Source organism: Scophthalmus maximus, chromosome 11 (assembly GCF_022379125.1).
Source record: "Scophthalmus maximus strain ysfricsl-2021 chromosome 11, ASM2237912v1, whole genome shotgun sequence".
NCBI classification, from domain to species: domain Eukaryota; kingdom Metazoa; phylum Chordata; class Actinopteri; order Pleuronectiformes; family Scophthalmidae; genus Scophthalmus; species Scophthalmus maximus.
In genome coordinates, this window is record NC_061525.1 from 13,641,688 (window position 1) to 13,710,166 (window position 68,479).

Sequence of the window (68,479 nt, forward strand, 5' to 3'; positions counted from 1 at the left end):
GATGCCAATAAAGCAAAGTTCTTCAGACCTTTAGAATCAGAGCAGGAACCTGTTTCCTGATAGTTTCATGGCCTCAGGAGCAGCTCATAACCTTGATTGACATTGAAAGGACATAACTCGACTCATTTCAAGTGCTGTTGGAGGGTGGCTTGTGAAATCTTTCTTGGCTAAACCTGAAGAGAATTCTGAAAAAAACGAAAACTTAAAATCACAAAAAAAATAATACTTTTCTTTTGTATGTTCAGACATACTTTCATTTATTTATGCCAAAAGAACAACGATTTGCTACACAACAATTCGGCACGTGTGTGAATGAACATAGCATGTACTTGTACAGCAGTCGTCTTCAAAACAAGTATGCTCACAACTAAGATTGGTGAAAGCCCGACTTGACAGGAGACCATTCATTTGTTCTCTCACTGTGATTTGTCTTACATTAGGCAACTACTAATGAAGTCACATAAACAGTAAAATGTTTTTTTCACCTCTCTCTGTACTGTACATGTGATGGTTCAAAGCATCATGACATTAGAGAGACTCACTTAGCAACTTGATACACACATAAAACAAACAGACCCTGGCTTCACAGATTTGTGGCACTAGTGACTGTGTATTGGGAAACTAATCATAGTTTGCTGGAGACTAAAGTTAATCCTAGCGGAGCCAGTGGCGCAGTGGAGGTGTGGAGAAGACGGCAGTGAGACAGCTGATGCAGGAGCTTCCTCTACGAGAGCCGACAAAACACTGCAGTGGAAGAGCTCATGCAGATTTTGAAAAACCATTCCTGTGCCCAGTCCGAGAGCGGTGGGAGTTGAGATTGTCTCATATAAGGCTCATCACATTTACATGTAGAGAAACACATGCACAACATTTATCTGTATACCTTATTCATAAATGATCTGTACTTATATATACTGTATACTTATATATGTGTACTGTATATATGGATATAAGTTGTTATATAAATGTGACACACATCAGCCGGGACAACTGACAAAATTGACAAAGTATTAATGAAAAGCAAATTGCCAAATGCCAAAACCTAAAAGGCAATGGATTTACAGAACAAAGTACAGCGACCATACAACATTCAAAATTCTTGAAGGGTTTAAAGGACAATCTTAAGTCGAAGGTGCTACGGGCTAAGACAAAGAACTGGACTGTCACATAAAGGCACAGGGACGGACAAGAGAACTGAGGGACTGGCACGGTCACGACAGAGCACAACAGGCTTAATCTTTGTCTTTAGGGCACAAGATGAACGTATGTATATATATTACACCTCTAAACATATGCCTCCCCTCTTACCCTGTCATATAACCAGTTGTAATAATCACCACTGTTTTTAGTAGCTTAATATCAAATAAAACTGATCGTCATTTTCAGAAGGCAGTCTGGTCCCGTGGCGGTGCTTCAGTTCTCTGCCGGAGTCTCTTTGGCAGCCGCTGCAGCTGAAAGACGACGAGAACGAGGGATTTAGATGAACTTTAAAAGTCATTTCTTCTTAAATGTGTCAGTCCTTTCTCCTTTACTCACCCATCCACACCATTGTTTAAATTGCGTTCACCAACTCTTTAACTCAAAATCGAACCCAGGAATTAAATAACAACACAAATATAGACGCTATTAAAAAAATAATCACGTACTTGGTTGTTTCTGATGCCAACAGTGCAATCTCAGATGTGGAGAGATTTTAAAACAGTCAATGCTTGAAACTTCATTAATGTTACGGAAGCCTAATTATGACAACAATGTGATGAAAAAATGAACTTCCTATTACAGTTCCACAAGCCTTTACCGGGTGATTTAAAAAAAAAATAATTCTGTTTTGAAGTAATTGCAACACGAAATGGGGTTACGTTTGAAGTCAAATCTATTTGTTATCAAAGTGTATGCTCTCTCTTTCTGTCTCACATACACAGTTCAACTTGTGTGAGAATAGCCCCCTCCGCCCCTGTGCTGAGAGTGAAACTACATTATGGATGGATGTCAGGAGGTAAGTCAGAGGTTAAATTGTATATCTTACCCTTGGAGACAATCAGGTTCTGCTCCTGTGCCTCCTCATCTCCAGGGGCCCTGAAGAGAATATCCACATGTCGTCATAGTAGCCAAATTATATAGGATGACCAAATGGCTCATACAAAACCAAATCATTGTTTTTTTGGTTCGTTTTTCATCAATCAGAGACACTGACATACCTGGGCTTCTGGTTGATGCTGCAGCGGCACCGCCGGCCTGGAAAAATAAGAAATCGTTAGCTGTGCTGACCAGAGGTCTAAGTAGAGAAGTGTGTTTTCTCTGTCATCACTGCTTAAAGTGACTCATTGATACATGATAGCTAAAATATAATTAATAAGTCAAACTAAACTGTATGAAAACAATCAGGTGTAGTAACACACTGCGGAAAATCCAATAAGGATTCATTAATTTATTATCAATTATTTTCAATTTGATTGTAACACTTGATTACACTGAGTTCATGTACACATTATATAATGACACAGACATACACACACACAAACACACACACACACACACACACATACACACATGTGCAGAGGTCAACTTACTGAGGATGAGGAGAATGCCCAGTGTGAACAGCACCACGGCAAATGCCAATCCCCCGATCCTGAGACTCTCATAGTCTACCAAAGTTTATGACAAAATGCACAAAGGAGCATAAGAAATTTAAATATATGTCATCAAAAATGTTTATGTGTAGAGGGATGTCTTGACAATGCCAGAAACGACAATTTTTTTTAACTTACCATAAATGAATGGGTTTTCATCTTTCTCCTTGACATCTGTAAAATATAACAGCAAACGAACATTTAGAACCAAGGTGTTCACATTTTAAAAGTGCTGTTCAAAGTTATCATACAAGCCCACCACCATGTGGGGGAGCAGCATGCTATCCGTCTTTTTCAGAATTGCCACTTGGAGGCGCCAAATTTGCAAATCCTTAACCTCAGCACCTTCATTAACTATAACAACTTTTTCCATATCATAGTTTGAATGTGCATATATTGCAGAAAGCACACAAATGTATTAAAGAACACAATCTTTGCACATAAAACCATGAAATATTTCTCTACAGAGTAAGAAAAGTTCCAAATCGATTCTCCCCCCATTCTTCAATTCAAAGGAGTAGATGCGGATTGGAGGAAAGGCCGGTTCTCTAGATTAATGGGCGCATAGACCTAGTGGTTGCTGGCACTTTAACCTTCTTCCTTTTGGAACTTGTATTTTTACTCTTCTCTTCTTTTCACTTTACCTTTGGCTTTTATTGAGGTTATCCTTTTTTTCTTTTGGTCCTTCAATGTTTTTCGTAACTCTTCTCCTTTCTGAGTTTACCTGTTCCAGACTGGTGTTCCTACGTAAGTACTTGAGTGCGCCTCACTTGAATAATATTTAGAAATTTTGTCATACGGCCAGTGATTACTTTCTAGATTATTCAGTAAGTCTAGAAGAGGACAGTGAGTCCAAGTCAATACGGACCTAGAAACCAGCTGAGGCTTGTGAGGAATATCCTCAGCCTTATTTCCGCTCCATCGACCATGGTAGGAGAAAACCAGATAACCTTAGAAGCCCTGATATCTGGAGCCTCATTTCTTGGCAACTGCTGCGTCCCGGTTCTCATCACCAAGTTGGGACAGCCACACGTTGAATCAGCACCAGCTGAAAGGGATTCAGCGCTGAGACAGGCTGGGAAACTTCAATTCTGCTGTCTCTTATAAGGGTTGATGTTGGAAAGTGATTTTCTGCCCTCCTTTTTGAAATTCTGAACCCCATGCTTCATTTCACTGGCGCCAAACTGAGTGATCGGTTAATTTTGTCATTCAAATATAAGTCATTCATCTGTTGGACTCTTGTGTTACTTATTAGTAACCCTTTTATTCAGTTGCTTCTGGACTTTTTGTTATGGATAAACATCCTACTGTTGAGGTTGTTCACAGCGGAGAGAGAGAGAGAGATCCCTGTATCGAGAGCTCACTTCTTCTAAATATAAGACCGATGAAACTGGTTTGTCTGTTTTGTGTTACACATACAAATGTTAACCAGTCTCGTCTCTTTAGCATTGATTTCCCTCTATAAAAGTCCCTCTCTAATCAACACACTGTTGGGGCCTGGTAATTCTTGGACTGAATCCATACATCTGCCGCTGTTCACTGTGGCGGGGCAATCCATGAGGGTGTGATCTGATCTGGAAACCCAACAGAGAACCTCTCTCCGTGTGGCTGCCGGGACCGACGTGTTACAGCGATTACACGGAGGCTACTCACCCTGTGCACCGGGGTCTGCCACAGCTGAGAGGCAGCGACGAGGGGAGGTGGGTTGAGTCAGACGGTGAAGGGGAAAAGAGGAGAAAGGAAAAAAGGAAATCAAGAAGTAGACCGTGAGAGTATGAATGTATGTACTGTAATACTCTGGGGGGGTTGTGTGTGAATCTCTCTGTTCATCATCTATGTTTTACCCGACACGGGATTCAGGTGTCATGAAAACATTTGCAGCACTGCGCCACATCATGTGTTTGCAGTGTGCGACCGTGTGAGCATGTCTACATGTCTTGCTTTTAATCATACACTGTAAACAGACCTCACGCACGCAGTCAGTGACACATCCAGTCTGTGAAACCCACGCGCAAAGCCCCACAGAAGTAATTGATGTTTTTCCCACTAGCCCACACGCACACAGAGTGCCTCTTGACAGTGACATCCACTGCCTGTTCCACACTGCCTCCCTATGGACAATAAGTGTGTGTGCGTGTGCATTCCGTGTGAGGGGTTAGGGTACAGGTTGGGGTTACACACTTAGTTGTGTAACTATGGTTTTGGTTAGGGTAAAGGGCTTGGGTCCGGACATGTTCCAGAGTTTGACGTTCACGTATGACGAACGCAGACGGAAACTGTCCGGGTCACGTTCACACCGACAGGACAATCCGCAGAACATTCTGTGTTATCTGGGTGGAGCAGCCGGAGGCAGGACCAGATGATAATTCCTCTGCGCAAAGCAGTTTTTTTTTGTTTTGTTTACAGTCATCAACACGCCCACTCACTCGCTGTGAATTTTTCTAAAAATGGTTGCTGCCGTAATCTCACATTGGCTCACTCGAACATTCGCCGGAGATTTGACTGGAGGGGCAGGCAGGAAAACGTTTGTGCGGGAAAACGTTTGCGGACATTTGCGTTCTCACATACAGCCCCTCCGGACAATTTCAGGAAGATGTCTGGACTTCAGTGCACGTCTGAAAGCCGCTTATGTCTGTGTGTGTTTTTCTGGAGTGGGCGGGGGGGCACTTACCAGCTACGCAAACCAGGAGTGAAGAGAGGAAGAGCAAAATAGTTTCCATGGCAACTGTTGATATAGAGTAATAAAAAGAGGGAGGGTGAGAGAGAATGAAGAAAAAACAGAAGAGACAACAGTGAGCGAGCTGCACTAGTCCACCACACACACACGGCCCTTCGGTTTGGGACAATAACAATGAAAACACATGCACATACCGTTTTTATACGTTACACAGAGCACACGGCGTAAGTGGACATACTTAGTACATTCATAGTGATGGATGTCTGAAAGTGGAATCACATCGCAGAACGCTGACTCCGTCCAGACCCTTGGAGTTTGACTGATATGTAAAAGGCCTGTGGATGTGGTTTGTATCTGATATAATGATCCATGTTCAGAGCCTGCACACATCGTCTCTTTTCCTGGCAGAGATTACTCCTGCCTCCCTGTGGACATCACACGACCTTGACCTATTTTCATGTAGGGTTTGATGACTTTTCCTTCCCAGCCTGTATTTTACTGAAGAAAGCGAGACAGTTCATTGTAGAAATATCAGACCTTTCCCACGGAACAACACAGGTAACGACACACCAGCTGACGCTACCCCACCTACACTGCGATACAGACTTCCGAGACGTGTGACTCACACAACCACCAGGAGGACATTTGTGGCTTGCCATGAAGCATTTGGTATGCCTGTAGCACCTTTGTCTTGTTTAAATCAATATGGTACTCTTTTAAATATAGATTTACCAACATAATGTTCACAGTCGACAGAAAATGTTCAAGAGGAACATGGTTTGGGCAGGATGAGCAAATGTCTAGGTCATCACATTTATAAAACTCCCACAAAGACAGATATGGAAATTTCAATTAAATGACGGTCAGCGCACTTTCACTGCAGACCTTGTGGCAACAACAAATAATGAATCAATATTTCCAAGTTGTCTAATTCCACATCAAATTCTTCAAGTGGTAATGGGCTATGCATAGGTATTCAGAGACCATCGAACAAATGAACGGAGTGTGTTGAGAGTAATGTATCAGTACAGAAGAACACAAAGGGACTAACAAGATTTGACAGCAATGCATTTGAAGAAGCTCCAAAGCTCCACAGTGAAGTTACAGAGTGACAAGTCCAGAGCACAATATGTGTGATCTACATGGAAGCATCTGTCTCGGGCCTTTTACGAGTCCTGACATCTGTCTGTCTGTCTTAAGTTGTATCATTGGAACAGGGTGTAGTGCACTTTGATGAACGGACTCCATTATGGCCATTAGCAGAGGTACCGACTGCAGCCTTCCCGCCCAGTTGCTATTTGTACATTGGCGAGGCCTATATTCGATTTGTGAGCCCTCATACAGATCGGAGCAGCACACTGCAACTACCAGGACATGTCTGCAATAATGTGACACAAGATGACAACTGCAGAAACAGAAGGCCTACGGCATCCATTAAACTAATGGCATCCGCCCTTAAAACGAAAATCAACCCTGTGACCTTGGGTAGAAAAAATAGGATTTTGTTTAATGGGCTATGTCCTGCAAGAATATTCTGACTTGAATACAACATTGTCATTTCTGTGAAATTTCTACCTTTAATTAACACATTCTTAATTATTTAGAATCTCTCTTTTGGTGCTCTTCTCCATATGCGTGTGTACACATTAATTTAACATTTGTGAATACTAGAGAAAAGTTCATTTCAGTTCCTGCAACAAAGCCAAGACAGGGACCAATGATGGTCCATTCAGAGTTGCAATTTTTCAGTCCATTTAAAACCAAACCCAGATGTGAATGATGAGATACGACAACACAGTCTTCGGAGGCATGTCTGTCACATCTGCACATGTTGAAAGAGACATTGCATCGGAGGTGATGATCCACATCTGTCGACAGACTGTACATCACATAAAAGCTGTTCCAGCTCGAGGACAGCAGGCAGGAAGAGTATTCATTCTAAGTCTCCTTTTTAAAATATGAATTACGAAACAACTTGATGTCACTGGCTTCAACCTGTTTGGAGTCTAAAACATTGTAATTTGTCTCCGACAGGGCATTCAGTCAGTGCGAACAGTCGATAAATGGGTCATCCCTGTTCGGTCTATCAAACACTACGCTTAATTGAATTAATTCAGAATTTAGAGTTTCAGGTTTCACTGACGGACTCATGCCCTCCCACGCAAATTTGACCGTTGCATTTTGTTTGAATTTTGCACACAGCGACAGTGAAGCCATGAATACACATCTTTTGGTCTACACCTTTGGCAGTCCCTAAGCTTCGTGGAAGTGCTCGTCATCCATGTGTGACACCTTGTCGGACACGGTCTACCTTGACCTCTTCCTTTCTCTTCTAAAACGACCTCCTCATTTTTCAATCGTCACATCCCACCTGACCGGTGCTAAAAAACCTCTGCATGTCAGAGAGGGTGAAAATGACATTTAAGTCAACAGATGTGGACAGCTGCTAGGTCTTTCTATTACTGTTCTAAACAAGAAACAACAAGTGTTCAACCACAAGTAAGACGTTGAATTGAAATGTACTCGTGCATGAGGCATCTACTTTGCCGATTTGCCAAATGTTCCTAAATGACGTCTTCTGATCATCCTCTGGCACTATATTTGGCAAGAGTGATATGGAATCATGCACTGGCAGTGTAAAGATATGGTCTATCAGTGAGGGACCATTAGACAGGCAGAAAGTTGGAGGGAAAGATGAAGCTGCTGGTGGATAAGACACTTGTTAATAGCACAGACGTGACAGTAAGTGGTTGAGGTTAACTAACCCTTTGGACAACCTCCACTGATTCTGAAGGATATCTGATAGTCTGGGGTTTAAGGCCTATCTATCAGTGAGACTCAAAACACTATGGATGCCATTTAAACAACAACACCTATCCCTTTTTTTAATGGGCAAGATGTCTGTAGAATACTCACCTGTGCTTCCCTCCCCTCTCTCCGAGACATTTACTACACCCACCTATAGCTCTCACAGAGCAACCGCCCAACCTATATCCTCACACTTCATTCTCCTGGTGTCGGAGAAAAAGATACTGGAGCCCCCGAGCCAATTGCTCCAGACAGGCTTACAGTTTTGTCCGTCAGGCTGTAAGGATGCTGGACTCTCTCCCCTCTGCCACGAAAATGTCTGGACTAACTCATCCATTCCTCCTCCTACATATCCAACAGGAGAAGGCAAAACTGCTATTTATACAAAAGGCACGCACATACACACACACGCACACGCACACGCACACACACACACACACGCACAAGCACACGCACACGCACACACACACACACACGCACAAGCACACGCACACGCACACACACACACACACGCACACGCACACGCACACACACACACACAAGCCACTAACCTGTTTTTGCACTAGACTATATGTATTATTATATTTATTATATATAGTTTTGTTGTTGTTGTATCTGTTCCTTATTTGCTAGTTGATCAGTGTTCCTTGTTTGTTTTCTTTTTTTGAGAAATTGACCCTGTTGTAACCAAGCAGGGGAAAATGATGAGAGCTCAGTAAAGAATGTGGCTTTTGTTTGGGTTGCAATATGAATCTACTTTGAGGGGCGAGTATTTTTAACCGTTAGTGGGTCAGTGTCACATACTGTGAGAAACCTTTAGGGTATTTGGCAGCATGGTAGTGCCCTGTGTAACGGAGCAAGCAGTTATTCAACACCAGCCTTTCAATTTCTTGGCACCTGAGCATTTTCCTCTTCATATTTCTTCAACGTACACTGTACTATTGTTTAGCAATATCAAGTTCCAGAGCCAGGCCCCTAATTAGAGAGGACCTACAGGAAAAGGGAAGGCAGGGTGACTGTGTCTCTTTGGGGAGGACAAGGAAATAGCAGGGAAGGAGGCAAGTGGAAGTCAGGAAGACGGTGAGGATGGTGGGAAGGCAGATTACGACAGACGTTGTTCGGCAGGAGGATACAGGCGAATAGCATGTGGACGAGACACTGTCTGAGTAAAGAGCACAGGGGAAGGACAGTCTGTTTTATGATTCCAGTATAAAATACACAGAGCATTAGAAAGGTCGGAAGATGTGCTGAGGCAAATGTGATGAGGGCGACGAAGAAGCAGACAATCAAAGACAAAGCGAGTCGAAGCAACAGCGGCCATGAGATGATGAGGTAGGGCAGCCGAGTGCATAACCATCAGCAAGACGCGAAAAATAACAATCTCACCTTTAACATCAGCTATCTGGCAAATATATGTGACTCAAAAGAACGTTTGTTTGGTGTGACATGAATCTTTGCAACACGATCAGCTACAATGATTCATTTCCAAAAATGTTACCAGTGAATTATGGAAGGGGTAGAAAAGGTTATTTAAGAAAGACTAATCTAAATCAGAATAATTGAGTGTGCACACATTGTATGTGTTTTCTATGAGACTGCACACACCAACCTGTCTGTGTCCTGAGTGTGCTCAGGATCCTTTCCAGGATGAAGTGGCAAAATGAAATGTATATATATATAGACGTTTTGCTGTTTTATTTTCTGATCGCCGTTAAACCCTGAAATATTGCTTCACCTATCTGTGTGTCTGAGAGATTGTTGCATATTTGTCTTCATGTGCAAGGTATTGAGCATTAGGTGAAAAGATTGTGCGATAGTTTTGGTTTGGTGATCAATGACCCTGACGCTTCTTTATACAATAATTCATTTAAATTTGAATGGAATACTTACATCCCTTCGTCAATTAACACAGGGCAGAAATAATAGGTCAGGCCACATGTCTCCATAACCTTTTGTGGGGGGGGGGGGGGAAACAAGTTATATCTAGCTATCATAATGATGTTAAATCACCATGGCTACGATGTGCGTCGTTCCATAGTGTCCAGTTATCTCTATGGTAACTGCCTCCATCTGAAAAGGAATGGGGGGGGGGGGGGAGATATGATGGGCTCACACGAGAACACAAGGACGCACATCAACAGGGGGAAAGGGGTGTGGCACGAAGCTCTACGGTCAGAATTAGTCCGTTAGAATTCAGTCCGACTCTGAGATAAATCGCCACGCATCCATTCACTGAAACATCGTCTCGAGGGGACAGCGATGGCAGACCCAGCTGCACAACAAAGACCGACCGGTCACCTCTCCATCCATCGCACAGACACGGTCGCCGCGACGCGCCGCAGCCGCCGAGGCATCGGCGACGTCCGCGCATTGATCCACCTGTGCGTCCCGCGGCCGAGCCGCCGTGCGCCTGGTGATTCTTCCATTTCAGTGGAAAGGCAACAGGCCGTTCGCAATACAGGCAGCGACACCGCTCACGACATCTGACGTGAGCGGCCCACGGGCAGAGAAAGGGAACGGGCCACGTTGGTTTGCAGGCGTTTGGGCCACATTTGCAAAATGTTAGTGGAGGACATTGAGCGGCGCCAGTGGACACACCCTGATCCTTTATTAGAGCAGATGATTGAATGAACAGTAATCCGAGCAAGTTCATGAAAGCAAATGTAGCGGTGCGTAAACATGTCAACCAGCACACACGTTGGCGGAAAATCACTTCGCGCGATTCAGTTACAATTTGTAATCACTCGATTTATTTCAATTGCACTTAAAAGAATCCTCTGAAAAGAACATGTTGCTCAATTTTGCGTTCGCTTTCAATCCATCTAATGAACCCCCGAGAGTAACCCCCCCCCCCAAAAAAATAACAATACAAATATGAACATCCAACACATTAGATGTGCTCCTAACAACTTACCTCTCGTTTTCCCAGCGGACCGTTTGGCCAACAAACTGTTATCCACCCACAAAACAAAACAAAAAAATCAATCAGCTTGTCTCACAAGGCTTTTGTTCCGAATATTCTCATTTGTCAATATGTGCACACGACTCGCATCTACTTGTCCCGGAAAAATAGATGTGATGTGTAACCGAGCGACTCCTGGAGACAGTTTAGTGTGTGCGTTAAACCCTTTCTCTCTCTCTCTCACTCTCTCTCTCTCTCTCTCTCTCTCTCTCTCTCTCTCACTCACACTCTCACACACACACACACACACACACACACACACACACACAGTTTTATTCTGAGATTATTCAACACCATGATAAACATTTCCCTTGATCTTCATTTGTTTTTATGAATGCCCACTGTTTACAACTCCCTGCACATTAAACATATACATATAACATTCTGACATAACTATGACAGAGAACACGCACATTTACATACAGCATTAGAATAACAATCAATCAAAAATCTCAGTGTGAGTGATGAGAGGAGGTGTAGGTGCATAGGCAGTGCCAGCTCAATTTTTAAAAAAGGTGTGTGGGGGGGGGGGTCAAGACTGACACTTCCTTCTTCACAAAGTTTATACATAAAGTGTCCTTCTTTATTTTAATATGGTAAACATAAAAATAAGCCTGAGACGTGTCCCTGAGGGCAGCAACACATCTCTACAATCATAAATCATTTTTAAAGAGTATCATGATCAAACCAGTTGCTGTTCATTGGCACAGAACACATGAGAGAAGGGCCAGCCATCCTTGAGGATTGGGTAAACATAAGTAAACTGTATGGCTGGGACCAGACACCGAGAAACAGAAGGAAAAACAATTAAATATCGCGAGTGATTGCACCTATTATTGTGTGATTGATAATCAGGGTCTGGTAAACAGCTGCCTGTCAGAGGATGAACATGGAAGATGGAGAACACCAAGATAGAAATCCAGTGTTTACCTCCTGTGTTGCATTCCCCCAACCCTTCAACTGTCTGCCCTTCCGTCGACCGCATGTCTTCATCAATGCAGTTATCCACATGTAAGTGGACTTCATAGTGCAGGCTTCATTGCCGGGGGGGGGGGGGGGGGGGTTGACAGACCACCCACAGGAGACAAAGGCACATCACGGCCTCTCTTGCTGTATAGGAGGCAAAGCAAGGGTTGAGATGTTGACAACCTGCGGCCGACAGTAACTCTAAATGCATCGCAATCATTTGGGATCATCATCACTATCTATTCACTGTAACCTAACCCCTTTCCACCAAATTAGCTCTGGCTCTTGTACTGGTTCTGTTCAGGATTATTGGAACCTTGGTGCTTGCCTGCGAGTGTTTGAACTGTGCAAATGCTGTATTCCTTGGCAGAAAAGAACCAGCTCTTTCTTTTTCCGGAGAATTTCTCTCATGCCTTCGTCACTGTTGCTCTCTTCATTCTCTCTTTCCAATGTGACACGCCCGCTGATGTCATGACAGTTCAGACTGGAAAACCTGCTATTTTTGGGGGTTCCAGCTGGGAACTGTCTTTTCAGGCAAATTAAATTCATCTTCAGTCACAACGCTCCAATCGGTTCAAAATTAGGCGCGCGAACCAGAGAGGAACCTGCTCAGTGTTGGTGGAAAAGGGGGAGCGTTTGCTCCGTCCATTCTTACCTGCATCTCTCTGTGGATCCAGGGCATAACACTGCTGACTTTGGTGTAAACGCCAGGCTTGTTTTTATCTCCACAGCCAGATCCCCAACTCGTGATGCCCACGAGGTACCAGAGGTCATCTGCCTGACATACCAGAGGTCCGCCACTGTCACCCTGGAAAATGTAGTTCGATAGAGTAAGTCCTCCTTTAAAAGTTCCTTTTCTGGGTGTTAAAATAATAATACATATCCAGGATATTACTGTAAACCTGCCCCTTGTCATTGGTTGCTCACCTGACAGGAATCTTTGCCTCCATTCAGGTCCCCTGCACAGAGCATGTTTCTGGTCACTGAGCCTCCATACACATGGCGGCTGTTACACACTGGTGTATCGATGATGTCCACAGTCACTTCCATCAGATCGTTGGAGACGATGCCTGTATTGGAAGAAAAATATTCTAGTTGATTTTTAACTGATAAGGCTCAATATGTGAAATCTTAAAAATAAGATTCGCTGATTGATAAAGGTAAATAGGCAATTGGTCCCCACTGTATGAACTATAGTCCTTGGTCACGTCTTTCCTCCTTTTTGCAACTTGTTTATATGATAAATTGTGGCAGTTGACTCCCCCTGTCACTCTGCAGCTTCCCATCGGCCTTTGCTTTTGTTTTATGTCTCGTATTCTCATTTTCCATAGAGGAGAGCCAGTAGTCCAGCATCCATGTTCCTTAATGTAGCCCAGAATTTATTCTCTTATGTTCTGCCTGCCTGTAGTTCTTCTGACGAGTATCTGCTCAAATGTCAAATAGATGTCTGGATTTGTTGTTTTCTCTGACAGGATTCTTGTTTGTTTGTTTGTTAAATTGACGTAAAGATCCGCATTCTACGTGCAAATCATTTATTCGGTATTGTATCATGTAAGTTCAATGGCACTTCATAAGCTTTATAGCCCCAGAGTTTCATTATCCACACAGAAAGAACAGAAACAAGGAAAATGCACATGTGCTCTTATCTGGTCATTTCTCTATGCTGTATGTATGCATAAAATAAACAAACGTGGTGGCTGCATGTCTCGGCTCACCCGATCCTGCCTCAGTGGTGCCAAAACCAGAGGTCCAGCATTTGGTTCCTTGGGGAAATTGCTGGCCAGTCGTTGGCAGACAAACTGGCTGAACTTTATCTGGATGATGAAAAAAAAAAACGTTTTTATGCACAATGGCAAACATAGTACTGTAGACACATGCACACACAGAGAGCAAAGAGATTGCTGGAGGTTGTTAATATTTAGTGACTTGTTTCAGCTGCACCGTGACCGTGTACTGACACAGACTCTTGAACTTGGGTCAGCCAGCAGGAGGCCCGTCTTTCAAGCTATTGAGTCACCCCCGTGGTCACACCACGCACTGCTATGAACACATACTCCTTCCGAATATGAAAAGCTTTTGTTGCGTCATACACGGCTCTCTGTTCTGTACGCTCTCAAGGAAGGAGCAATAATACGGAGCCTATTTCCTGACTCTTCTCATGCTGCGGGAGGGTCCGATTCCCGGCATGGCAGCTACGGTAACTAGCAGCTGATTTGAGGACAACATTCTGACAACAGCCTCAGGTATGCACACAGGATGAAACATCATTCCAATTAAGTGAATTTGTGACTGACTGTTGAAAGCGACTGGAGATGCGAGTTTGAGCAGAGCAACATCTTGGTCATTAGTCTTGTTGTCGTAGTTCTCGCTCAGCAGGATCTTCTTAACCAGATAAGGGTGAGGTAGACTTTTCAGGGACACCACTCCCGCATACACTTTCCAGTTCTTTGCTGAGAGAGTCATGGAGTTGCCTCTGCAATACAGAAAGAGACTGTTCAGTGGAAAGCAATGGCTTCATACCGATTTGGCATTTGTCACTTACATTTACAGCATTTGAATCTTTGCAATTTAACTTTAACACAAAATTACTATGTGAGAATTCGGTTGCGAGAACAAACAAAATTGTTCCCGTGTAGAAGAAGAACAAGAATCCCACAAGGTGGAAAAGATTGCTAGGGCACATTTTTCTGGTTCAGTCACCTAGGGAAACAGTGGGCTGCGGTCAGCACAAAATCAGGACTGATCAGGACTCCGCCGCAGACGTGGGACCCTCTGAAGTGGAGCGACAACTGCCACGGCCACTGACCTGTCTTGGCCACACTTCCCCCAATGATCCGCGATGTGGACTGCTGCTTCCCACAGTCTGCGGAGGTTGAGTAATAACTCAAAATTAGTTTGTGAGTTTCAGAGAAATGGTAGTAGTGATAGAAAATACAGATCATATAGTGTTATTAACTCTGCCAAGGAGGTTATGTTTTCATCCAAGTCAGTTTTTTTGCAGGTTAATTTGTCAGCAGGATTATACAAAAACTACTACACCAATTTCCACCAAACTTATTGGAGGAATGGTGGATGGGCCTGGGCCGGAGATCAACCTATTCAAATTTGGTATGGATGCGGGAAAAATGTTCTTGCTACTTTCAGAAGTAGACAATCATCTTTGGATTGTTTGGCCGTGCCCTACTGAGATTCTAGAAGCATTACAAAATTCTACTTTCCAGATCTATGATTCTAAACCATTTTGAATTTTGAAAAGCATTGCAACATTAACGTGTTATTGACAAAATACTCGTGTTTGTTTGTTGCTGTGCCAGTCGACGGGATGTGCATGTTATTGTTACTGTGTGTGTGTGTTTGTGTGTGTGTGTGTGTGTGTGTGCGCGCGAGATAGAGACATGGAGACACAGAGAGCTAGTGTGTGTTTGTGTGTGTGTGTGTGTGCGTCACATGAGTGTAGGGACAGATGGAGGCTCCTTACCCACACACTGCAGGGAGACGATCTCCTGGTCTGGACAGGAAGGACTGTGTAGTGCCACCATGAGAAAAGCATGTTTATACACATGAGCACATGAAGTAAACCATAACAAGCAGATTGTCATAGGTCTTTTACAAATATTTCACATTTGATTTCACATTATGAGGAGGAATTCATAATAATTAAATCTCATAATGTTTGGAAGGATCATGATTGAGGTGTGAGCTGTGTATGAAACAGGGGAGGAAAAATGATTAAATTTCATACCTGACTTTTACCCGACCCTGGATAGGCAAAGATGATTTGCTGGTCAATGTTAAACCAACAGATGCATGGGGTTTCTTTGCTTTGGTGACAAAGGGCCTGGAGAGAGAGAGAGAGAGAGAGAGAGAGAGAGAGAGAGAAAAGCATTAGAGATACAATAGCACATGCAGAGATCATTTTGTTGAACCAGTGCCTGATTGGGTCTGGATAATAATTCTGTCTCTGTCGCTCGGAGACACCCCAGAGGGACCTGTGGGGAATCAATTCAGCCCTAAAGTCACTGCAGCAGGTGAGGAGAGATTAAATGGATCTCATGGGGGAAAACGCAGGTTTGAGATGGGCCCCTTCGAGCTGCTGAAACGGGGTCTGACAGAATGACGAGCGAAATTGCTCCTTCATCTGAGGCTGAGGTGGCTCTGATTACAGGGAATGGTAATAAACGTTTCCGATGAGGGAGTGCTGATCCAAAATGGTCTTCGGCGTTTAGAGCTACTTCTCCAAGACATTTTTACGGCGGTCGTTCAGCACACTTTAGGCCGAACTTGTATTTAGGCTTGAACTTATAGAGTGGTGATTCTTTACTTTCTGAAACCTAGCTGAGCGCAGGTCTGTTCGGCATAGCTCTGGTCCCAGCCTTTGTAGCACACTGGTAGGAAGCGGCCATCTTGCGCTGTCTTAACCTGCAGACCATTGTCTTCACCAAACCTCACTGGGGAAGACAAGAAGATTGACAAAACACAGAAGATGCTTAGATGGAAGCTCATCAGAGACTCACGTATAACACAGTGGGATTGTAATGTGGAGTTTTTGGCCTATTTGCTGCTGCCACTGCTCTGGCAACTACAATAAATAAAAACAAAATGTTGAGATAAATTAAAGCTTCACTTTGCACGACTCGACAGATGCAGGAATGCTGCTGAATGCACTAGATCACTATTATTATTCGTGTGGTTGTGCATGCTCACCACAGTTGGTTTCATCAGTGCCCAGCTGACAGTCTGTGATCCCATCACAATGGACAGTATCGTTGGGACAGGTGTCATACTTTGGTAACAGCATTTCACCACTGTAATAATCGTCGTCACCGTAGAGCATCGCTACCGTTGCCAGTCTGGTGCCGTAACGAACTGTTGTCGGGGTAAAGTGATTCGATAGTAATAAGTTTGGGCATGTAGATGCACAGTGATAAGAACAGTAAAATGCAATTCAATTGAACAACTCATCTTTTTTTATCCCTCACTTAATTCATATTAGCAACTATTTAACAAAAATCCTATTTCAACACCATCAAAGAAAACAACTAACGTAAAGTGTTCCCTATGTTGCACAGCCTTATCATTTTCATCATATTATCCTTAAGACAAATTTACTTTAATACTGTATATTTGTTTATATTCATGTTTAAAATGTAAAGAAACCACAAACATTTCTTTGCCTACAATAGTCCTGAATAAATAAGAGCATCAAATGAATATTATTGACAATGTCCAGTGATCCCTATGAATAAAAACAATTTACCTCCAAGCCAGATGGCCAGTGCCAGCATAGCGAGCACCAGGAAAACTCCTCCTGACCCTCCATAACACTGGGCATTACTCTCACAGCACCTCTTCTTCTTGTGGCTGGGGGCTGGACACAGAGAGCACACAAATATATTCATAAACACACATTTTCGGTTTGTTTCGCTCACACACTCAAAAATAATGGAGCTTTGGTTATCACTCACGTGTGCCTGACCGTGTGACTATGGGGACAGCCACAGGTGGTGCATACTGGGGGATGTAACGTGGCTGGGAGGGGGGTGTCAGGCCGAGGCCCACCCCGTACACTACCTCCTCGTAGGGCTTGAGGGGGGGCAGGGTGTGCACGGCAACAGAGTAGTAAGGAGGAGGGGCTTCATTCTGTTGGGTCAAAACAGAAGGGATGAAAGGAATGTAAATCAACGCAGACATAAAATCCTTTATTGAAATATCACACTTTGTGATTTGAATTGTATGTCCTGTCACTTATTGCCATCAGAAATAAGACTATATATAATAAACTATATTCAATAGTTATGATGAAATCAGTAGCTAGACACACAGTAGATAGGGGGGCAAATAAGTGTGTGTTTTTGGTTGCCAAGACCGAGCACGGAGCCCATTGTCCTCCAGGCAACCCTGACCCCAGTATCAAGTCTGTGTTAAGTCCACACCTGGGTAACAGCCTTACACACAAAGACACAAGCGATGTATCCCGGCAACAGTGTTTAAACTATCATATTTTAACAGTTTGTTTCTTCACGCTATCTCCTCTGGCTTATTTTAATCGCAGCTCCCAGTAGCCATATCAAGTATACAGTATCAACTTTACCCAATTGGATGAAGCTCTATCACTGGTTCACTGTGAATGACTCATGATTTACAGACATGCAGGTTAGTCCCACTCAGTTCCTGGTAGAACAATAGCCTCGAATTCCAGTGATTCCTTTTGTCTCTGTTTATCTGTCCCTCTTTACCGTAAGGAATTGCAAAACTTGCTTTTGATAATTTAATTCCGCATTGTGTCATTGTTCAAACAATCTTCTCATCCCGCTTCCCTGAATATGGCAGCGGTTTCCTGCTGTTAACTAGGTTGTGGTGACAGAAAATACATTGAGGTCAATGTGCTTTAATGTGTTGGTACTCCAGAAGATAATGTAATAAATACATTTTTTTTTCTTGTCCAGTTAAATGAAAAGATTGAGGCTACTGTACTGTCTGTACACTGAATATGTAAATGTCCAAAATCCACCTACCACCACCGCTAAAACTCACTTGTTTACATCTTATGTACACACTGGCTATGCTTTCCATAGCCAGTGTTATTTTTGTTATATGGGATAATTTTCTTCACTAATAAGTCCAAAATTGTAAGTGTCCTGAAGTCTCCAGAACAACTGTAGATGTAATGATAATGATGAATGAGTGAGTTTATAGGCACATTTTGCCTCATTGGAGAGAGTCGGGCTAACTGTTGCCCTGTCTCAAGTTATTCTGCTAAAATAAGCTAACACGCTGCAGGCAATAACTTTATACTGGACGCCAGTAGTGGCGTCCACAGACTGTATATAAAAGCCTGAAGCCCGTATTATCTGGTACGACCAGCAGAGGGCGACTCCACTGGTTGCAAGAGAAGTCATTTTCTATAGAAGTCTATGAGAAAATGACTCTACTTCTCCCTTCATTTATAAGGTCGGCAGACATTTTCCTGAGGAGTTTATGGTTCATTCTCCTGTTTCAAGTCATCTTCAATACAGCATGATGTTCATTTAATGACTGATTTTACCATTTAGAGTAAAATAGACATCACGGCACGCGTTGGTGCGTAGATACTGTCATTGACAGCTACCATCCTATGCATGGTTGCATGTGTAGGTGGGCGTGAAGTGGACAAGCTCTTAGTAAGTCAGATTATAACACATTCAGTGAATTCATAAAACATGCATTTAGGGTTATAACGAGTACTTAAAACAGTGCTGTGCTGTTTAGTGGCATGTTGAATGCAAACATTTTGTTATGTGGCTGAACTTGTTTGGGCACAATGTTTCATGTCACCTGTTTGCAATGTCACCCTGGCTATTAAAAAAAGAATGTGGGGCTTAAAATGAGTACGCACATTTATAGGGTCAGTTTCTGTCTTTTCAATAGTCAAATTAGTCTTGGTGTGTGCAGCGTTTAGCAGAAACCTCACCAAATCGGCCCCAAATACATGAGAAAGCCAAGATTTAGTTACATAAAGTACAATGATCATAGCTTCTCCTTAGATGTTGGGACCCTTCTTGATTCAGTCCCAACCTTCATAAACTCAAAAGAGAAATCTTATGTCTACAAAATAATAATAGGGGTGAATCTGTCGAGGTCCAACTGAGAGGGCTATGGGTGGACCTATTACAAAAGGTGTTTCATAAGACCGTTTTTATAATGCATGCTGATCAGGTTACAAAATACACCAGTGGGAAGCATACAAATCGCTCATTTAAAGCAAAATGGCTGAGTTGAAATAGGTGGAGGAGCAGGTTTATCATATTTCCCACCAGAGTATACATGGATCATCTTGCATAGTTTGCCTGCTGGCCATTATAGTGGAAAAATACTGACAATTTTAACGATTAGGGGCTCACGTGACTTTTAAAAGTTATTGTTTCTCTCAAACAATAACTGTGATGATAAAAAGTTAAGAAGAAAGTCGGCATGAAATTGTACACTAAAGTGTTTAGTTGTATGCTTTGTAGGGATGAAAAGAAAACAAGGCAGGCCACTGTATTGCTTAAGAACATATTGTGATCTGAGCCTCACTGAAACCAAAACAAATCTGTAATATTCCTGTTTTGATAGTCAGAACACAGTCCTCTGAAAACTTCAATGGCATCATGTTCTTAACGTCAGTCAAGGCAAGTTAATGTATATATCCCATTATCTTGAATTTGTCTCAGAAGGCTTTACAATCTGTACAACATCCACAGACACAAAGCTGTGCTGCTATGGCAAAACTGAATTACGACGTCAGGTACATAAACTGTTACAATCTAAAGAGCTTCAAGCAAAGCATTAAAGGGTTTGGAAACTGAAGACAACCTGTTGCCTTATAATTTAACTGACCCGCAGACTGGCAGGTAAATTGAAATAACAAACAAACAAAAAAATCTTTTGTCATCCTAACAAATGAACAACTTACCGGGTCATGCTTTGCCATCGGACTCAGGGCAGAGTGGATAGTGGCGGTGAGAGGCGGTAGGTGGATACTTTTTCACATCCAGGCGTTTACTCAGTCACAGAGCGACGGTCAGACCATGGTGGCGCCACATTAAACACCCTGACTCTTCTCTCTCTTTTCTTCTTTCTACCTGTGTTTGTCACTGACCTTCATCCGAGCAACACCAGGTAGTCCTCCCTACCCCCCGCCTCCTTAACACCTCCCACCTCTAGCCACCATCATTCTCTCAACCCTCCATTCTTTTCATCACAGAGACGGGCGTGCCCTGTGCACCAGTTCTCCACCTGCCAGACCGGTTTTCGCGGCAGCCAGAGACTATCGGCCCTCCTTTTCACAGAGAAGCTCCTTTAGGGCTCAAATGACATCAGCTGAGCTGTCAGGCAGATGAGCCAAAGGCGCTTCTTTTATTTTGTTTTATTCGGAGACTGAATTGTTTTCACGAAACAATGACATTCTATATTATTTCGTTTTAATGCAGGATGTCATCCTGTGAACTTCACCCCTCAATATGCTTGTTGTTTTGAAACGCCGTGGAAACAAGCTGTCATTGAATCCTAGAAATGAAGGTATGCCGGTATAGATTTTAGTGCCCTTTACCTGCTGTCCGGCAAACAACTAAAACCTCTGATGTCACGCTCTAATCTCTGCACGGAACAGCACTCAACGACCCTCTGGAGGCCAAAAAGCTCACACAGCACAAAACACTGAAACTCAAACAGAGCAAGCAGGGAAAGGGGTAGGGAAGATAAAGTTAGGTGGCAGTGTTAAAGTGTGCTATGAAACTCCATCTGTGGATTTCAGCCACTCTCTTTCTACAATGGCCTTTTACTGCACATGCTGCTGCGTTGTAATGTCTCCCTGTGTCAACTTCCCCACTAGTTACAGTTGGGTATGCTTTCCCTCCATCTTTCCCCTGTCACAATACTGTATGTAGGATCTATCAGATATACTGTAACTTGTGGCTACTGTGTGATAAGGTAGCCCTTTGTCTGATTTGGCTCGGTGCTAAGCGCCTGCTCTTAATATTCTAAGAAACACATCATTATGAATGTAGGGCATTGTGGTGGCCTTGTGGTCTGAGACGCAATATACAGTACCACATAACCACACTGTCCCAGATTTGAACCTGACTGAGAACCTTTTTATCACGTCACTCCCTCACTCTCTCTCTCCCCACGTTTGTTTTTTGTCTTCGTCACAACTCTTACATAAATAATAGTACAATTTCTGTCTGCTGAACTACAGGTGTGTATTGCAAAAGAAAATGATTGTTTAGATAGATTCTTTAAATCTTTGTAAGGATCTAAATGTTGCTATTGTTGACATACTTCATTATGTACATTTGTTATATTCCTTATAGTTTTTTGCAGTTCTTATATTTATTTATTTAATTTTCTGTATTAGTATGGTGTGTTGCGATATCTTGCTGCTGTAACACTGGATGATGAGCTCTGCCACCAGATGATCAATGAGTGTACCCTGAAGCACCACCAGGGGGAGACATTATATAGAGTCTCATCCCCGAGGTAGCCTCCTACCTGCATGCTGTCACTGGGGACTCCCCACGAACCAAAGGACTTTTGAAAAAAAGTGAAAAAAAATAGTAATACGAAATTTGACATATAAGCACAGCTGCCACATTTCACAGCCACGCCTCGGTTCCCTGTTCATTTGAAAGACAGAAACCAAACGACAGAAACCAAATGACGATGCTGATAAACACGTTTGCATTTATCAGAAACAAAAACTCAAAACTCAAAAGTGAGAGGTGTAAAATAGATGGGGGGAATTGAGGTGATATAGCAAGCTATACTATACAAGTGATTCCTCGAATTGAAATTCAAATCTTTGACATTGCAGTCGTCACAAATAAGTAGGAGTTGAAAATTTGAACAAATTAAAACCTAAAAAAATACATAGTGACATTCCTTCACAAGCTAAACAGATACGTTTCTCTACAACTATGTATCCTGGATGAATAAGATCTCATAATGCATGGAGTCATGATGGAATTATAAGTCTGTGACGCACATGAACTCATTACTTATGTCTAAATGCAAATCAAGTGATTTTTGTTTGTCAGAATGAGACACTATGAGAAACAAGCAATATATTCAGATAATCGCTGTAGTCAGTGTGTATTTTTAGGCGTCCCAAATCTTCTCACAGCTACTTCTACCACTGCTCTTTGCAAAAACCACCCGCCATGCAGTCAACCACAACTGAGATGTTATTGACAGAGACTCACAGGAAAATATGTGATGCATCAGAAAGGCATTAAAAAAAAAAGAAAGAAACACATACAAACAAAGACAATATTTTCATTTTGAAAACTACTAAATTAAAATCCTAGTTTGGGATCAATACAGTACATCTATCTATCTATTTAAAAGGCCAGAATGTCTCACTTATCCAACTACTGCTTGCAAATGAAAAAAAAATGGGAAAGTGAAATGGTGGTTCATGAATGCTTCACTTCTCTTTTCTCTGAACCTTGTACTGTCTAACGGTGGTTTTTTTCTGACAGCCCTCGATCACAGCTCACTTAGCAGCATGAATGTGGAAAGAGGAAAAGGTCTGCTGAGAGGCTAGAGCGAGAGATGAAACTAGCAGCAACGTCACAGCAGGTAACGGGTCATATGATGTCATCGGAGAGGGCGGGTGTTAAGCAAGATAGGAAGGTGTTTGGGGAGAACTATGTATATAAAATCTTTCAGGGAAAACAAGCTGCCTCCGCAGACACACAGGCATCACAGAATGAGCGAGGGTGACCGCTGCTTCCACTCCGTCTACATTGATCGACACTATCAGTGTTACTGTAATCTGAATCGCTACACAGTGTCGTTGAGGAGAAGAGATGTTTCTACAGTCTCAGTGATGACAAGGGATCGTATCGGTGGAACCTGTGGGGATTATGACTGAATGATAACATTTCTCTGGATACAAGAAATGGATCTGTGCCACACGACATCAATTCTTCTCGTCCTTGTTATCTGCATAAGCTCTCTGTCAGGTAATTTACCGCCTTTGTTACTTAGCAATGTTACTTTTCCTTTGTTTTGTGCTTACATTTGTCACACTTTACAATATTTATCCTCCCAATCATTTTTATTTATCATTGTGGAATTGTTACAAGTCTGTAAAACACAGTGGTTTAAGGAAGCGCGTCAAGGAAGAAGAACAAACTAAGAACTCATTGTCAGGGTTCCTGTTCCACTTTGGTAAATGAATCCTATAGTTAGTGGAAATGCGAAAAAACTATTTTCCCATTACAAAACACACATGGCGTCACAGTGATCAGAAACCCCATGAACGATTGGCAAATTGCTTCCTCCGTACTTCCCTTTCTCCTCCTGACATCATTCACAAAGTATGTTTAAAAAAAAACCCTTTTTTTTAGCATTTGCTTATAGTGTGTGTGTGTGTGTGTGTTGATGATTTTCAGGAAGACTCTAACATTAAAGCGGCACTAAACCTACTCAATTTAGAGATTGTTAATTATTTCGTGATAACAAATTGATTATTTTTTCTGTGGCAGGACTGAACGTCGTCCCTCAGCCTGATAACCTGCAGGTGAACATTTTGGATGGGGAGGTATTAGTGTACTGGAAACATCCTGTGGACGCCCCCTCAAACTCCAAGTACAACGTACAAATGGCAAAGTAAGTTTAAAATCAGAATATCTAAAATTAAAGTTTCCTTTCAGAGTTACCATTTCCTGTTCACCGACTTCCTGTTATTTTGCAATTCAATTATTTTTCTCTTTCTCCGTTTTCTTCATACATCTCCGCCTCAAATTTGTTTTCCTCTCAACTCTAAATATTTTTGGAGAACTTAAATTATTTTCTCAGGAGAATATATCAAACGTTGATTCAGACTTTTATTAAATGCTATACTTTATTTCCCCGTGTGTCATCCAATGATTCCACTCCTTCCAGTTGGTGACTGGTGTGTTTTGTATCCTCAGATACAATGGTGAGTGGGCCGATGTAAAAAGCTGTATAGGGATTACAACCTCCTACTGTGACCTGACCAGGCTTATACTCGAGTATAGCTGCCAATACAAGGTCAGAGTTCAGCTGGTTGCAGGAAACAACACATCTCTGTGGACAGCCAAGAAAGTTCGGCCAAATGAAAGTAAGCATGCTTTTACTTTGGTATGATTGAGCTGTGTGGCTTAGTAAAAACGTTGTATTTCGGCTGGATAAGTAATTATAAATGCACACTGCAGGGTTATTTACTTACCTTTCAATTCTCTGTTCCTACAGGTGAATTGCAGCCTCCCGCCTTCACATTGATTGCTACTTCCAGCAGCCTGTCAATTAATGTTTACCAAAAACCCATCCTGAGAAAGCTCTTTCCTTATGGGCACACCTACACCATCTACCTGGAGGAGACAGAACAAGATAAGGTGAGCATTAGAAATGAGTTTCAAGGCACAATGCGCCAAAAAAAGACAGCAGCCACTCTCTCCAACAACCCTGTCACTAAAATACAAAACACACTGGAATTTAGTGAGAAACAGAAAAAATACTTGTTTTTTTTATTTATAACTCTCGAGATTGGTCTAATGCTATGCTTTAAAAAATCTTGAATGTAACATCTTGGTGACTATAAAACAGCTTCACGATATTTTGACATTTAATGTCATTCTCACCTGCCTGAGTCAACATCTGGGCCGTGTTCCTCCCAGCCTTTACTGCACAGTGCATGACCTGCATGGCATTTTGATTTTTACCCTGCAGACTACCACAGCATACCTGAAAGACGACGTGGGGGAGGAACAGAGGACTAAGACTTTCAGCTCTCTGCAATGGGGCAGAGAGTACTGTGTCAGCATAAAGGTACAGGGCAACGGAGCTCTCTTTGCCAGCGGTGTGTCTCCTAAACAGTGTCTGCAGCTGCCGGAGAGAGGTAAGAAAAACACTGTAGTGATGACACAACTAAGAGACCGCAGTGCTGAACAGCAGAGTTACAATTTAGGTTTGTTTAGTGGATTTATTTGGCCAAGTAAAGAAATATATATATATATATATATATATATATATATATATATATATATATATATATATATATATATTAAAGAACTGAAAAAGACAGTAGCTGGCTTATTCTATCAATGACAAATAATTATGTGCCAACAACAAATTAAGACACACCCATCACATAAACAGCTAGTGGATGAATTGTGTATACAGTTATAGCGTGTGTGTGTGTGTGTGTGTGTGTGTGTGTGTATACACACACAATTCTGCAACATTAAAAGAGAAAGAGACTGGTATTAATGCTGTGTATGTTCATTGCTGTTAACAGACAGTTTTAGGAAATTCAAGCCTATTCACTTTCTTGTTAAGACCAATCCCACTCTTGTGTCACTCGTGTCTGATATAGTTCCCAAAATGTTGAGCTATTTTTTCAAGCCTATATTTGAAGTTTGGTACAGGGTCAGATCTATAACTTACCTGTTAAAAATCATTTTTCGTTTTCTGCTCCTACCAGAGTTCTTCTTAATCGCTGTATCATCCCTATTTGTTCTGGGCGTGCTGGCAATCATCGCTATCAATGCAACCATCGTCCTGTGTTACCTGAGACGACCAGCGAAAACACCTGCTGCATTGGTAAGGAGAATGAATAACAGGAAATTCAGTTGTGTAAAATTGTTCTGTATTTGGAAAGCAGAAGCCAAATCACAATGATCATGGAGATTTAAAGCAAAAAAGGACCACATAGTTGGTTGTAGATTGATACCACCTTGCATCACATGCCTCGTTATAACTTTGTGAGATGGCTCATAGGTGACAATAAAACAAAGTACTAATGCCTTCGTCTCCTCCTGTCTCACTCCAGAAATCCCCTGCAAGTTACTGGCTTCCACTCTCTGCTGAAGAGGGCCCGATAGAGGTGGTCACAGACAAAGGATGGTTCCTATCCAGTATACCAGTTACAGAGGTAGAAAACTGTGCTGAACACCCAGCGACCTATTCAACGGAGAACAACGGAGAGGAGAGGAGGACAAGCATGGACAGTGGGGTCAGCATGGAGTCCAAATCTGCTACCAAGGACAGAGGAGGTCCTTCAATGACACAAGATGACAGTGGCTGCGGCAGCCTGGGAGGACCAGAGGGCTCCACCGACACTCAGACAGATTACCCCCTGCAGGAAGAGAGGACTGATTCGGAGAAAGTTCGTAAGCGGGAGGACAGCGGATTGGGGCTGGGCTGCCGGCTTGACTCTTCTACCATGGATCTGGACGGACGGGACAGCAGTCCTCTGAAGGAGTTGATTCCTGGGGGTAACTATCGCACCCAGAGCCCCTCTGCTGTGCCGATCCGTGACGATGAGGAGGCGTTTCAACAGACACCTCCAGATACACTTTTGGCCAAAGTGGTCACAGGTTACAGGGCTGGTCCTCAGATGTGTATCTGTTCAGGGGCGGGTCAGTGCACTTGGTGCCATGGACGTGGTCATTATGGATCTGACGTTATCAAACAATACAGATCCATGTGTATAGAAAAGGGACCACTGGGCTTTAAATGTGATTTTGTGGACTCTTACAAAGCCGGGCATTCGTTTTCAAGTTATTCTAAGAAATCACAAATGGACACCGTCAAAATGGACGATTTAAAAAACACTTTTATACAACTGGAGGACACCTTCTCTCTGCTAACAACTCTGCCACCACTGCCCCTAGTGGACGGAGGACACGACTTCAATATGAACAATGTATCCCTCTCCCTAAGTGACGTACAGCTGAAAAGTGACTGATACACTGTGGAATGAGACAAGGCTATTAATAAAGTACCACTGACATACCATGTATGAGTGGTATAGTGGACCAATACACTCCCTTTACTCCACATGACACACGTTTCAATCATGAAATGGAGGCACTAGTAAGTATTTTGGGAGTATGGTGTAGTATTTTGATGACTTCCAATTCTGTGGAGGAAACAGAGCACTCAACACCTTGTTAGTCGTAAAGGAAGGCAACAAAATGGTTTAACCCCACAGCTGCTCGCTGGTAGCTGTTGGTTTGAGTCCCATGACAGATGGAGACTGCAATGACAAAGACTTTATGAAATCCTGTCCCAGTGGGTATATACAGCCGACCAAAATACACCATGACGGAAGTGAAACTGGTGTGGGAAGCAGTGCGGAAGAACGGTTCAACAGATATCTACTTTATGGACATTTTGCTCTTCCACCTCTGCCAAAAAAGAGCCCACTCTTAAAGATTCTGGTAATTTCTCAATATGTCATTGTTTAATGTTTTCAGACTGAATATGTGACTTTCATAGTGTCGACCTGTCCTCCAGCTACTTCCCTGACCCCTGAACTATTTATTTAATGTTTTTTTTATTTTCTAAATATTGCTGTGATTAAAAGAAAGTATCTTCACTAAATGTTTGGTAAATTTCATATATTTATACGAAAAACAACAACAATCAGTAAACAAATGACACGAGGGTGAGTTTCTTGAAACCATGACTCAAGCATGCATGTGAGGAAACTCCTAGAAAAAAAACAACGGGGGGAAAAAAAAAACCTGTTACAAATCTATTAGCAGTACCTGGGATTCCCACATGCAAATTTACAAAAACCAGAGCAGTCGTTTTGCTTGTAAACTTACTAACACTTCCTCTCTCAGCTTTCCACTTTACAGAAAAAATGCCCTGCATTACATGGATAGAAAAAGTCAACAAATATTGTCAGCAGAGCTACATTTCCATAGATGCGGAACATTTCAGTCAGTTAAACAGTATCTTCACATCAGTCGTTGAATAAAGGGCAATTTTTAATTTTACATAGGCCATATGACTGCCTCACCTACCTGGCAGCAGTGAGGCAGAGATTAACCTGTTAATAGATTAACCTGACTGCAGCTCTACAGATTGTAATTTCAAGAGCTTTCCCTCTACAAGAGTCCCAAATTAGCTAATTAGTAATTATATAAATTCCAAGTACCAAAACCCTCTGATACGGAGTGAGCCTGGTGCTTTTGAAGCCTTCAATCAAAGACGGCCTGTGATCTGTAATATAATCACGAAGAAAGATATTCAGAGAAAGGAGTTTTAATGTTGTGGTATCACCACTGAGAGCCTGAAGTTTTTAAAAATAATTCAAGTTATAGTCATTAAAATAATTTCTAAGATTTCCCTTTTGATCTTGTGCATGTCTTCGTTATTTTGACTAAACTCAGAAGTTGACCTTTATTCACCTGATCGTAGGCAGCTCATATCAGAAAAACATCAGACAGAAAGGATTTTAAAAAGTAGAAGAGACGAGTGGCGGGAAGTCACATGCATCTTACACAGAAACTCATCTGCCTAGTTGCTGTGGTTGAGTGGTGGATATTCTGCCTGTACTCTGTCGTGTGTGTGTGTGTGTGTGTGTGTGTGTGTGTGTGTGTGTGTGCGCACGTGCGTGTGTTGAGGCACAACATGATAAACATCTGTCAGCTTCTCGTGACGAATTGCTAAAACTTTTTTTTCCGTTTTTAATTCATTTTTCCATTAAATAACATGACATAAAAATGCAATTTCGCACTCACATTCACATGATATACCTCTCTAGAAAGAGGCAGTGACTTCGGTCAAAAGTATCACATCACTCAAATTGAATTTATTTCAAAGGTAATATGATAAATTCCCTCTTCAGCTTAAACTTTTTTTTACATTAATTACAGCAGCAAAAATACAAACACAATCAATTAACATACAGGCTGAAAAGAAGATGTGTGGCAGGTAGGAGAGTGAAAGACAGAGGATGTGGTTTACATTGTGGAAATGGTTGTCAGAATCAACTGCCATCAACATGTTTTTTATCCACAATGCTGCTGATTGTGAAAGGAGATCCCATCTTCAGACCGACCTTGCTGCAGATAGAGAAATCAAAAACCAAGTTTACCCATACAATCATAAAACAATTACTGTATGCATGAGGAAAGAAAGGCCTTTGAGCAACAGTCCACTTACGTGAGCACTTTGTCTTTCAATGACGGCTCTAAAGAGTAAGAGGAGACAATGAATTTGCATTACGACGATTGTGTGACAGATTCATCTCATAGTAGTCTTAATGTTTGGTGCTGTTGCACAGCAGCACCCATGCAAGCATACACGCCAGTTTCAACAGGTTAAAGTATTTTCCTGCTGTATTCTGACATGGGCTCACTTGGACATTTTCCAGAAATGTTACCAGGGGGCTGGCAGGAAAGGTTCTGGAGAAAGTCCGGAGCAACATTTGTGGACATTTGCATTCTCACATACAGTCCCTCTGGAAAGGTTCAGGGAAATGTCAGTACTTTTGTGCATGTCTAAAAGTCTTCCTATTATAGGCGTCCACATAGGTGGATGGATTATTAACAAAATAACCAATTCAAATAAACGATGCTGTTAAATTTCTTGAATGAAAGTTTTCAACACTGTGTGCACCACAAATTCAATTCACCTCCATTGTATCTCAAAACATGGACAGATAAAAACATTCATATCTGCATGAGTCAAAACAACTAGAGATAAGAGGTGGATGTATGTTTTTGCAATGGCTATTGCTCTGCTCACCTTTTTTCTTGCAGCATTTTTTGCACCTTTTGCATCTGTACTTGCTGCAGAATTGTACAATGGCAATGGCGAACAAGATGGCCAGAATGCCAAAGCCCACAGCGACCCCGACTCCCGTTGGGTTTACGCTGCTCCCTGCAAATACAAATACAGAGAGGTACTGTGAGTCAATCACAGCCACAGATTAACACATTTTCAAAGATGACCTCACGACCATTTAGGAACAATAAACAAGACTACTGAATGACGAGAGGTTCTTTTTTTATTCTTGTTTAATTTACAGGGTGTACAACCCTGTAAATTAGGAATGAAGGAATACCAACTGAAATAGTGTCTCTGGCTGCCTTATTCCATCAATACATATATATCTGTTCATAATGAATGAACATCCACTCGGATAATATGAGATTGGAAAATCAATCTTTGGGAAAGATTCATTCATACACTGCCTGAAGAGCCGTCAGAGGTAATTTAGGGGTAAGTGTCTTGCACAAGAACACATCGGCATGTGGATCGAACCGGCAACCTTCGTGTTGGTGGACAAACGACTCTACCTCCTGAGCCACAGCCGCTCAGATGCAGAGGTTTTATTCAAAGTTTTACCGGTGAAGCTTTCAAGCAACAGCTCTATTGTACAACATGCAGTCATGGCAGTAGTAACTGGCCATGCAGGTTTAAAAGACTCAATATTTCAGAAGTTCTAAGTTGTCAGCTAACACGCTGAGAAGAGTTTGTAATGGAAACAAGCCAAGCTCGTTCCTGTGTGAAATGTACAACAAGCAAACTAAGAAAACATTGAAAAGGACTGAATACGAAAAAGAAAGGTACATTTTCTTGGAATTGAAAAAAACGGCAATGTTATAAAAGCATAATACGTCACAGTTCATACAAACAGAAGTGAAATTAAACATCTCAGCTAAAAGACTCTTACCGGTATTCCCCATTACTGAATATCCAGGATGACCAATGATATCTCTTGTGGGTCTTCTTCTCTCCTCCCTGTCCCTTTGCTGTTAAGCTCTGAGTCACTTATTTACTTGACTTCACAGTTTTCATTAAATAATTTGACTTGTACATGAAGGGCAAAACACAAAAGTGCCTCTTCTTCCTTCTTTGCCTACGTCTGTCAGTCCGTGTCCCCATACCAGTCATTCTTTTAAACCGGTCTAACTTCTCGCATTATCCTGCCGGTCTTTTACCCTCCCTTCATTAGCAAATGTTAGTGGATGTGATGATGTTGTTCTCACAGGGACAATCATGTGAATATGCTCTTTTAAAATTGTCTCTCGAGTACTGTGATACTGTGTCAAACTTTTCCCAAGACCTTTTACATGACTGTTTCATCGAGGACTAAGAGGAAACTCAAACACAATCAGAAACTCTTTTGACATCCTGGCTTGAAAGAATCCAAACATTACAAGCCATTCACTTTGGTTTCCATCCCACCTACAGTACCAGCCTCTCCTTTTTCCAAATCCTTAATAGACTGGCAGGTAATAACACCTGAATCAGATGGTGTCATGGAATTTTGTCTATCCTCCCTGAGAAACTCTTAAGATGAGTCTTCTCAGGCACCAAGCAAGGTCATCTTATCTGTGGCAAGTCAAAACAATCATTGAGCAGCTGAAGTCTCTCTCGAGGTGTCATTGTCGTGGGGAGATGATGACATTACCCTAAACTAAATACACTACAGAGACCGGGAACAGGCAGATTGTCTTGGGGCGCCATACACTGACCACCTTGTTGATCTGTGTAAACGAACCACAAATCTCCTTGATATATATTGAGCTCTTATAATAAATACTTCTGCTTAAGACATCCACGGTTTCCGTTTTCCTGATTCATCATCCGCTCCAATCAATTATTCCATTACAGATGGTACATGGAGACTCCTGCTGGATGACCAAGGTATTACACCTCTTCATTAACACCGGATATACCAACATTTTATTCGGGCTACAAAGAGTAGCAAAGCATTTTAAAAATGTCTGGGTTTTCTTGAATGTCTCCTACTGATACAATTCTGCACCAATGAATGGATGGAATTACTCACAACAGATCAATATATAAAAAAAAACAATATATCTAGGGAAAGTATTATAGTTACTTATTCCAGGACTGAATTAAGGTAAGAAATCAAAGTAGTTACAATCTAAATACAGAACTGCATCCACAAGATGTTATCAACTTTGAGTGTTGACTCTGACCTAACCACAGAACATAACCACCATTTACTAATGTATACCCCATGATCTAGACAGTTGACTGCATATTTTACACTGATAAACATGACTAAGTTCTTTTTCTGTTAAATACCGCTGGTATGAAACGCCCCCACATTCATCTGAAAATTTAAGTTGAACTCAAGTTTCCCCTTCCATCTACCACATGTACAGATTCAGCATTTCCCCCCCTTCCTTCCTTAGTTGATTTATCAACTATGTATCTAACTTTGACTTGTTTTCCAGTCTCCAGATGTGACGTATCTCCACCAATTTGCTAAATGAAATTCTTAATGAACAGGAATTTCCCATTCCTTGAATACCCCTTTTTCTATGCTCTCTTTCATCGTGAAAATGATTCAAGTCAATCATTTTTAACCACACCAATACTGCAACAACTATTAACAAAACGACTAATTTGAAGTACATGACATTTTCAAAGCCTAACTTCCTCCAGTGCCACTTGGTTAAAGACTAAATTCCCAAAGTACTCTTGACATTCCCACGAGCCTCAACTCCACGTTGTCTTTAGCAATAATTAGCAAATGTTAGCATGCTAACATGTGGAACTATGATGGCGAGCATGGTAAACTGCTAAACAACACCATTTTAGCATTGTCCGTTAATAATAAGCATGTTGACATGTTGGCAGCTCAAAGCACCGCTGTACAGTCTCACGGAGCTGCTATTACAGCTGCAGCCGCTTTTATAGAGTTCCCCTGGCAGTGCTACTTTGCTACAGAGGCTGCAAAAAAGTGTGGATATGATCAGAGGACATTCCCTTGGGTAACATGCAATCAAATAATCTAAGCTCAAAGTCCGGCATGCTAGGTGGAGGAATGACGACATTGTGAATGGAAATTCAAAGTCAGGGTCAGATATGAAATTCGATTTCCTGATGAATTTGTTTTCTTGAGATAATATGACTGTGAGGTATTAGTGGGTGAAATACCCTTTGATTTCATGAATAATTTGATCTACAGTGAACATAGTCATATAACTGTAAGGTACCTATAAAGAAACTACCCAATAGGGATGTTGAGATCTGCCTCGTGTGCAATAGAAATGCACCCGTCTGGTCCAATAAATCCACTAATACGTAATCCAAACTTGATGTGACGGGTTTATTCAGACGCTTTAAATCTACACAGGATTTACACAGGAGTGAATGTTCCCAAATAATCTTTCAAGCTATTTCAAGGAGGAGAGAGAGTGAAACCCAGAGATATGGTAAACTTAAATCTTCAAGAAAATTCATGTCTAAATGGTTGATTGTCTTTTGTGTACTGGTGGCAAAGAATTGAATAATTACCTTCATTTCAAATTTGTGTTACTTAATGGAAAGTATTTGACTATATACATTGTTTTATGTTTCAATTTCAAGTGAGTGATATTTGCATTTTACTTGACTAAGTCATAATGTGACTTTTTGGGTAATAATATATATTTTTTTACCTGTTTGTTTGTTTATGAGGGGCACCATAGGAGAAAAATAACATTTTCAGGAAATCTTTTCAGGATTTCTTGGCAATGTGACCTCAGCTTTCCCAGAAATAATTTAATTTTACCATCACATCACACAGAAAGGTGAAATTGATACTCCTTTACAGTGTTCAGGGCTACAATAGATTATCATTTTGCACAGCCCTCAATGACGATAACACCTATCACCATGTCATGACAAATAGATGCGGATCCATGCAGCCTGGGTTGCAAAGCAAGTGGTATATTTCACAATCCTCAGCAGATAGTTCAAGTACCTTATATTGTAAATCCATTCATTTAATGTCGGCCAGTTGTGGTGTGTGATGGCTGACACAATAGCACGTCTAGGTAAATTTTGTTGTTTTGTTTTCCCAGAGACGCAAGACTTGGATCATAAGACTTTTGTTTATTGTTTCTGGAATGTCCAAATAAACCTCATGATTGACAATTTGAACATCTTGGACAAAATATGTTGAAATTAATTGAAATTATGGAAAAAATACTTGATGGATCTTGAATATCATTTTTTGTTTATTCCATTTTGTTTCACCTTCCTATTTTTTTGTCTTTAATCAAGGAAATGTCATTCATATTTTCCAAATTCAATTTAACTTAATCTAATTTAACTTGAAATAGATCACAAAACAGATCTGACATTAACTTGGATACAACGTGGCCTTTTGAGACACTTCATCTTCTTCTTATTTTTAAATAAATCAGTTTCGTTAAAAACCTGCAACGAAAATGTGTGTTTCCCAAATGGCAAATGGCCAACATACATCCAGGGAACAGGAAATATGGGGGTGTTAATGATTAACAAGTTATTTTTTCAAGTCTCTCTTCCCCCAACTTCTCTTAAGCTTCATATCAAGTTTCACAAAATGCATACCTGTGGGGCGTGTGGGTGGTGTTGTAATGGCTTTGATGGTAAATTGAGGATGAGAGGGAGAGAGAGAGAGACAGAGAGAGAGAGAGAGAGAGAGAGAGAGAGAGAGGTTGTTTGCCATAGAAGTGCAGGACAGAGGGTGGTCCCTGTTTAAACAATAAAAGTTGGCTGAGAAGGGAGAACAAAGTTGAATTTCAGAGAGTAGGAATACAAGGAGATACAACTGCTTTACAGGTGAGGGGTGTGTGTGTGTGTGTGTGTGTGTGTGTGTGTGTGTAGGTAAAATGCCATGCTGTATATGATTGGTAGATGTTTTTCATGTGCGATCCTTTTTCAAACGTAGCCAACACAGAAAAGAACTTTGATCCATTGCAAATCAAGTCAACATGAGCGTGTCTGATAAAGAAGTATGAGGCTTTGAAGGACAGTTCCAATTTTAAAATCTGTGCTGTCCCACACACTTTTTAAAGTTTGGTGCCAGTGTTTTTCTTGGTCTATTGTGGGTCTTGAAATGTATTCAAAAACTTCATAGACCTCTGAAAGCTTGTAGTTTTACTGAAAACTAGTCCTGTCATCAAATCATAAAGCCGACAAAATGCTCCAGTGTGAGGAGCTGTTTGCAAGTCAGTGGGGAGCAAATAAATACTATAGAGATTTTCTTAAATGTATTGAAGTAAATAAGAAATATAAATGTTTGAAAATACCTCTCTTATACACTGTGATTATGAACATTTTAGCAATAGCTCTGAAATCAATCGGTTAATATGTAAACACTCTGGACTGTTCAGGAAGGCAGGAGTCTATTTAGTCGTCCTTGAGTTTGACAAGTACCACATTTCAAAAGAACACAGCAGTGTGTACAGCTACCATTGTGCTCATTGACAGGGAAATTAAGAATAATGTAGGAATTAATTTCATCCATCTGATATAGATTGTTTTTTTGCTCCTGACAGAGCTGATGGGATAATGAACAAAATGAACCAGTTTGACTCAGCAGAACAATAAAAGCCTAGAGTCAAACAATGATGCACAAAAGATTTATACGATCTCTTCATTGCTCTCCTCGTTTAAAAGTGTGTGCAAACATCTTTTCAGCCATTGTTCAACCATGTCTGACTGTCAGCCAGGATAAACCTTGCGACTGCACAATATTCGTGTGATATACAGAGTGGGACATGCGCTATAGTAGGATGCCAAATGGGTGATGTACTGTACATACGGTATAGTAAATCACTTTGAAATGAAACTCACCTTAACTAAGCTCAGTCAGGCGCACACACGCAAAAGTAGGTCATGCGCTATATTTCATTGCAGGGCGGAGGCTCTACATGTCTTGGCAGCTTTACGGCAACCTGGAATTCAACAACATTAACAGAGATTATTGCAGGGCATTCAGGGACCATCAGTCTCAAACTCATTCACTCAGAAAGCTATACCTATGTATCTACAGAGTATACTGTATGGACATGCCTATACACATTTATATATCTATATAGCCATCTTCGTATTTTCACATCTATCATATACTCTGTGACAATTACTAAGTCCATGTAAGGAGAGCTTGAAGGTTCATTGCATTTAATAGTCCAGGTCAAGCGACACAATCAGCTGCTGTTTCTAACAATGGCTCTTTCTCTTCAGCCAACTTTTCTGCTGTCTTGTCTTCCATCAGGTGGTCACCGGTGGTCACTGAGTGTTTTCTTGAAAGGTAATTTAAAACTTCAGAAACGTAGGACAGAAATGTGCTACTGTATTATTATCTGTAGTTCGGAGCAGTTTCCTTTCTAGCCAAAAACCAATTAAATGTCAGAGTAGGTGATATCATTGTGTCTACAACTTCTGCGTTCTTGCACGGTTTGCTGCATTTTTTTTAATTTTTAATCGCACGCACAATTTGATGTCTGACAGGAACGTCTGACTAACACCATCCGACTTCATTATACTGTCAAAACAGACACACCTCAGCCTCAGGGCAGGTGACTGGACACACGCAGCTGTTAACTTCGTTGCGTTGGTGGTTTTCCGTGTATTTGTGTCTTTCCGTGTGTCCGGCTGTGTGGGTGTATGTTTGGGTCAAATTTGTGACGCAAGGTTGAACTGGAGGGGAGCCAAGGAGACATGGACACAAAAGGGGGCGCGAAAAATGAGACTGTCTGCTTTTTTTGTCCAGAAGATTCAGAGAGTTTGGAGTGGGAGGATGTGTGGGAGGAGGGACAAAACTGGTGAAGGCAGTTGGAGAGAGAGGAGGGCTCAGGTGTCAAGTTACCTGGAATACTTCAATTTTGTTTTGTTTTGTCAGCAGGGTTGGTCATCCAAAAACAGCTCACTCTCTCTCTCTCTCTGAATCTGCGTGGCGTCAAACGCAGCGTTAGACACGAGCAGTCTTTATTACAGCCTTGGGGTTTTAGAGAGGGGCAAGTAAGGCACCCTTTAAGCCAGATTCAGTTACAGGGTCATAGAAACAAAAGGGGAGAGGTAGAGAGAGAGAAAGAGAGGGAGACTGAAGGGGGGCAGAGTCCCACCAGGTTTTGTAGTTAGAGTCAGTGGAGCAGGAGGGTGAGAGGAGAAGGACGAAGGACATACACAGGACACAGAGTTTCTGGGGAGTCCCACCTCCAGGAAGCGAGGACAGTGTTTACTCTGTGCTGCTTGTCAGAGGAGGTGCATCTGGGCCTAACCAAGACAGACGACTACATCATGTGGGTGAGTGCAACCTGTAGAAGAATCAACCATATTCATCAGGAAGAGGGGAAGGCACTGGTTTGCATTGGAGCGGCCAAATTTAATAATATAATCACTGTATACTAGTAACAAGTTGGTTTTCATACTATTGTACAAAGACACGTTGTTATACTTAACATTCAGCCCGTTTCCTGCTGGCTCATAGCAGTTGCTATTATTTGCATGTTGGAAAGGCTTGACTTATCATTGGTGTGTGATCAGTTTAAACTTCAGGTGAGGGCAGGAACATTTTAGGTTCATAATGATCCTGATGAATTAATTTGATATGGTTTGTGCGGAAATAACACACCTCCTACACTGACTTAGGCGTTCACCTTTGCTTTTTATATAAATGTACATATGCCTCAAACGTGTGAACAGCACTGGTCTAGATCTCTGCATTTGATTAAAGCTCATCTGACATGTCACAGGTAAATTCTCTAAAGTCTTTTTGTGAATGTTTCAGTTCAGAGGAACAAATTCCAACAATGCTGCGCAGCAGCAAGGGTAGCAGCACGACTGAACAAAAGGTGTACCGTGTCATGGCTTTTATCTGTTAAGGCTGACCTAGTTATACTTTTCTGCTGGTGCTGCTAGATGGAGTCCAGAAATGGGTCATTCTGACTCGAAAAGAAGTCCAGAAAGAGTTTAAGAGATTAAGAGTTTAACTGTTACGACCGTAGGATATAGTCACCCAAGGCTACCTGGGAGTTTTGAAATGCAGCTCTGGCTCATAAACTGGTTTCTGTTAGTAATGTTTCCAACGGTGACATTTATGTTTCCCAGAAGGCCTCATCCTGTGTCATGATGTGACAGAACAGAACTTGTATTTTAAGGATGTACGTGTTTGCCATCTTTGCGGGATGCCAGGTTAGATGGTCCTCCCACTTTTTTCTTTTTGTGCCGTCTCATTCGTCTTGTTTATCATCTCATACATACATCAGGTGACGATGACTTGGAGATTTCTGCCAGCTGGTATCAGTATTGAGTGTGTGATTCTAATGGTGGTGTATTAATCATTATTCATTTACATAATCGTGATATTATAGGCTTTGAAACTCTGAAAAAATATCTAATCTTGAGTCTTGAGATCAATTAAGAGGGGGAGTATTTCAGAATCACCTTACATCCTATTACCTAAAAAGGGACAGTATATGGCTAGAAAATAATTTCTTTTTTAAACTTTGCAACAAGTGAATACAAGTCTCATGTTACATACCAAAGTGCTGCAAGGCCTAATGCACACAAGTGGAAAAATTCGATATTTCTATGTAAAGACAAATCAGAGAATGATTTGACGACACTACATGTGGAACAATGAACAAAATGGATCTCTGACGCATGCAGCGTTTCATGGTTTGTGACGGTTTGAAATTCTCTTATGTAAGAATTTCTCAGAAAAACAGAACCAGCACTGGAGATTCATATCAGAATAGATATAATTCAATTCCAAAAATAGAGAAAAAACCAGCCCAACAACATGACTTGTTACTTTGCATCAACCATTATTTTCACATCTCTTGGTTCAAAGAAATATGCATATGAGGGAGTCTACCTAAAACTCTAAAGCAGAAGTGAAATTAAAAGAACTGTATATAAAAGGTGTTCCCAGTGAGCTGTTTTGTTTGTTTGGTTTCTGGCCATTCCTATTTGAGTCATCAAAGACTCTGCTCAAGATATTTATTTTTATAAATCAAAAACAGTATCAGCTAACATGTAGGATATTCTGGAAATGTTTATCATTGAAAAGGTGAATAAATTGCTGTGGGGACAAGACAAAGGCAGAACGAAATGGGCAATGGGCTCAACTCCTCAAAATAGGCCGGTCGGAAGCCATACTGATGTGACGCGAGAGCTAGAACACTACAAGATGAATAAAAGCACACATGCCACACTATCTTTGTGCCTATGTTTGAGGATGCACCGAGGGTAACATATCTAAAAGTGAGAGTGCCACAATTCAGATACTCTGTTTGTCCGGGAAATGAGTTTGGATTGAATGAGTTCGGCACCATTTCACAATGTGGTGACATGAAGATAATTGTAGAGATGCTAGTGACTCATAATTAGCATTCAGCTCCTGACAAAAACTAATGATGTTTCCTATAAATGCGAGGCGTGACGTTCCTATGAAAACATACTTAGTAGTTTGATGAGGACACTAAAACAAGTTATTGATACAATGGTGAAACCAATTGGGTCAAACAGTGTTTTTAAAGACCTCAGTAGCTCTTGCATCACAGTGAATAATTAATTAAATATTTAGTTTGTTTATTGTACCGAAGGAGAATTTCAGTTTCATAACACTGGACATTCTCCTCCAGGTTAGAGCCGGAGCTGGATGGGGTTTTTTCCACTACGTTACTCGTTTCACGATTTTAAAGGCTCATATGTATTTTCAAATATACCGTGTGATATGAAATGTGAATCGTGGTCGCTCACAGTGGGAACCTAACTCCTGAATTGGCAGGCAGCTGTTTACACTTCCTGATGACACACAAACACAGTCGTCTATCAGCTGCGCACACAGTGAAGCATGTAGCAGCTGAATGCTTGGACTTTGCTTTCCATTCTGCACGCAGGGGAGAGAAGTAAAGGGAAAGGGAAAAATCACATTTTGGGAGAGACCAACTTCATTTTGTTTTCCATTCGGTGCAAAGATGATGCCAGACGTCCAAATTAAAGCTGTTCCCTTGGACTCAATAAGTCCACCGCCCCCCTGCGGACTCGCCCGTCAAGGGGGCGCTGTGAATTGAAAAGCAGTCGCCGCACCTGTAAGGAAGTGTTCAATCAGCCCCTCTGTCGCCGACTGGCCCCTCTGTCGCCGACTGGCCCCTCTGTCGGGCCTGGACGGGGACACAGCTCATCAGTGGCTAGCCCATGCGACCCAGCTAAGAGGGGAAACAAACGTGAATCAGGGAGCTTTTGAATTGCTTTTTTATTTGTTCTTACCGGAAGTAGCGTGTCCACTGGTTGTCCGTCAGCGCGGCGCCGCACCGTCGACCCGTCGCTCCGCCGAGGAGGCGAGAGGAAAGAAAGAACGAGCCGCAGGTCGGAGTATTGTCCAAGTGCCGACATGAAGGTGGCTCTCCCAACGGGTAGTGGACGAAATTGTTTGTTTTTAAACAGCTCAGAGATTCGAACTATGAACCAACAATGGATACATTGGACTTAGAATGAATGAATGAATGAATGTACCGGGTGTGCTCAATCAACTTTAACTCGTTAGCCAACAGTCCTAACAACAACAACAACAACAAGTCACAGCTAATATTGTAAATGTCACATTAAGGGATGCAACTGTGTTTACTTACTGATCTTTAAAAAATCTAATTTGATTTGGTCACACGTATGGTGACGTTTGTTTGATTTTTGACAGTCTCTTGCTTTGTCGAATCAATGGTGACATTTTCATTGCAAATTACTCAGTCACAAAAGTCATGTGACCACACTTATTCATTTAAAAGGTTAAAAAAAAAAAAAAAAAAAAGTAAGGTCGGGCACCCCAATCTTACAAGATCCTGCCCACTGCACTGGGAAATAACTGACATTTGTCATATAACTTATTATCCACCCTACACACACACACACACAATACAGACTGAAATGTACTCTATGCAATTATGCAACCAGGATACCGCTGACATTGTGCTCAACACTACTTGAGTAGCATTGGTCTTTAACCGTCTGGCTCCTGTGGTTGAAAGGTGGTCATGCCTCACTGCACCGCCCTGCAATATTACAGTGTGTTCTTTCCCCACAATGTCTGAATGGAAGACTCAGTGGGTCCCAGTGGACCCCACCACAATATGTCCCACTGTACTGAACATTCAGTCTGTCACCTTCATGGTGGTGTCAAGTAGTCTGTGTGATAACAGATTACTGTATGGGAACTGCCTGCAGCATATGGAGTGGCTGACATATACAGTACGGGGGGACATGGGTGTAACATGACGAACCATATTGGGACGCTGTGTTCCGTCTTCCATATTACACACCTGTTGTACACGTGGCCACGTTTCCTTTGTTTCTTAGCCTTTTGGGATGGATGGATGCAATCTATCCTCTTCCACATTAACTGAACAATAACCTGGGAATAAACAAATGAGTTCATGCAAAGATATTAATAATAATTACATGGAAACTAGAAAACCTAGAAACACACACATACACATTGGGTATGCACACTGTTGTTTTGACACCTATGCTTGTCTTATGTATCATTGTTATACTTTTTCCCCAGACAACAGTCCAGCTGCCAGAGGAAAGCACTAGACCGTTGAATCCCCGGCAGACAGGTAAGCTGTGGGCTGGGGATGGATTTTTGTTAATGTAAAGTATGATGCTGCACTGATGGAGGACTTTTATGAATATCACATTAAACACTTGGAAACTGTGGTGTGAGACAGAACTGCAGCACATTCAGTACCTATCTGTTTCCACATGAATAATTTTCTCTTCCTGTTCTCTCTCTTCATTTGCTTTGTGGTTTCTATTCTGTAATCTCACTTTTCTTTTGTTGCCTCACTTGTGCTTTTCTCCCCATTTGCTCCCAGTGGTTCCACGGCCAGGCCGCCACAGAAAGCCCATGACGGCTCCAAAGACTCAGAGAGAAAAGGCGTCTAGGAGGAAGAAAGTGTTGCTGACTATCTTGACGGTTGTGGTGTTACTGGGAATTCTGACCACCGCTGCATATTTCAGTGAGTCACAAGTCCTGGCATTAGCACCTTCCTCCCAAGATGCACCCGTACAATACAGGATGACCTGCCAAACGGGCCTCACATTCATATTTCCATCAGACTTCATCCACTTGATAGTCGAGAAACATGCTTTGCAAAGGTGTAAATTTCCCTTCATTTCAAAATAACCCGAGTTCTTCCCTTCTAATCCACTGTGTCTCTCCTTTTTCCTCCAGTTAAGCAGCTGATTGACAGCAAATACTTCTTCTGTGCTCGTTCAGTGAAGTTCATCCCAATCGACAAAACATGTGACGGGACAGATGACTGTGCTGGAGGAGAGGATGAAATTACGTGTTTGTCAAGCTTCAAAGTCAACACTACGTTTCCAGGTAAAACAAAAACCCGACTCCGTTTTTGCGTTGTCATCACAGACACAACAACAGAGCTTGAAGAGTAACTCCTCTTTTCTTTTGTCTGTGCCGTCGCCTCCCGCCAGTTCGACTCAGGTCAGCTTCGCAAGTCCTGCAGGTGTACAGTCCGGGCTCAGGTTGGAGGAGTGTGTGTAGTGACGAATGGACCAAGCAGTACACACAGAAAGCATGCATGCAACTGGGATACACAAAGTGAGTTTACACCCAGCAGGGATGCAGTGATAAGATTACATCCATGACCTACTCAATTCATATCAAATCGTACATTGCCCATCTTCTGTTTTAACAGTAAACCTCAGAGCACCAGTGTCCCAGTGGACACTTTGATATCTTCCTTGAAAACTGGACCATTCGCAGCCATCAGGCCTGAGGCTCGAACCCAACCCATACATAAGGCTACCATTGACCGGTGAGGAAGGCAACTACATTTATCATCAAATACTTGTAAAAGTCAAAAGCTTTTAACCTCAGGATCATGACTGAATTGTTTGTCATTTCTACGCGGATCTGAAGTGATTAAGGGGGAAAAGGCGAGGTTTAGGAAACGGTGACGTCTGAGAGTGACAGTGGCTCTGTCCGTCACAGACAAGACAAGACCTAACTTTTGACAGAGAGCTGATTCCCCTTTTAAAAAGTATCTGTTGCCCTATCAGTTCCTATTTCTCAAAACCGTATTTTACAGATACATCTTCACTGCTATTTTCTCTTCAGTATTCAACTTCTGCTCTCTTCCCCTCATGTCTCTTGTAAGGTGAGACAAATTCAGTTCTCACAGTTTCACTTCCTAAAAGACAAAAGTCCCATAGTTTTTGTTCTCTGTCTTATCCCACGTGAGGGTGAACAACACAGACATGTAGTTCACTCAAACAAAATGAAACCGAAACGGGGGGGAAACATTTTGGGGGGGGTTAGGTGAATGAAGGTCAGCATTCAAATGTTTTGTTCTTTTACCATGTTTCTTCCAACAGACGTGACTGCAGAACCGGATCTGTCATATCTTTGTCTTGTTCAGGTGAGTTTTATTTTTGGAAAAGCAACCAACGTCACTTAAATTGTTTTTAACATGGTGGTGGGTGGAAGATGACATGACTACATGACTAGTTTCACACTAACAGGCCCACACATGTCTACAGCAAAACTCTTTCTTGACAACACATGTAGTAGGTAATGAATCAAAAGAGGAAGGCACAAAGACATAAAATAAACACTGGTAGTTAAATGGCGCACAGTGAATACAATGATCTTTGAAAATAACAAGACAACTTTTGTTTGTCAGACTGTGGAGACGTGGGCTTTCAGGACCGCATTGTCGGGGGCACAGATGCCGTAATCGACGACTGGCCCTGGCAGGTCAGCCTGCAGCAGGGTGGGCAACATACGTGTGGGGGCTCACTGGTGTCACCACGCTGGGTAGTCACCGCTGCCCACTGCTTCGCAGGGTCAGTACACATTCCACATCCACCATTTACCAAATGAATTTTCCTTTCCGTGAACTCTTGCTCACACTTTCTCCTTCTCCACTTCGATTGGGCCTTGCAGCAGTAAAAAGGAGCTGAGTCGCTGGAGAGTGGTGTCAGGCCGGACATTCATGGGCACACTGGGAGGTTCCTATGTGGACAGAATCATATTGAATGGAGACTACGATCCAGCACGCAACGACTATGACATCGCGCTGATGAGACTCAGCAGCCCGATCACAGTGGGAGGTTAGAGTTACATTTAATGTTCACCTACAGAAATCACTGCATGTTACAAATTGGCATATTTATTAGTCTAGTGGCTAAACTGACTATGTTAACCTGGACAGTTGTCATAAGGCCAACATGTAGTAGTATGCTACTCTATTGCCATCTAGTGGAGTATATGTCAAACAGCAAGCTCTTCACTGTAGCTCAGTCAGCCACTGTTCTCTCTTGGTAACTCATCTTGTGCCTTTAAACAACACTTAAAGTATGACAAATGTAAAGAATCACATTATCATCGTGAATGCACATTACCTGTCTTCCAGTTGCCCGCAAGCCAGTTTGTCTCCCCCCTAAAGCTTTTGGCCTTGCTGCCAAAGCTTCCATGACTGTGACGGGCTGGGGATACCTGGAGGAAAATGGTGAGAAACTCACACATTGCCTACTCTTGATCAAATGCCACCTCATGAATAATATATCCTATTTTAAACATAACTCCTTTGCAGTTACAACTATCACTCAAATGTTGAATCCCTGTTCGGCTGTCAGGTAAGGTTTCTCCCTCACTTCAGAAGGCAAACATCCCTCTGATAGACCATGCTGTGTGTTCCAGTCCCACCGTGTATGGTAGCACCGTGACCCAAAGGATGATCTGTGCAGGTTTCATGGAGGGGAAGGTCGATGCTTGCCAGGTAACCAACCACAAAATGGAGAACATTTGATATGAATTTTACATTTTCTTCAGGCAAATGGTTTGGATGTTAAAATTGTATATAAACGTTACTGTGCTGTTACGAATCCCAGGGGGACAGTGGGGGCCCTCTGGTGCACTTCACCTCCTCTAGATGGTATCTGGTTGGAGTGGTGAGCTGGGGTGTTGGCTGTGCCCGAGAGAGAAGGCCGGGTGTCTACAGCAACGTGGAAGAAATGCTCAACTGGATTCATACAGTCATTGAGGTACAGAAACAGAATAATTTCTGTTAGTTAGGTCTACTTAATAGCTTAACATAAGACAGTTTGCATTCACTTTGTTGAACTGGGTTCAAAATTATGCAAATTATTTGTACTTGAAAATGATAAAATAGTGAACAGAAATAATGGTAATTTTTTTTCTCCATCCTTACAGAAAAACCCCTGAGGTCCTCCACCATGACAAGCAGACTCCAGTCCAGACTAGTTTGGGCAGGCTCTGAAAAGAAAGTAAATATCACTGTGGTTATTTGAAGATGTGAGACATGAGAGGAAGGGGAAATTGAAGATGCACCTCAAGAATACCACAGATGAACTGTTAAACACTGTGCTTACACACACACACACACGCACACACATGCACACACATGCACATTTCATACCAACTTATTACAGGTGTTGTTTCAGGTTCTTATCTCAGGGGACAAGTATATTTATGTCTGTTGCTGGCCAGTCTGGGGTCTTCATATAGCCGAAAGGGCATACAAACATGTTTTAGCGTTGACAGATCCAGTTCATCGGTTCAATCATCAGTTACTGTCAAATAAAAATAGACTATTCGATCACAGTCTGGCACGAATTTGAGGACATAGCAATAACTGTTCAAGAACTCTTTTCAAACTGTTTTAACTGTGAAGATTTTGTAACTTACTAGACTGGCAGCCCTCAGGCATCATGGACTTGATGATTATGTGCTGTTATGTTTTTAGGTGTGAAATGTGATGTGGGGGTTCATAGGGTGAACTGCTATGAAAGAAAGGTGAATATTGCAATCATGGTGCTGATTCACTTGATCTGATTCGGGCAAACGCACCTTTTACAGCACAGATGGTGTGCTTGCTCTCTACCACAGAATCATAGACATGAGCACTTTAACTAGAAAGTGAGAATTACTTGACCTTAGTTTGTACAGATTATACCACTAACTAATCTACTTATGCACTGAAGACTAAAAACCACACAGTTGTGTTCACCGCGCCTTCACACAGAGTCTTAAAGTGCAATCAGGTATCTAGAGTGCCTTCAGAAAACTCACACCATAGAATATTCAGGGTGGTGGTCATATTGTTTTTGCCTTCACAGCTTAAAGTTATTAAGGAGAAAGCGAAACAGATTTTGTGGTATGTTCATTTTCAAATCTGTGCACATCAGGCAAAACCTTAAACTGTTTCTTAATTTTAAGCAATAATTCCATAGGTAGGGAGGTTAAACAATACACCAACCTGAATTTTCTGTTTATCATTCTCTGGTTTATAGGGACATAGGGACAAAAAGATGTATAAATTGGCACTTCTGAATTTCAAAATAACTTAACATTGTATATACTGTATATTATAACTTTGCTGGACATGAATAGGATTTTTTTTCAAGGTTTGCAAACGGTATGGCACATTTGACTGTATATAGGGTAAATGTTGATTTTTTTTATATACCTGTTAATAGGTTGTATATATAATAAAGACATTTTTCTTTTACTTGCCCATTGCACAACTGACTTGATATTATTTGCAAGTGTATGCACTGGAAACTGGATCTCGTCTTGTTCCATTCATTGTCATCCTCCTCCCATCACACTGACACACGCACCCTTTGTCCCAGAGTTATCAAAAGAAATTACAGGGCATAGAATTGATGTAAATCATTGTATAAAGTGTGAACAAAGATTATGCAAATATAAGCTTTCTTCTCAAAGTTCACTGCACTGTAAAGCCAAATAATATCTGCTTTGCATCTTGACTAGGTTGGATAAATGCAACGCACCTTCAACTTTTTTCCACACCAATATAAATTGTTTCTTACACTGACGCCCTAACCCCCTTGGACTTTAGTATACCCCCCCCCCATTGGTGGATAGATGTCATTTACGTTTCCCATGTTTTACACTTTCAAAACAAACTCTAGACTTGACTTTTCAGCCACATCATTTGAAAGAGAGATAAAGACCTAAAACAAATGAAAATTTGAAAATATGTGGGCGGAAAACAAAAGCATTTATTATTCCTGAATATCAGAGTACTACAAAGGCCGATGACAAAAAAACAGCACTTATCAGATCTGATGCACAGAAACAGATGCACTTCATTTGGTAGGTTCAGCTGGTGCAGCTGCCAAATGAGGGGAAAACTGCATACAAGTCTTGTTTGAAAGCCACCTCCATTTTATCTACCTATTGTCGACACTAGGAAGATGTAAGTGCAGAGGAAATTGAAACATGAAATCCTAAAACTGCAGCAACTCACTTCTTAATTACCAATTACGGTATTTCAACTATAACGAGCTTTACAGAATGGACGCGCTCATGGTTATCTCCGTGAACGATTGCTGGGACCTTTGAATGGGTTATCCTGAAACAAGAGAAGAAGAGAAGGATAAAATGTATTAACACATTTCCCATGGCAAACTGAAAAGTTACTAAATTCAAGTAGAGTTAACATATGACAAAAAAATATGAGATGGATAATGTTATTAATTGTAGGAGTACACATTTTTTTGTAAGAAATGTAATAAATAAAAGATCAGTATTTGTTCCACTTCCACGACAACTACATGGTTACATAGTGATCCCAATTTAGAGGAAAATCATAGAATAGTATAGTTTGCATCCCAGACATATGTCATGTCATTTTATCTGATCTCGTTACCTCATCGTCATCATCACTGTCATCAAATGCAACTCCTTTAGATGACTGGCTCTGGCTCTGAGAGCTGTACTTTGTGAAGGACGACGATGCTGCTGCTGGTCTGTAAATAAGCAAGGTAAAAAAAGCAAGAAACATTAGTTTTCAAAATTTGAGGCTGGTCTGGACTCCAAATTTAAGACTGAAACAAACATACCTTGGAGGAGGTCGAGTCGTTTTCATGACAGGGATGTCTTCATCTGAGTCATCAATGGTCACCTGAAGATGAAAAAGGTGATATACAAGGTTGGCGGATGATACAGTTCACACATATATATATATATTTTTTTTTAAAAACAAAGGTGCGTGTTTACTGAGTGTGGGTGTTATCATTGATCTTACTTCCTCTTCTTTATAAGATGTGGTGGCTCGACTACGGGGCGGTTTTTGGGATGTAGCTTGAAATGCTAAAGAATGAGGTGTGAAGAAGAGGGACAAGAGGATTCGAGGTAAAACAAAAGAAGAAATTGAAGGATGGAAACGATAAGGGTTGGTAATTACAGATTATAATATCTTGTTTTATCTTAACATTATAAAATAAAACAAGATTTCCCGGCATTTTTTGTGATGCTTCTGTCTGCCATTTAAGTATGTTTACAGAGCATCACACTTCATCTCTCACTCTCTTACCTTGCATAATGCTTCTGCTTTGGGTTGTTGCCGAGGATTTCTGGGAACGACCCCGACTGGCTGGCTTTGGTTCAGAGGCAGTTGCACCTGGAAGAACAGATGAACGGTGGAACATGGATTCATGGTGGAATAACTGTTCCCCCGCATTTTATGATTTGTTTTGTTATTCTGCCACCATCATTAATGGACTATACCCTGCCATCTCCTGAGGACAAAGTCTCCAATAGATCCCGTGTGTGAATAGAGAAAGTCATTGTCCAGAGAATTCTATTACGCAACTGTCTTGCTCTAAGTCATTGAGTTGGACTTGGCCGACATTCTAGAATAAACCTTTGAAACCTCTTTTTCCTGTATTTCCCTCCTGTATCCCTCTGTGCTTTTATGCATACTTCATATTTGTGACAGACAGTGACAATAACTCACCTCTCCCCCTCCCCCGGCCACCCCGGCCCCTGGCACCTCGCCCTCGTCCTCGCGTGGGGGGAGGGAATGGGGCCGAGCTCTCGTCAGAGTCCATAGCGACATCGGCAAACTCGCTGGATATATCCGGGTCTAAAGGTTCATCGCCACGTTCCAGTCGGTGAGCTTTGGCTCTGTTGATAGCCTGAGAATGAAAGAGGAGCTAACAGTGAGACACAGCAACTGAGGCAAAGATTTCGGCATGTCTAGATTCAACACACTCACCTCTCTGATTTCATTCTCCTCCTCAGTTGTGTTCTTTTTGGAGTCTCTTAATCGTCGAATCTGAAAATATAAAATATGCACTCCTATGAGGACATACACATACAAGCACTTGGCAGCTTTGTTTTGAAACGTACTGTATGATAATGTTTATTTCTATTATTAACATTATTATCATAGAAAATTTACGTCACCCCTCTTCCAATGCAAACCCCACCCCCTTACCTCCGTATCTATATCCTGTTCTGTAGTTACTCCTCTGGCCTGGAGGTGGCGCTGTGTCTTCTCTAGCTGGTACGTGATCAGCTCCTGGATAGCATCTTTTTCATCTTTGTCTACAAACTCCTGAATGGCCTTCCCCATGCCCTGCTCGGTCAGCAGGGACAGCTGTACGGTCTGTGAGGGAATGCAGACACACAAGAGAATACACAGGTAATAGTCGTAATAATGTTGCGATATATCGGTTTTGACGTTATTGTAATAGTACAAAAATGAATTATTGATTTCATCTTCATATTATTAATATCTCTCTCCCCCCATTAACAGTCCAAAAAAATGAAATTTAAGGAGACTAAGAAACTGATATTCAGTCTATCTATCTATAAGCTCTATTGTATCAGCGTGACACCACCCTGTGTGCGCGCGCGCGAGCCCTAGTCGTTATCATGTTGATTATATGTAGGAGATGCAGACATGAAACTATGATCGCTCTGACCATGTTCGATCACTGTGATCTTCGATCACCTATCTGCACAACCCTAGTAGGTATTAGTATTTTATTTTATTTTTAACCTTAATTTATTTTCCAAAAATTTGTTAAAACACACAATAGACCGAGTTTAGACTGATTAGCATTATTAGGATTATTATTATTACTATTTAAACTTTTTATCGGTATTGCGAAAATATCACTATTGTAAATTACTTTGGCCATGATATTCGTTTCGTGAAAATCTGATATTTTGACTATACTGTAGATAAAAATAAGTGTTATGACACGCTGTCTGATTGTGAATGTGAATCCATGTGTGTACAGTACCTGTTCAGCTGCCTCAAAGTATTGTTTAACCAGGTCCTCCACTCTCAGTCCCTCAACTGCCGTGGTTTTTAACAGCTTGCTGTAGTCGACATTGACCTCATCTTAAAAGCACAACGTTTGAACCATGTTGTCAATTAGACAATAGTGTGCATTGATCTATGGTGTATACTTTATGTCTGTGCCAGACCTTTGATGTTCTCCTTTTGCTCTCGATGTCTGAGAAAGTGAATGATGTCTTTTGGGTTGGCCACGCGGTCCACAAACTTCTGACTGAAGCGAGAAGTGTTGAAGGCCTCAAAACCTCCACTGTAGTCCACCTGGGACAGGGAATGAAGTTGAAGAGTTTGAATATGTGTGACATGTGAATATGAAAGTGTGTGCACATGTGGCAAGTGTGTCCATCTTACCCTCAGGCGAACAAGAGGTTTCTCTGGGGTCAGCGGACATCCCAGTCTTTCTCTCTCAGCTTCTTCTAACATCTCTGTGACCTACAGAAGAGCAGAAATAGAATGTGAGGACTGAGCAAAAAGTATTACATTGGCTCTTCATGTTTGATGAGAACTTAAGGGTTACCTTCGCAAAGCACAAGTCCTCCACCTTCTTTGTGACCTGGGGTGTATCAGGTGTGAAGAGGTCTTCGTAGTCAGCCAGCACCACATCCTGGATGAAGAACTGACGTACTGTCTTTAGGGGGATCTTTTGCAGGTTCATTTTACGACCCTTCACCCTCAGCAGCCCTATATGTCTGGACACACACAAACAGTGGTTTACTGTAGCCAACTGATCACTTTAAAAACACTATCATTCTTTGTGTGTTTATTTGTACTTCTTGGTAGCTTCTCCAGGGGAAAGGGAGGTCGCTACAGAGCTGCCAGGCTGGGTCACGTAGAAGAGCTGTTGTTCATTTCTGGTTGGTGCTATCAAACATTCGTGCTCGTGACCCCACACCACAAGGTCAAGAAATTCATCCAGGAACTGCTCGGGAATGTAGTTTGTGGGACCGTGCTTACTCCTGGACAGAAGACACACATTGGAAAGATTAAAAAAAACTATGTTTTCATGTAAAACACATCTGTTCAATTCCTAAAACACAAGAGAATTCCTTTTATCAATGCACTTAAATACAGCAATCTAGGAACAAAGCCAAGGAAAATACAATATGTGTAAGACTGTCTTTAAATTTAATGTGCATCTTAAATGCTTTGAAAGTTGTTATCATAAGACTCCAATTTACAGCACTTTCCTCCTAATGGATTTCCAACAGCAGACACACACACACACACACACACACACACACACACACACACACACACACACACACACACACACACACACACACACACACACACACACACACACACACACACACACACACACACACACACACACACACACACACACACACACACACACACACACACACACACACACACACACACACACACCTGTTCTGGTGGATGGTGAAGAGGTTAAACCACCCATCTTGCTCTTCTTTGGGGCGAAGCATGGTTACCTGGTTGTTGACAAACATCCTGTACAAGCGCTCATCTGGGATAGAACCTACATGCACACAACACAACTTTTGTTGGTTTTCACTCACATTATTTTTCTTTATCAAACCTAGATCGCAACAAAAGTTTACACCAAAAATCATACTTACCAAGTCCATATAAGGCCAGCTTGGTGTTGCCTTTCTGCATGAGGATGGGACTAATCTCTATCCTCTCCACTGACTGGGAGTGACCAAAGTGATTTACAAGACCAGACGCACTTAGCAGATCCAGTGCACACAAACCTTCAGCCTTGGGGAAAGACAGACACCATTATGCACAAACAAAAAAGATACGACAGTACAAGACGCACAGAAGTACACATGCTCACATTTTGGTGTTAAATAAAGATTTATCTAATACTGGAAGAAACTCACTCCAGTTGGGTCGTCATGGTTGCCATGGATGCTGAACACAGGAATAGAGATGTTCAGGTTTTCATCCTGATAGTTCACCCAGGGGAACCTACAACACATCAACACATACAGTAAATAACAAAATAAATAAAACATAATAGAGCATTCATCAAACAGCATTGGTAGCAATGAGTGACACAAGCAGAGGCACTGACTGAGTTGTGTTGAAGTTGACCTTCTGGTCACTGAGGATGTTGAAGTGTATTGGTGATTCTCCCATGCAGTACCGCCTGAGCATTGTGATGCAGTTGTGGAGGCATCGTCGCGTCGGTTTGTTCTCGTGGAACAAATCTCCACCCAGCAGGATGAAGTCTACCTGCGAGCAAATAAATATGCACACGTCAATCACACGTCCATTAAAGCATTTAATCTCACACTGAGACATTTCTACCAACTCGTATGTACCTGATTTGTCTTGGCACATTTTAGGATCTCGTCCAGCGCGTTGTAAGAGTCACTGCCACGGATTGCATCCTTCTCGAGGTAGCCAAGGTGAACATCTGTAGCGATCAGGATCTTGAAGGTATCCTCATCATCCCTAGAGAACCAGCACACAAATGAGTCATTAAAAAGAACTACGGCAGGTTATTCTGAACCTGGATATACCAGTACATTAGACAGCATTGTACATGACCTGCATACACACATTATTATTCCTTATTCACCTGGAAACTTAAACAGCGCTGATCATAACCAGTAAAATCAATACAATATATTTGGTTTAAGAACTTACTCCAATGAGGTAATAAATTAAACACACTCACAGGGTGTTTTCCGAGGACATGGTGATCACAGATCTGTTTACACCAGACAGGTGGTCAGAAAAAAGGCTTCTCCTGCAAAAAAATAAAATATTCTTAGCACCACAGAGGTATACAAGTGTACAGGTGTACAGGTGTGTGTGTGTGTGTGTGTGTGTGTGTGTGTGTGTGTGTGTGTGTGTGTGTGAGACATACACCATACGATACACTGCAAAGCACGTCACAACATTGTGTGTTAGCCTGATAGCTAGCTTGCTAGTGGTGAGTTAGTTCGGTGGTAGCGAACAGCAGCTCGTCACTGAACAACACGACAGGTAACTGCGAAGATGATGACGTAGCGATCACTTATGCTAGACGCCCACGAGTCGGAGGTTCCGTACTCTTATCACACGTGTTAGGTTGAGTGTGTGTTACAGACACTCAACCTAACACGTGTTCCCACCGGACCCGTCCAACCGTCAACCGATGTCCCCGGGTAACTGTGAAAACTGTCCACTACGAGCTACAACGCGCGGAGAGTCGCGACAGCCTCACTTACCTTAAAATCCCGGCAAGTCTTGCAAACCCTCTCTCCCCGCCCCACACACGTGGCTCACAGTTATTGTAGTTTTATTTCGTAAGCATCGCCGCTGTGAACTGTAGATTTGTCAGCGGGGGGGAAACTACATTTCCGGTTAGCAAGCTATGTGCGTTTGTTTCGGTCACAGAGAGGCGCCGGACTCGTCGTAGACGCCCAAGAGCAGCGTACCGCCCACGTGCGCAGCGCCTGTCGGGCCAGGCGGAGGTGAATATGATTCAAACCCCCTTCGGAGAAACCCTGGCTTGTGTTTTTTGGGAAGTGATATTTCCCCCTTCACTACTCGTATTAGCTTTTGGTAGCTGCAGAAACGGCTTAGCTAGCAAGCGGTCCGACGGAATGTATAATTGCTTGACTGTAGCTTTACTTTAAACTACAGTTAGCATATATTTTTTTTGCAGACTGGAGTGGCTGCATTTCGATGGAGGCACTGTCAAAAGCACCCGCTGCCGATGCTACGCAGGAGAAGGTAGCCTTCCTTCATTTCACCTGATTTTAACTTAACGGAAGTGACACGATTTGTCTGCTGCGGTTTGCATTAGTCCTAGAGTTAGCAAGGCTCCGCGGGAGGCCACCTAGCAGCAGTTGCTACAACTCGGACCAGCTGATGTTGCAGCAATATCATGGTGCGACCTGAGGTTCACTGAGAGCATGACTTTAACTCGTGTTTATTTCACCTTCTGCACCTCATGTATTAGTCCTGCTGAGATGAGTACACTGCAACAGCTCCCTTACTGATTTATTAAAGACGGCAGTATGGAACATGTACAAGCATAATCTAATAACCATCATATCCTGTTGGTGCAGTGCAACATTTGGGGATGTGTTTCTGTGCAGGAGCTCCGTCCACCACCACCCAGTGGAGTAGTATCTGACAGCCTGTCCCTGTCATCTTACAAAGACTATCCTGCTCACCGGCCCTTCATCAACACACCTCTGCACCACACATCCGGAGCGCGCACACATCTGTCATCGTCACCCAGCAAGGCATTCCCAGAGACCAGCAGCACAGGTGAGTTCAATGTGTGCATCCTGGTTGTGGGATGTATTCCCTCCTCGCATTATTTCCATTCAGGCATTGTGGTGTTTCTGAGCTCCATGGTTACGTGTGCAACATGATGCCGCACTACTTGAATGTCTCAGCTGCCTCCCTGACATCTATTCGTTCCTTCACATTAGCCTTCCTCCATCCAAACCTCAAAGTCATATCTTATTACACAATGTCCGTAACCATTTCCTGAATACGTTTGAACTCTATCAGTATATGCATCATCTTGTGTGTGTGTGTGTGTGTGTGTGTGTGTGTGTGCGTGTGTGTGCGTGCGTGTGTGTGCGTGCGTGTGCGTGTGTGTGCGCCCAGCGATCTTATCTGCCTTGAGGAACCTCCAGGAGAAGATCAGGAGGTTGGAGTTGGAGAAAGGACATGCAGAACATGGTCTTCAAACTGTGGGCAAAGATACCTCACGCACACATCTGCAGAGTGAGAAAGTCACACGGAGACTCTTCGGTAATCAGACGGACACACAGAGAGAGCCGAGTGACCCATCCAACTGTAACCACGGTCCGTATATATTTAAGATATAATTATGATACTAATATAATAACTATTTTATTGAGTTCTGTAATTGTTATATCTGTTAATTTCCTTGTAACTTTTTTTTTCCTCCTCATCTCTCTGCTCTGTTCATCTCATGGTGTACCTTCATTCTTCTCCTAGTGTTGATCACCCACCTTGCTGCTGCAGAGTCTCGCTGTGTGAAGCTGGAGCGACAGCTGGATCACATGAGGAGGATGCTGCGGCATGCCAAGGCAGACTGGACCAACCTGGTCAAGCAGCAGGTTAACCCAGTGTTTCGTGGTGTCTTTAGCGGTGCTATAGAGTCAAGGCCTTAAAAAAACGTCTTTTAGTAGACGACTGACTTGTGTGATTGAGTAAACGTGTTGATTTGTATTTATTGTTCCCCATGCTGTCAGGTTTCCTCGGATACAGCCAAGTTAGCTCACCGACAGCCTGACACGGTGCCCGAGCACGCTCAGCTGGAGAAGCTGGAGCGACTGGAGCAGGAGTATCTCAGGCTCACGCGCACACAAAACATTGCAGAGGTACATATGAAGACAGAGTATCATGCCAAATTGAAAAATGATATAAGAACGTTCACTGACCTGACATGTAAGAAAATATCTGTTTTTAATTATTCCTTGTGTTTCCAATACAACAATAATGACCGTGTGTGTCTGAATATGTCAGATGAAGATTCGTGACCTAGAGATGAAACTGCAGGAGGAGGAGCACCAGAGAAAGCTCATCCAGGAGAAGGCCCATCAGGTAGAGAGACATTAATTTCTATTTATATATTTATCTTCTTTCATTTTCTTCCTTGCATTCACTATTGGCAGGTTGTGATGTTTCTGAAAACTGAAAGTAGGATTATTCCCGTTTTTACGTACTTTATGCCAAAATTAAAATGTTGGCATTTCAACACACAAGCTTTTGCATCATTTATTTAGTTTTTTTGTTTTTTTTCCTTTTCTCTCTCCTCAGCTACAGACGGGTTTGGAGGCCAATAGGATCCTTTTGCAGTCAGTGTCTCCTGGCCTGTCCTCCAGGCAGTCCAAAGAGAAGAAATCTAATTCACAGGTAAAGACTTTCACTGGGGTGGATCAATGTCGCTTTCCCTCTTTTTTAAGCAAATGGTTCAACAAAGGTGAATGCTTCTATACAGTGTTAGTACATCCGTGAATGTCATTCCCAGTCTAGTAGGAAAGCAATCAAGTGCATTATTTCTGATAAATTCTTTGGTATCGCTGATTTTTTTCCCCTCAAAAAAGCACCTGACTTTTTAAATAATATATTATCTCCACTTAGCATCTTCCTGTGGATGTTATTATGGTTTATGCTTCTTTTCTCTTTCCAGAAAGTTTCGCCGCAGCAGTCGTCATACACGCAGCCACACTACAGACTGAGCCTCAGAGATGTGCCGTTTGTTGCAGGAACGGTAGTATGGACATGTGCTTTTATTGTTGGAATAAAATGGTATTTAATTTTTAATACTGAACTTCCCTTACACTGGTTTTCTCCGTTTCTCCCTTCCTCTCTCCTACCTAACTCTCTCAGTCCGTAGGCTGCAGCCACTCGGTCAGAGCAAACGTCCAGTCAGTTTTGTCTCTCCTGAAGCGACACCAGCCACACCTCTGCAACAGCCGTGTACTCTCTGACAATGCAAATGGCTGTGGGGCCATAAGCCGCAGGCATTCAGACAATTCCTCTTCTTCCTCCTCTGCTAGTGGGGAGGGGCTGTCAGAGCTGCTGCAGGCACTACACGAAGAGCTGCGACTCATGAGCGTGTGAGTGTCATATCTGAGATAGATCAGGAGGGGAAAGTGCTTATGAAAAGTGTTTAGGCATATTCTGGGCTATTCTGTGCTGATAAAGCAAACTGTCTGAATGACAACATTTGAGAATATACTGTGTGTGTGTGTGTGTGTGTGTGTGTGTGTGTGTGTGTGTGTGTGTGTGTGTGTGTGTGTGTGTGTGTGTGTGTGTGTGTGTGTGTGTGTGTGTGTGTGTGTGTGTGTGTGTGTGTGTGTGTGTGTGTGTGTGTGTGTGTGTGTGTGTGTGTGTGTGTGCGTGCGTGCGTGCGTGCGTGCGTGCGTGCGTGCGTGTGTTGCAGGGAGCATGATGAGTTAATGAGGCAGGTGGAGGACAGTGTGACTGACCAGGAAAGACGAGAACTTCAGAAGGAGCAGGAGAGGCTGCTGCTGAAAATGGAGAGGAAAGGAGAGCAGATCAGTAAGCTTTACAAACACAAAACACAGGTAGGTTTCCAAACAACAAAATATTCACTTCACCCACAACAAAAAAAAATTAACTTTTAATTTTTTAACAATTTTCTCTTGTATCTCTTCTAGATGAAGAAGTTAAGAAAGGAAGCTAATTCTAGGCACAACAGTGGGAACGAAGTCAGAGTGACTACCACAGTGTCCACACGAGGTTGCTCTGCAGGAGCAGTCAAACTTAGACCAGGAGAGAGAAGCAAGAGGAATCTGATGCTGCTGAGGGACATGAAAGCTCTGCAGACGTCCCTACGGACCTGAAACCCGCCAGGACACAAACACAGCCGACAAGTTGAATCTTGCTGCTGTTTTCTACCCAGACGTGACTGTCATCTCACCATCAGCAAAGCCACTACTTGAACACGATAGACAAGCCTTTTGACATTTTGACGGAATCTAATTTTAACATATCAAGAACATTGTAACACTTGTATTTTAAAGCAAACCTAAGCTGTCTGAACCAGTCCAACCAAAGTTCATTCTGTCAATATAAAGGTTTTGAATAATATGTGATTAATTCTTTACAAATACCATTCAAGAAACTCGCTGTGTTGTTTTTGTTGTTGTTTTATTAATTAGCAGCACAGGGCATGAAGGTTCACACTTTAGATCTGACAAATCAGTCAGAGCATAAAAAGATATATCTGAATTTTCCATTTTAGTTTTTCCATGTATAGCTTTTGGGCATAGAAATGTTTTTCTCAGTATTACAGAACAATGAAAAACAAATGAAAACATTCATAAACATTCGCAATGTTGGAAGTGTAACGAACTTCAGTGATAAAACAGAGTGGTACTTATTTCTGCAGTTTGATCGTGATGAGCTGAACGCCCTTCAAATGACTGAATCCTATATGAGTGCATATGCACACGTATGATATAATCATATATTGTTTGTGGGAGAATTTTGGTTTTTTTTGACAATCATTTGCAGCCTGTTTTTGTGTGAAAATGTATTTCACTGAGAAATAAAGTGTTATGTTTGCATATCACTACAGTCTACTTTAACTGTGGATTCTTTTTTTCAAGTTTCTAAAAGATTATAAATGGGCAGCATCGTCAGCCCACTTGGTTTTATGTTTTGAACATATTACAATTATCCTCTGTGCCCTTGTTTCTGGAGCCTGCTGAGTTGTGTTTGAGCTCCGGGGAGGCTGCAGGACTAACCTGTGGCAACAGGCTGGACTGGACAGCTCCTCAAAGGTGAGATCTTGGTCTGTTATGGTTGATCAGCAAACAGCAGCTTTGGCAGGTCAGCAGCAATTGCAGCCACTGGTCACTAGCTGCCACTATATACAGTTACAAATGCTGTGGCTGTTAACGATCCACATGTTACGACTAATCGCTATATGATTATTCATATAATTATGCCAAGCATTGTTTTATTTACAATGAGCTGTCCATACATGAAAGCAGAGACTGCAGCGTGATTCTGACAAAAAGAAAAAAGAAATACACTCTTTATTGTTTCTCACTGTCAAGAAACAGGCCACGTGTTTAAACACACACATGGCCCCCGTTCGGCAACCCCATTTCATCTGGAAGGAGTCAGGAATGAATTAATAATGAGTCTGATGTCGCTCACGAGGCCCAAGTCGGCGACCACAATTGTCCGTAAAAGGGCCGTCACCCGCAGGTGTATATCTCACTCCAAAACGACACCCCAGGTTGGGAAGAGGAGTCCAGACATCTGATCCTCGCTACAGATTGCCCCGTGTCTCATCACCGTGGGCCGTGTGTGGATTGCCATGGCCAGATGAAAACAACCCCTGTAACCAGAGTCTTCTGTTTGTGTGGTCAGGTGTGATCAAATCGGTCTGCTGGCTCACTCATTAAGAGCCCCGATGTACACTGACCTAGATGAAGAGGCTTAACCTGGTTCAGGCCACAGAGGCTCAGTTCTCATGTCTGCAATTTGTCCCGTGTGGCCACAAAGAATTTAAAAGTACTCTCAAGAATCGGTCTCCGTTATGGAGGCCAGCTCAGAGAATTTAGGCTCCTCCTGGTGTTTGGTCAGAACTGGACGGTTGGTGTAAATGTCATCCACAGGTAGAAGGAAGGTGACCGTTTTTACTTTAGCCCTAAAAAGGAAAAGAGAGGACAAGAGTTATTGGGCTACAGCAACAAGGAAAAGCTGGAAAAGGCTCTGTATACAACACATTTATAACGGAGGGATAATTATTCATTTAAAATCCTTGAATAAGCCAAACTTTATTCAAGGATTTTACTTTAAAGCTGCATTTGGGGAATTTAAAGCACCTCTCTGTACCTGTTTTTGTGGACATACTCCTGCAGGGAGTGCCTGTTGGTAACCCCTCCCACGTCCCCTCTCGCCGGGTTACCAACGATGCCGTTACCATGCTGGATTTCTTCCTGTAGCCTTCTCCATCCAGAGTCACCCCGCCGCACCCTGTCACTCCTTCCCTCTCTCAGGGTCACCGCGGGCAGGTTGGAGCTTATGGAGTACCTCCGCACAGTCATGACAGTGTTCTCTGGGAAGTAAAATTGAGAACATCGGAATGGATTCATTGTCACGATGCAGAGATAGATATGGAGAGAGAACACTGGAGGGATTTTCCGATGTGTTATTCAAATTTCATGGTATCTATCTGTGCCAATATGAAATAACTTTTTCATACAGTAAAATAATTTTTGTTCATTCCCAGGGTTGGAGTTTGACCGACACTAAGGAATAAAGGGACATTTATTCCTTAGTGTTGGTCAAACTTGATGCTTACCGTCAAGAGTCCAATGTGACCATGTTTTCCCTGTTAACATGTCTCTTGAAGACACCCAACATAATCAAGCTGAAATGTTAAATTGTTGGAGGGGGTCCTTTAAAATTCTCCACTCACCATTTCAATTTACTGCAGACGTTGTTTGACGCCCTTGTGCTGTAAAAGGCCCTCAGCGTTCATCTCTTACCCTTGAATTGTGCCTCCAGGACCGGTGCAGACACATTTCGTCTCAGGTTCACATAGGGGTTGTTCACATAAGGGTTCTCCTCCAGTTCCACCCGCTGCCCTTGTGCTGAAGACACTGGGCCGGCTTCCCCTGGCTTGGCCCCAAGTGACCGCTGACCGTAGTCTCCCCGCAGCTCTCGGTTCTCCGCCTCCAGCTTATTGATATCATCGCGCATCTCCATGATGACCTGCGTCAGGCTGCGGGTGCTCTCCATGGTGCTGCTGCTGCGCTGCCAGTACCACGGCTTCCCAAAAACCGGCAGGGATTCGCACATGATCAGCTCACCACCGTGCTGCTGGGGTTTTAACATGCTGCTCCTGTGGTGGTCCTCCTGCTGCGTGTCTTTGTCTGTTGTGTGTGTGTGTGTGTGTGTCTCTCAATCTCAGTCCAGATCTTGTTCTGGGGGAGATTATGTCGCCTTTCACCACTTATACAGCTGAAGGGCTCCGGTGATCAGCCAGCAGCATACAAGGGATGTTTTATTAATCAGCCCAAGGGTCCAGTTTCAGGAAAACTAAGCAGGGGTCGGAAATGAAATGAGCCCTGCACAAGAGCTTGAATAGCAGGAGACCTAGTAAACCTGCAGGAACACTGAAAAGCCTATTTTGTTATAAGTTAGTTAATTAGCTAGTTAATTGGAAATATAACATGTGGAGCAACTTTATGTGTCAATAAGAAAGGATGAGATGGATGAGATTCTTTCGGTACCCCACTCTTCCCCTTGTAATGTCCACGTCTCTGTTGGGATTACAATACCCTCCTTCTAAAATATTCATTCATTCTGTCAGCAAAGATAAATCTAGGAAGGAAACAAACACAAGTAATTCATTCTGTTCTCAGTGATGCAGAAAGTAATGTATACTGTTTAAAACAGAGCAGACTGCACTGTAAACCCCAAACCATCCATGACATAAATGTTATTGTAGTGGGGCTGTGGCATTTGATAAAAATATATATACTAGAATCACTTCAACAGACATGAAATACAGGCAAGTTCCACACAAAGGAGAAAATTACTCTCAATGAGGATTCCACGGCTGCCATTGTATATATTGCAAGTTGTCACCCGTTATGAATAGAGCAGACAGGATTTGAGCACACCTGTAGCTTAGCTGGCCTGACTCCAACATGATGCGAGGTAAAACACTGCCCACATACTTCAGAATGGTTTAAAATACAACATGAAATAGTTTTCAAGAAGAGCCATCATCTACCAGGTGAATGTGACACACATTACCTGCAGTGTAACCAGGTTTTGTCGTCTGTGACCTGGACTGAATGGTGCTGGCTCAGAGCAACCTGACCCCGCCGGAGGCTAGGCCACCGGGAGAGAGAGAGAGAGACTGGCACACACACACACACACACACACACACACACAGCACAAGCCAGTCTGTCGGGGAGAGAAACCCAATCGGCCCCCTCTTTCAGGTTCATGATTCGGGCGACAGAGATGGAAGGAGGTGAGAGACATGAGACTGGAAGAGGAGAGAAATACTGATTGACTGGAGGGAAGGGAGTTTTTGAAGAAGAGGTTCCGCAGGAGGTCAGTGAAACTCAATCCGCTGCATGTCGGGTGTGCAGCCACAGAGGGAGAACGAATGACACAGATATAAATGTGTCAGCCGACTTGTCAGGCAGAGATCGAGACAGCTGAGTGAGAGAGGCAGAGGACCACATGCTGTCTTTTACCACCAGCCGTTTGTTCGGGGCCACTTAACCTCTGTTTATGTCAACGCGCCCCAACCCCAGGCTTAGCATCAATAAGTAAACAACCACTCAGCTGTTCCCTCACTGCATGGTCAGTAATTATACCCAGCTATTTAAAAAAACAAAAATTATAGTAATGATAACGGAGACCAGACCCCATGTCAGAGTGGACGCCACATTTTCATGTCCTTCAATAAAACATCTACCCAACGCTCTAAACTCCTGTGTGCACTACTCTCTTTCTTTCAGAGTCTGGAGAATGTGATTGATAACTCCACAGTTCTCTCTAATATCTTCCGGCTGACGCAGTGCATGTAATTAAAAAGCCACTTGTGGATATACCAGTAACAAGTAATTTTACTCTGGACCTACAGATGTGAGAAACAGACTTTGAGCAATAATATTGCAGATGTAACTCTGACACACTACAGACTATACCAAGAGTTTAAATACAGCCTATAGAAGGACTCTGTCTGACAATTGCTAGTTTTCAAATATTTTTTGAGTTAAACATGTGCTCTTGCTCTCACTGCTGTACAGTGCATTTGAAGTACATAGCAAAATATTTTAACCATTTCACAACTTTTACAAAATGCACACATGACACATACCTAAAAAATGTAGTATTGTTCAAAATGTCAAGGTATAAGCACAGCAGCACTGGGCCTCGTGACATCGATGGTGGAGGAAGGTGACACGACAGGTTGACCTAAAGCCAAACGTCTCTCTGCTGGTCAAAAACAACCCTTACCGCTTTTATCTGTCTGCTTTGATGCACCGGAGCCATTTCATCTTTTGCAGTGGCTTTTTTAAATCTAAGTACCATCATCTCTATCAAAATACCCTTGTGAAATTTTCTCCTTGAGGAAAATGTGAGAGCAGACAGTAAAGGCCAAAACCACAAATGAGGATATGAAAGGTGAACATTTACTGTAAGGTTTCACACATGACATATCCCACATATCTATTATCTCGCTGTTAAAGTCTAAACTTCTGACTACTTCTATGAGTGGAAATATAGCTGGTGTTAGATGATGGATTTATGTAGAGTCATTGTCCATTATCCACTCCACCGTGGACCAAGACACAAGGACATATTCCTCTTGGCGCCCGGCTGGGTTTGCTCATTTCTGTTTTACAATTTTCTATCTATTGTGCATGTGAGGAATCTCATCATTATCTATTATTAGCTACAGGCAATGGACAGGATATGAGGGCCTGCTGTGCACAGCTGCAGCCGAGGCACAGTTTTCATTTCAGTTATTATCATTCAGCCTGATTGGAAACCTGGGCTAGTGTGATAATAGTGAGAAGAATGGGGATCTGAGGGTTCGATGCACTGTCCCGTGAAAAAATAAAAAAACATATGATTGGATGGTAAAATGCTGAGGAAAAAGACGGAAGTATAGTCATGAATTTTGCACATAAACAAAATTTTATTTAAATGTTATACATAAAACTTTAGTTTTTGTTCTTTTTTTTAAATTCAGCTAAACAAATATTTATACATTGTATATATTTATAAAAAAAGGAACATTTCAAACGTTTTAAATATTAATATTTCTTATTTACAATTCAAAACAGTACAGGAAATAATAACAGTAACAATGCAATTTCAATCATAAAAATGTTACAAAACATAATTTTTTTTTTTATGTTTCCATTTGAAAATTGGCAACATGATACTTCCAGAATGTTAGCTAGGATACAAAGTAGCAATGTGGCGCTGCTCTACATTCAAACAGGAACTGGGGCTGCGTTCAACTCCTCTTATTCTGGGTTTATCAAGACCTGTTTACAGACCTATGATTCAGACGTTTGTTTTTTTCTTTTCACATTAATCGCCTTGCGGGAAATGTTGAGATTTTGAATGCTATTCCACAGAAAAAAAATGCACTAGAAAGTTGTATAGTACATGTACAGCTGAACGCATCCCGAGCTCAGTAAGGTCACTGTTCTCTATAGGGCCAGGGTTGTGGAGAGAAGGCGCGCGTTGTATGTTTGTGTGCATGTGTGTATGAACATATGCATTGTATGTATTGGTCTGTGGGTGCGTCTGTCAGTGTGTGAGCTGATGAATCAGTTGAATCAGGGCAGGGGAATCCATTCAACAACAAGGGTCCAGTCTCTGAAACCAAAACAAACAGTAGCTAACAGTCCAGCAGCCTGGCCTCTACGGTAGATAGTCAACGTTCAACGACAGGACTAGAGACTACCACAACCACAGTCTACACACGTCTTCCCTTCTTTTCTCTACACTCGCCGCGAGGTCACGGTTCCACTAGCCCGCTGCTCCCTGCAGCAATGAACAACTACAGTCAAACAAACAAGCAAATGAGCCACTTCGCGGCTCAAACTGGCACTCCAGAGCGATTCAGGGGCAGAATGAAAAAAATGCCCTCCCTGGCACAAAGAATTTCTTGTGAGTCTATTGGCCATTCAGTAGGCGCTGTGCCGTTCCGTTCCTGGTTGTCTTGTGTGCGGAATCTAGACAAAAGCAAGGAGGAAAAGCTCGCATTGGAACAGGAAAATTCAAAAAGGAGGTGCACAAGCAGTTTGGCTTTTGGACAGATTGTAAAAGGCAGGGATATGGTTGGAAAGATAAAGTGGAGCAGGGAAGTGGCAAAGTGACAAGATGTCTTTCATGGGGGAATTTGATGAAATGACATACCAGTCTTAGACAGAGTGGGTAGAGAGCTGTTAGAGTGACAAGTGGCACTGGAATGAAGGACAATTTTCTGAAGCTGAAATGAGAAGCGGGAAAAAAAGTAGGAAGATAGAGAAAGAAGAAAAGAAAAAAAGTCATAACGGAAACTGATGTAACCTATAAAATAATGCCGTAGAAGAGATGCTGCTCATTATGCCATGCAACTGAAAAAGAATACTGTCAAATAAAAGCCACTGTGTGGTTATAAAATAAGTCTGGACACTCATTGGTGATTGCACAGTGAGACCTGCTCATTCATGATGCCAGACAGCTCAGTCAGCATGTCCCGGTAGTGAGCTCTCATCTCCTCTTGGTACTCCAGCTGGTCCTCCTTGATCAGACGCTCATTCACATCTAACGCCTGACCACAGGCTTCTGCAAACTGCCTGCAGGGACACAATGAAGTTTGTCTTAACGCAATGTGCTCATTGCTTATTAATGGTATCTATCTAGGTAAGCGTTTTTAGTCATTGTCACTGATCAATATTAAATATGATTTATATTTCGATATGGTTTTGTACCCAACTGGATTTTGGAACTACAGATGGGGAAGTGCCTAAAACCTGTATTCCCTCAAATGACCAGCAGATGGCGACTCCAGTCTATGGTTGGTTGCAAGAAGAAATGAGTGTGTATGGAAGTCTATGAGAAAATAAATGACTTCCTGAGGAGTTTATGGTCTCAATCGCTAGTTCCAAGTCTTCTCCATTACAGCATGATGTCCATTTAGTAAATTATGGTCTGATTTAGAGAAAAATACAGTCTAAATTTGGGGCAGGGATACAGCGTGTTTGACCGTTGGTTCTGTCCAATCGTGTAGGTTGTAGGTGGACGTGCGGTGGACGAGCTCTCAGTCAGACCCAGCCCCCGTTCGTCCAAAGGTGGTTACTTCTGGTTTCAAAAAAACAAAGATGACGCTGGCCAAAATGATAACTTGAGGCTTCTAAGTGGTAGTTCACAAACCAAAGGGTGACGGTGGGTTGCCACCTGATATTAACACAGCTCTATTTGCCCTTATCAAAATGTATGAGACTGCTTTGTGTCAAACATTTGCCCTGATAGAGTTCTCTTACAAAAATCTTGCCTTTATTATCAAATGCGTAAAACGGACCAAAGCATCCACAGCTTGTACTCTGCATGCTATAAGGAAAGAAAATAACAACACTTTGCACTGAATTGTGCAGTGAAGTCCTACCTGAAGATCTCCTTAAGCAGCTTGACCTGGTTGTCTGGGTATTTCTTGGCATTCTTCTCCTCTAAAAACGCCCTGGCGTAAGCCATAGGCCCCGCGTTGACCTGGGAAGGAGAATAACAGGTGAGACGAAACAAAGAAACCCAAATTAAATGTGCAGGTCTGTATCTCTGCAGAATCCCCACCTTGACACTGACGCTGCCCTGCAGTTTCAGCTGCAGCCGGATCATGTCCACCTCCTCCATGTTGCAGAGCTGGTTGAGCTCCGACACTTTACGCGACATCTCATCTATGGCAACTTCTATTGGGTTCATCTCTGTGCTCTGCTGCTCCACCACCTGGATACGCTTCTTTAGGTAGGGGAAGCTGGAGCTCGCTGAAGAGAAGGAAACAAATACCCACTAGTCTGTTACAAGGACAGAAACTGTACTGACAAAATGCTCACGGGAGTCAAAGTTGTAGACAAACACTCACTGGTCAATATGGTGCGTCTTTTGCACTGCTCCTCCACGTCTCCGTGTTTCTTCCCTGACAGAGTGAACGGCGTCTCAAACACAAAGCGGTTGATGTTGTGATGCCTCTCAAAATCCGTCCTTTTGTCCTGTTGCTCTTTCTCATCAAAGTAGGGCACCACGTACGTCACCTGAATGTAGGCAAACTTGGGGTCCAAGTCTTTCGGATTGACCTGTTTAAAAAAAAATATGATAAGCCAGTTTCTGTGAATATTTTTTAAGTTTCATATCTACAGTACACAACAGTGATTCACCCATAATCATTCACTTTGAACATACAACTCAAAAGTCTTTTTTTATGCCAAAATTAAGTCAGTTACCTTGTTGGAGTCTTGGATCATCTTGACATTATCAGCTCCAAACTTGTCGGAGTAGAGTTTCAGTAATCTCTGGGAGATTTCTGAGAGCCCCGTCAGCTTCGGCTCTTTGTAGATAAACTCTTTGCTCTCCTCCTCCTCGAAGAAACCCTACCAGAACACACACGCACACACTCATGAGCAAAGCTTGTTACATGTATGAGTGGGTGTGTTTGTACAAAGCAATATTAACTTGTACTGTAGATGATGTTGCCGTTGCTGTCTCAACAAACTGTGTACGTAGTCTTTTTTGTTGGGTGTTGCCCCCTTGTGGTTTCTTGACTCACAGGCACTAATGCATTTTTGTCACTTTGTTAGAACAAGTCAGGCGCAAACAGGGTGTCAGTGTTATGTTCTGTATGGGAGAGGTCAGAGGTCATTTATTAAAGCAGCAGAGGAAAAAAAATGTCAAAGGAGAATGCGGTTTATTGAACAGCATCCTCCGGTCCACAGTGGCTGTTTGACACCAGCTCTTCGTAATGTTTAGGGAGGGAACAGCTTCATCAATCGAGATTATGGGAGGCAAAATGGACCACAGCAAGCTTGACACAAGTCCTTCAAAAGGGTAAGAGCAGCGGATGTTAATCGTGGTAGAAAGGAGAGGAGAGGTAAAAGTGGTTAGCACTGAGGAAAAAGGAAAAATCAAAGACATATTAAACTTACCGCAATCTTGATATAGAATACAATATCAAAAAAGGGGGAAAAAAAGAGCAGACAGAGAAATTAAAGACACTGACTCATTCACTCGCTCCTTATCTTCCCATGTCCATGTCACTGTCGCTGTATCTCTCTCCTCCTTTTATCTCATATTCTCATTATGAGCTTTTAAAAACCCTTTCTTCATTTCAAAGCAGCCAAATGCCTGCATAGAAACCGTATATCCCCTCATTAACAAACTGAGAAGGTAGGTAAAAGATCCAGATTCAAACCACACAGTTCTTCTTAAAGATACAAATCCAGGGATTCAAAGATGGTGGTGAAAAAGGCTATGGATCTGTTAAACTCAGTGCTTAAACATTTAAAAAACTAAACAGCAAAGTCTCTATGTTGAGACGAAGGCACACAATACTGACACGTCCTTTCAGTTTAGATTTAGAGGATGCAGTTACAGTTATTGTACCAGACATATTTCAAACATATCTGTCAGCTCAGAAGACAAAGTGACTGTTATTTGTAATCTTTACGAATCCCGGGGGGGAAACGCGCAGGCCACAGTTGTTCCTCACCTGTCCGTAGAATGCTACACGGTAGTAGCGGCCGAAGAGACGCTTTTCTGAGTTCACCACCTCAGTCACCTTCAGGTAGGAGCGATGGATGTCATAGTACAGCTCTGACAACCTCTGTGGGCGCACACACACACACACACACACACAAAAAGTTCAATTCAGCTCAGTATGAGTGCACACACACACACACACAAGTGAAAGAGTTACCTTAAAATCCCTTCTCTTTTCAAAGACAGCAATGACAGGTTTGTTGATGTCAGCGATGAGCTCGTGTCTCTCGGATTTCCACAGGTAGTCCACACACAGCTCCAGCTGCTCGACCAGAGTGTCCTGCACAGTGCAACAACATCGGCAAGGACATTAGAGAGCAAGCGACTTCATCTTCTCAAACTTTCAACACTGGTTTTCATCATAAAATGCTACATTGGAGCAAAAAGTCTCCTTTATGAAGGTTGTTCACGATTAAAGGTGAACACTGACCTCAGTATAGGGCGTGT

At 42.2% G+C, this 68,479-nt stretch overlaps 7 protein-coding genes and 1 long non-coding RNA gene across 30 annotated transcripts in view; 3 read left to right on the top strand and 5 right to left on the bottom strand.

Annotated features, from left to right (window-relative positions):
- Window positions 1-223: 223 nt before the first annotated feature.
- fxyd6 (FXYD domain containing ion transport regulator 6) lies at window positions 224-11,240 on the bottom strand. Of its 2 annotated transcripts, XM_035623082.2 has the most exons (8): window positions 11,030-11,240; window positions 5,302-5,355; window positions 4,284-4,307; window positions 2,769-2,804; window positions 2,571-2,645; window positions 2,199-2,235; window positions 2,027-2,076; window positions 224-1,451 (listed from the first exon to the last, which is right to left on the bottom strand). In XM_035623082.2, the coding sequence occupies exons 2-8, from the start codon at window positions 5,348-5,350 to the stop codon at window positions 1,414-1,416; spliced, it is 309 nt and encodes a 102-aa protein (XP_035478975.1). In that variant the 5' UTR covers window positions 5,351-5,355; window positions 11,030-11,240; the 3' UTR covers window positions 224-1,413. The 2 variants fall into 2 exon arrangements, with proteins under 2 accessions (XP_035478975.1, XP_035478976.1); XM_035623083.2 differs by lacking the exon at window positions 4,284-4,307.
- Window positions 11,241-11,388: 148 nt separating this feature from the next.
- Window positions 11,389-20,670, bottom strand: tmprss13a (transmembrane serine protease 13a). Its single transcript, XM_035623072.2, has 13 exons — window positions 20,478-20,670; window positions 17,509-17,683; window positions 17,301-17,411; window positions 16,748-16,909; window positions 16,365-16,491; window positions 15,786-15,881; window positions 15,522-15,565; window positions 14,744-14,906; window positions 14,338-14,516; window positions 13,759-13,857; window positions 12,971-13,113; window positions 12,699-12,851; window positions 11,389-12,187 (listed from the first exon to the last, which is right to left on the bottom strand). Exons 1-13 carry the CDS (start codon window positions 20,493-20,495, stop codon window positions 12,173-12,175), a joined length of 1,485 nt encoding a protein of 494 aa, XP_035478965.1. The 5' UTR covers window positions 20,496-20,670; the 3' UTR covers window positions 11,389-12,172.
- On the top strand, window positions 14,174-27,919 carry il10ra (interleukin 10 receptor, alpha). 3 transcript variants are annotated; one of them, XM_035623060.2, is made up of 9 exons: window positions 14,174-14,286; window positions 23,044-23,143; window positions 23,356-23,529; window positions 24,055-24,178; window positions 24,484-24,653; window positions 24,785-24,927; window positions 25,262-25,430; window positions 26,016-26,134; window positions 26,364-27,919. In XM_035623060.2, the coding sequence occupies exons 3-9, from the start codon at window positions 23,439-23,441 to the stop codon at window positions 27,279-27,281; spliced, it is 1,734 nt and encodes a 577-aa protein (XP_035478953.1). In that variant the 5' UTR covers window positions 14,174-14,286; window positions 23,044-23,143; window positions 23,356-23,438; the 3' UTR covers window positions 27,282-27,919. The 3 variants fall into 3 exon arrangements, with proteins under 3 accessions (XP_035478953.1, XP_035478955.1, XP_035478952.1); XM_035623062.2 differs by lacking the exon at window positions 14,174-14,286 and having other exon boundaries at window positions 22,911-23,143; XM_035623059.1 differs by lacking the exons at window positions 14,174-14,286; window positions 23,044-23,143 and having other exon boundaries at window positions 23,193-23,529.
- Window positions 27,920-33,403: 5,484 nt separating this feature from the next.
- Window positions 33,404-46,626, top strand: tmprss4a (transmembrane serine protease 4a). Of its 6 annotated transcripts, none has more exons than XM_035623074.2 (13): window positions 33,404-33,528; window positions 41,634-41,688; window positions 41,947-42,090; window positions 42,306-42,458; window positions 42,566-42,692; window positions 42,790-42,909; window positions 43,469-43,512; window positions 43,777-43,939; window positions 44,040-44,206; window positions 44,509-44,604; window positions 44,732-44,874; window positions 44,987-45,139; window positions 45,309-46,626. In XM_035623074.2, the coding sequence occupies exons 1-13, from the start codon at window positions 33,526-33,528 to the stop codon at window positions 45,318-45,320; spliced, it is 1,380 nt and encodes a 459-aa protein (XP_035478967.2). In that variant the 5' UTR covers window positions 33,404-33,525; the 3' UTR covers window positions 45,321-46,626. The 6 variants fall into 6 exon arrangements, with proteins under 6 accessions (XP_035478967.2, XP_035478968.2, XP_035478970.2 ...); XM_035623075.2 differs by lacking the exon at window positions 33,404-33,528 and adding an exon at window positions 34,778-34,903; XM_035623077.2 differs by lacking the exon at window positions 33,404-33,528 and adding an exon at window positions 36,354-36,377.
- LOC118299399 lies at window positions 34,573-40,299 on the bottom strand. Its single transcript, XR_004789849.2, has 3 exons — window positions 40,163-40,299; window positions 35,921-36,021; window positions 34,573-34,815 (listed from the first exon to the last, which is right to left on the bottom strand). It is a non-coding gene; the product is annotated as an uncharacterized LOC118299399 (long non-coding RNA).
- A 497-nt stretch (window positions 46,627-47,123) lies between the features above and the next one.
- Window positions 47,124-53,582, bottom strand: mre11a (MRE11 homolog A, double strand break repair nuclease). Of its 3 annotated transcripts, none has more exons than XM_035623058.2 (20): window positions 53,445-53,582; window positions 52,910-52,981; window positions 52,551-52,683; window positions 52,301-52,461; window positions 52,107-52,194; window positions 51,840-51,981; window positions 51,625-51,739; window positions 51,006-51,191; window positions 50,753-50,924; window positions 50,587-50,667; window positions 50,367-50,496; window positions 50,180-50,280; window positions 49,366-49,536; window positions 49,144-49,203; window positions 48,883-49,063; window positions 48,460-48,546; window positions 48,172-48,236; window positions 47,987-48,048; window positions 47,794-47,893; window positions 47,124-47,496 (listed from the first exon to the last, which is right to left on the bottom strand). In XM_035623058.2, the coding sequence occupies exons 2-20, from the start codon at window positions 52,927-52,929 to the stop codon at window positions 47,455-47,457; spliced, it is 2,097 nt and encodes a 698-aa protein (XP_035478951.1). In that variant the 5' UTR covers window positions 52,930-52,981; window positions 53,445-53,582; the 3' UTR covers window positions 47,124-47,454. The 3 variants fall into 3 exon arrangements, 2 of the variants coding, with proteins under 2 accessions (XP_035478951.1, XP_035478950.1); XM_035623057.2 differs by lacking the exon at window positions 53,445-53,582 and adding an exon at window positions 53,102-53,434; XR_004789847.2 differs by lacking the exons at window positions 47,124-47,496; window positions 48,172-48,236; window positions 53,445-53,582 and adding an exon at window positions 53,102-53,434 and having other exon boundaries at window positions 47,807-47,893.
- On the top strand, window positions 53,562-58,309 carry cep57 (centrosomal protein 57). 7 transcript variants are annotated; one of them, XM_035623067.2, is made up of 12 exons: window positions 53,562-53,690; window positions 53,885-53,952; window positions 54,291-54,495; window positions 54,844-55,044; window positions 55,201-55,322; window positions 55,458-55,586; window positions 55,732-55,809; window positions 56,026-56,121; window positions 56,399-56,482; window positions 56,599-56,828; window positions 57,155-57,299; window positions 57,393-58,309. In XM_035623067.2, the coding sequence occupies exons 2-12, from the start codon at window positions 53,905-53,907 to the stop codon at window positions 57,576-57,578; spliced, it is 1,524 nt and encodes a 507-aa protein (XP_035478960.2). In that variant the 5' UTR covers window positions 53,562-53,690; window positions 53,885-53,904; the 3' UTR covers window positions 57,579-58,309. The 7 variants fall into 7 exon arrangements, with proteins under 7 accessions (XP_035478960.2, XP_035478962.2, XP_035478958.2 ...); XM_035623069.2 differs by having other exon boundaries at window positions 53,565-53,690; window positions 54,321-54,495; XM_035623065.2 differs by lacking the exon at window positions 53,562-53,690 and having other exon boundaries at window positions 53,711-53,952.
- Window positions 58,310-63,397: 5,088 nt separating this feature from the next.
- Window positions 63,398-68,479, bottom strand: part of dock10 (dedicator of cytokinesis 10) — a 55,092-nt gene continuing 50,010 nt past the window's right edge. For all 7 annotated transcript variants that reach the window (XM_035623052.2, XM_035623051.2, XM_035623055.2 and 4 more), the window contains 9 exons: window positions 68,463-68,479; window positions 68,190-68,312; window positions 67,983-68,096; window positions 66,721-66,867; window positions 66,363-66,573; window positions 66,074-66,264; window positions 65,892-65,992; window positions 64,944-65,082; window positions 63,398-64,476 (listed from right to left, as the gene is read on the bottom strand). The exon at window positions 68,463-68,479 is cut by the window's right edge and continues 90 nt beyond it. In XM_035623052.2, the coding sequence (XP_035478945.1) occupies window positions 64,429-64,476; window positions 64,944-65,082; window positions 65,892-65,992; window positions 66,074-66,264; window positions 66,363-66,573; window positions 66,721-66,867; window positions 67,983-68,096; window positions 68,190-68,312; window positions 68,463-68,479 (1,091 nt within the window). In that variant the 3' untranslated portion in view covers window positions 63,398-64,428. The remainder of the gene's footprint in view (window positions 64,477-64,943; window positions 65,083-65,891; window positions 65,993-66,073; window positions 66,265-66,362; window positions 66,574-66,720; window positions 66,868-67,982; window positions 68,097-68,189; window positions 68,313-68,462) is intronic.

Bases quoted from the DNA above. Each gene is read 5' to 3' on its own strand.
- fxyd6 (XM_035623082.2), bottom strand. From the start codon at position 5,350: ATGGAAACTATTTTGCTCTTCCTCTCTTCACTCCTGGTTTGCGTAGCT. The intron at 4,308-5,301 runs GTAAGTGCCCCC...GCTGCCTCTCAG, and splicing joins ACTCCTGGTTTGCGTAGCTG to CTGTGGCAGACCCCGGTGCA. The intron at 2,236-2,570 runs GTAAGTTGACCT...TTATTTTTCCAG, and splicing joins GGGCATTCTCCTCATCCTCA to GCCGGCGGTGCCGCTGCAGC.
- tmprss13a (XM_035623072.2), bottom strand. The intron at 14,907-15,521 runs GTAAGGAGCCTC...CAACCTCCGCAG, and splicing joins CGTCTCCCTGCAGTGTGTGG to ACTGTGGGAAGCAGCAGTCC. The intron at 13,114-13,758 runs GTGAGCCGAGAC...CTTCCAATACAG, and splicing joins CACCACTGAGGCAGGATCGG to GCATCGTCTCCAACGATCTG.
- cep57 (XM_035623067.2), top strand. From the start codon at position 53,905: ATGGAGGCACTGTCAAAAGCACCCGCTGCCGATGCTACGCAGGAGAAG. The intron at 54,496-54,843 runs GTGAGTTCAATG...GTGTGCGCCCAG, and splicing joins CCCAGAGACCAGCAGCACAG to CGATCTTATCTGCCTTGAGG. The intron at 55,045-55,200 runs GTCCGTATATAT...TTCTTCTCCTAG, and splicing joins CCCATCCAACTGTAACCACG to TGTTGATCACCCACCTTGCT.
- tmprss4a (XM_035623073.2), top strand. The intron at 43,940-44,039 runs GTCAGTACACAT...TGGGCCTTGCAG, and splicing joins GCTGCCCACTGCTTCGCAGG to CAGTAAAAAGGAGCTGAGTC. The intron at 44,605-44,731 runs GTGAGAAACTCA...TTCGGCTGTCAG, and splicing joins GGGATACCTGGAGGAAAATG to GTAAGGTTTCTCCCTCACTT.
- il10ra (XM_035623060.2), top strand. From the start codon at position 23,439: ATGATAACATTTCTCTGGATACAAGAAATGGATCTGTGCCACACGACA. The intron at 24,654-24,784 runs GTAAGCATGCTT...CTGTTCCTACAG, and splicing joins GAAAGTTCGGCCAAATGAAA to GTGAATTGCAGCCTCCCGCC. The intron at 25,431-26,015 runs GTAAGAAAAACA...TGCTCCTACCAG, and splicing joins TCTGCAGCTGCCGGAGAGAG to AGTTCTTCTTAATCGCTGTA.
- mre11a (XM_035623057.2), bottom strand. The intron at 48,049-48,171 runs GTAAGATCAATG...TTTCATCTTCAG, and splicing joins CATCTTATAAAGAAGAGGAA to GTGACCATTGATGACTCAGA. The intron at 47,497-47,793 runs GTAACGAGATCA...CTCTTGTTTCAG, and splicing joins ACAGTGATGATGACGATGAG to GATAACCCATTCAAAGGTCC.